The 60,948-nt window shown below is 46.8% G+C and overlaps 2 protein-coding genes and 1 non-coding gene across 4 annotated transcripts; 2 read left to right on the top strand and 1 right to left on the bottom strand.

The window, feature by feature from the left end:
* Nucleotides 1-1,718: 1,718 nt before the first annotated feature.
* LOC120913116 (serine/threonine-protein kinase Nek1-like) lies at nucleotides 1,719-22,516 on the bottom strand. Of its 2 annotated transcripts, none has more exons than XM_040322832.1 (4): nucleotides 22,375-22,516; nucleotides 8,568-9,710; nucleotides 6,086-6,286; nucleotides 1,719-2,130 (listed from the first exon to the last, which is right to left on the bottom strand). In XM_040322832.1, the coding sequence occupies exons 2-4, from the start codon at nucleotides 9,688-9,690 to the stop codon at nucleotides 1,961-1,963; spliced, it is 1,494 nt and encodes a 497-aa protein (XP_040178766.1). In that variant the 5' UTR covers nucleotides 9,691-9,710; nucleotides 22,375-22,516; the 3' UTR covers nucleotides 1,719-1,960. The 2 variants fall into 2 exon arrangements, with proteins under 2 accessions (XP_040178766.1, XP_040178765.1); XM_040322831.1 differs by having other exon boundaries at nucleotides 22,397-22,516.
* On the top strand, nucleotides 12,573-45,153 carry LOC120914512 (nascent polypeptide-associated complex subunit alpha, muscle-specific form-like). The gene is made up of 8 exons (XM_040325188.1): nucleotides 12,573-12,873; nucleotides 30,299-30,349; nucleotides 35,461-38,435; nucleotides 40,031-40,122; nucleotides 41,162-41,363; nucleotides 43,192-43,386; nucleotides 43,476-43,604; nucleotides 44,998-45,153. The coding sequence occupies exons 1-8, from the start codon at nucleotides 12,573-12,575 to the stop codon at nucleotides 45,151-45,153; spliced, it is 4,101 nt and encodes a 1,366-aa protein (XP_040181122.1).
* A 1,225-nt stretch (nucleotides 45,154-46,378) lies between these two features.
* TRNAF-AAA lies at nucleotides 46,379-46,451 on the top strand. The gene has a single exon. It is a non-coding gene; the product is annotated as a tRNA-Phe (tRNA).
* The last annotated feature ends 14,497 nt before the right edge of the window (nucleotides 46,452-60,948 follow it).

Here is a 60,948-nt window from a genome sequence, read left to right as displayed (position 1 = left end):
GATTAATGGATGTTTACATGACTCTCCGCAGCACTTCTTTCAGGAGTGAAGACTGGTGATCAACTGCTGCACACCACCAGCCAGTCTAGTTGTTGGACTTTTCAGGACGATATGAGGACACCAACAATGGACAACTAATGGCAAGTGTCCACATCTCCAGACAGCAATATTGGCACCCAGAAAAAGACTTAACCCATTAAGTTGCTGAAGAAATAATGGGAATTGGAGTGCCATTTGACCACAAACATAGGTAATTAAAAGGGGTACTTAGACTCTTCAGGACAATGGATTACCAATGGGAAGTGTCCACATCGCCAGACAACAATATTGGCACGCAAAAAAAGATCCTCCCCCTCTCTATTGCTGAAGAAAGAAAACACAGGTCTTGGTGTGCCATGTGACCACATATTTAGGTAATTATAAAGGATATTAAGACTCTTTAGGACAATATGAAGACACCACCAATGAACAACCAATGGGAAGTGTCCACATCTCCAGACTGCAATACTGGCACCCAAAGAAAGACCCTCCCTCACTCAATTGCGGAAGGGAAAAAAACACGAGACTTGGAGTGCCTTTTGACCAAAAATTTTGGTAATTAAAAGGGATTATAAGGCTCTTTTGTAAAATATGAAGACACCACCAATAGACAACCAATGGGAAGTGTCCACATCTCCAGACAGCAATAGTGGCACCCAAAGAAAGACCATCCCCTTCTCAATTGCAGAAGAAAAAAAAAAACACGGGACATGGAGTGCCATGTAACCAAAAATTTAGGTAATTAGAAGGGGTATTAAGACTCTTAAGGACAATATGAAGACACCACCAACGGACAACCAATGGGAAGTGTCCACATCTGCAGACAGCAATATTGGCACCCAAAGAAAGACTCGCCCCTTTATGTTGCTGAATGAAAAAATAGCGGGCCTTGGAATGTCATGTGACCACAAACATAGGTAATATAAAGTGGTATTTAGACTCTTCAGGACAATTTGAAGACACCCTCAATAGATTACCAATGGGAAGTGTCCACATCTCCTGACAACAATTTTGTCACGCAAAAAAAAAAGACCTTTCCCCTCTCTGTTGCCGAAGAAATAAAACATAGGACTTGGCATTCCACGTGATCACAAATTTCAGTAATTAGAAGGGGCGTTTAGACTTTAAGACAATAGGAAGATACCACCAATGGACAACTAATGGGAAGTGTCCACATCTCCAGACAGCAATATCCGAACCTAAAAAAAAAAACCTTCCCTTTCTCCATTGCTGAGGAAAAAAAAATACAAGACTTGGAGTGCCATGTGACCACTAACTTAGGTAATTAAAGGGATATTAAGACTCTTTAGGACAATGTGAAGACCCCACCAATGGACAACCAATGGCCTTGGAGTGCTATGTGACCACAAATGTAAGAAATTAGAAGGGATTATAAGACTCTGTATGGAAAATATGAAGACATCAACAATGGACGACCAATGATAAGCGTTCACATCTCCAGACATCACCCAAAGAAAGACCCACCATAGCTCCTTTGATAAAGAAGGAAAACATGGAACTTGGTGTGTCATGTGACCTTTAGTTATTTTTTTATGGAATTGAGGAATTAGCTAGAGGGGGTTGGTAGGGTAAACTTTATTTGGGCGCTTTAAGCTTGTTTACCTGAATGAAGAAGCATAGCTTCAATGCATTCCCACAATAAACACAAGTAGAAATGAGAAGATCTAAAAACTGAACTTTTTAGTATTTAACTTTGTGCTCTGTACCAACTGGTTAGAAACAGCACATTATGTAACAGTAGAGTTCATTGATGCGGTACAAATACATATTCACAAATACATTCAAGAGAAAAGTTCCTTCACGTTTTACAAACAGAACCAATAACCTAAAGTATGATAATAATCGGCACTTGGTGTGGCGCTTTTCAACATTTCGACTATGGAAAATGTCCAATGGGCAATCACTCCAATGTGGGACTGGAAGCATCCGGATCCATGTTGAAGACAAGGTAGCATGTCTCAAGTCTGTCTGGACCCATCTTGTGTTCAAACTGGGGCTGAAGATCTTCTGGTGTCAGTCCTTTTAGGAAATGACTGGAGAGCTCATTGTACAAGGTTGGACCAACGTTATCTAGGGAAAGCACAGATAATCATGTTATAACAATGAATTTGCAGGGTTTTATATGTGGCTTAATAGGATTCTGTGGGAGGCTATTAGATCTCAAAACATCAACAGATCCTTCAAGAGACACTGTCACTTTACCCATTTAGGACTATGATAGTGCTTACTGGCAGCTTTTCTCAGCAAAGTATGCTCACCCCATCCATGCTCTTTTGCTACCTTCCAGCTCTGTCACCCAGGATCCCAATTTGTGGCCCTAGGAGCTCCAGAAGATAGTAGTCTGTGTCTTGGTGATTACTCACTTTTATGTTTTTTTTTATCATAGTAAAAAAAATGGACGGCTGTTGGAAGCACAAATGTACAATTATTGAATTGTAAAGGGGCTGTCACAGCCATCATTTCTAGCAATTTAATGTAATGTGTCCCTAGTATATTACTGTCTCCCGAAGCATGTCCCCAGTCTCCAACAAACTTCTATAACATGTCTTTCTTCTCCAACAAACACCAATAGCATGACCCTATCCCCCTCCCCCCCACCAAACTCCCATAGCATGTCCCCAGTCTCCGCCAACTCCTATAACATGTCCCCAATCTCCAACATTTCCTATAACATGTCCTCAGTCTCCATCAACTCCTATAACATGTCCCCAGTCTCTACCAACTCCTAGAACATGGCCACAGTCTCCAACAACTTCTTTAACATGTCCCCAGTCTCCAACAATTCCTCTAGCATGTCCCCAGTCTCCATCAACTCCTATAACATGTCCCCAGTCTCCAACAACTCCTATAGCATGTTCCCAGTCTCCATCAACTCCTATAACATGCGCCCAGTCTCCATCAACTTCTATAACATGTCCCCAGTCTCTACCAACTCCTAGAACATGTCAACAGTCTCCAACAACTCCTATAGCATGTCCCCAGTCTCCAACAACTCCTATAGCATGTCCCCAGTCTCCAACAACTCCTATAGCATGTCCCCAGTCTCCATCAACTCCTATAGCATGTTCCCAGTCTCCATCAACTCCTATAACATGTGCCCAGTCTCTACCAACTCCTAGAACATGTCAATAGTCTCCAACACCTTCTATAGCATGTCCCCAATCTCCAACATTTCCTATAACATGTCCTCAGTCTCCATCAACTCCTATAACATGTCCCCAGTCTCTACCAACTCCTATAACATGGCCACAGTCTCCAACAACTTCTTTAACATGTCCCCAGTCTCCAACAATTCCTCTAGCATGTCCCCAGTCTCCATCAACTCCTATAACATGTCCACAGTCTCCAACAACTCCTATAGCATGTCCCCAGTCTCCAACAACTCCTATCATGTCCCCAGTCTCCATCAACTCCTATAACATGCCCCCAGTCTCTACCAACTCCTAGAACATGTCAACAGTCTCCAACAACTCCTATAGCATGTCCCCAGTCTCCAACAACTCCTATAGCATGTCCCCAGTCTCCAACAACTCCTATAGCATGTTCCCAGTCTCTATCAACTCTTATAGAATGTCCCCAGTCTCCATCAACTCCTATAGCATGTTCCCAGTCTCCATCAACTCCTATAACATGCGCCCAGTCTCCATCAACTCCTATAACATGTCCCCAGTCTCTACCAACTCCTAGAACATGTCAACAGTCTCCAACAACTCCTATAGCATGTCCCCAGTCTCCAACAACTCCTATAGCATGTCCCCAGTCTCCAACAACTCCTATAGCATGTCCCCAGTCTCCATCAACTCCTATAGCATGTCCCCAGTCTCCATCAACTCCTATAGCATGTTCCCAGTCTCCATCAACTCCTATAACATGTGCCCAGTCTCTACCAACTCCTAGAACATGTCAATAGTCTCCAACACCTTCTATAGCATGTCCCCAGTCTCCAACAACTCCTATAGCATGTCCCCAGTCTCCAACAACTCCTAGAGCATGTCCCCAGTCTCCAACAACTCCTATAACACGTATTTCTTCTTCACCAAATGCCAATAGCGTGTCCCTATTGTCCCTCAAACTACCATAACATGTCCTTAGTCCCCAACAACTCCTATAACATGTCCCCAGTCTCTACCAACTCCTATAGCATGTCTCCAGTCTCCAACAACTCCTGAAGCATGTTCCCAGTATCCATCAGCTTCAATAACATGTCCCCAGTCTCCAACAACTCCTATAGCATATCCCCAGTCTCCAACAACTCCTGTAGAATGTCCCTAGTCTCCAACAACTTCTATAGCATGTCCCCAGTCTCCAACAACTTCTATAGCATGTCCCCAGTCTCCAACAATTTCTATAGCATGTCCCCAGTCTCCAACAACTCCTATAGTACGTCCCCAAGTCTACAACAACTCCAATATCATGTCCCCTGTCTACAGCAACTCCCATAGCATGTACACAATCCCCTGTTGTAGTGATCTACTGTTGCATGTCTGCAGTCTCTGACAACTTTCTGTAGCAATACATACTCTAAATATTATGTGCGACCCTTCAATATCAGGAACTGCACTTGAGACCCCATATATCAAGTAAATAGATCGCCCTTTCTCTAACGGACCACGAGAACTCTATGTGACAGTTTGCTAGCCTGAGTGACCAATCACCAAGCGTGGGAACTGTAATAAGGGGAGGAGCAATGGCATCAATCACCCTTGTAGTCTCATTGGCTCAGACCAGGTAATCCAGGGAGAAGTAGGCAGAATCGTGGTGAAGTTCCAAGAGAAGAAGCCAGCTCAGGAAAAGCTGTTTCGGAAAAAGGAGGTTTGGACAGACTTATCTTTGATAGGCTGTACTGAATGTGTCAGGGAAGACAATGTGTATTTTATTTCAGCCTATAAAAGGAAGTTTAAATGTTATGGTTCAAAGGTAGGTTGGGTTTGTTGGCACGCTGTTTGGACAGTGGCGGTGCGTCCATAGTGGGCGCCGGAGCGCCGCCCCCTCTCGCACCGCCACTGATTACAATACATAGATTCATGCATTGCGGCCGACTATTCAGATGGCGGGCCGGATGGTGAGCGCCGGCCATCTGAATAACGGCAGCTGGTTGGCTGTGTGGAAGTGCCTATCAGAGCCAGCGGCTCTGATAGGCTTTCCGAGTACAGCCCTCAGGCTGTATTCGGCTTCCAGATACTTATCTAAAGGACGTATGGGGGGTGCGTTCCTTGGATAAGACTGACAGGCATCTCAGCCAATCAGGTTCACTAGTTCTGGTTACCGGTAACCTGATTGGCTGAAGCGTCATCGAGGGCGGGAGAAGACATCGAGGGACGTGGAAGGAGGATGGCTGACCCCCAGAAAGGTAAGTGCCGGGCGGGGGGGGGGAGGCATTTTACAGGGCACAGCGGCGACAATTGGCACAGTGACAGTGGCGACAATGGGCACAGCGGCGACAATGGGCACAGTGGCATCAATTGGCACAGTGTCGAAATTTGGCACAGTGACAGTGGCATCAATTGGCACAGTGGCGACAATTAAAGGGCACAGTGGCGACAATTGGCACAGTGGCGACAATTGATGGGCACAGTGGCTGCGTTTGATGGCATGGCACAGTGGCTGCGTTTGATGGCATGGCACAGTGGCTGCATTTGATGGCATGGCACAGTGGCGACAATTGATGGGCACAGTGGCTGCATTTGATGGCATGGCACAGTGGCTATGTTTGATGGCATGGCACAGTGGTGACAATTGATGGCACAGTGGCTGCGTTTGATGGCATAGCACAGTGACTGCGTTTGATGGCATGGCACAGTGGTGACAATTGATGGCCCAGTGGCTGCATTTGATGGGCCCAGTGGCTGCATTTTATGGGCCCAGTGGCTGCATTTGATGGGCACAGTGAGGCTGCAATTGTTTTTTTTTGTTTGTTTTTTCGTTTGCGCCCCTCCAAAATTTTTGACCACCAGCCGCCACTGTGGTTGGATATAGCTTTCGAGACACATACTGTACCTATATCTAGTAATAACTAGTCACATACCTATACACTGCTGGCAAAGTGTCTTTAGTGTTTCTGACAAAGTATGGACGCCCTCATCTTCTTGATCATCATGGAAGCTGTCATTATCAGCAGACACATCCATTACTGAGCGAGCATGGTTCACCATCATTTCCAGAGTGTTTCCTTCAGCCTCTTCAAAATCATCAGGGTATTCATCAGGCCCTTCATCACCAGCAATACCTTAAAATAAAAAAAATCTATGTAACTGATGAACAAAGAAAAAAAGAGTTAAAGTGTATCTCTAGGCAAAAACACTTTAGTTTTGGATGGAGTAGTGAAGGGTAGACTTTCTGTTGAGTTTTAATGCTGTCTTTGTCCCCATCTACCCCGCTATCTGTACTGTGACCATTATCCATGAGAATGTGTCAATTGTCAACGAGGGGAATTACAGAACTAGAGGTAACAGGAAAATGTCCAATGGAAACACATGTTTTGGGATAACTGTCTAAAGCCCTGAACACACGATCGGTTTGACCGATGGACTGTTTTCAGGCCCCATCGGTTTGTTTTCCATCGGTGAAAAAAAATAGAACATGTTTTAAATTTTTCCTATGGGTAAAAAAACGATAGAAAAAAACGATCGTCTGTGTGAAAGTCCATCGGTCAAAAATCCACGCATGCTCAGAATCAAGTCGACGCATGCTCGGAAGCATTAAACTTAATTTTTTTCAGCACGTCGTAGTGTTTGACGTCACCGAGTTTTGGCACGGTCGGATTTTTGACCGATGGTGTGTAGGCACGACTGACGAAAGTCAGCTTCATCGGATATCCGACGAAAAAATCCATCGGATTAGATTCCCTCAGATATCCGATCGTGTGTACAGGGCTTAAGAGGGAAATTCCTCTTGCTTTGGGAAATTTCCTCCACATGGTTCAGGCAGGGTCTTCTGTTTTCTTCTCTGTAGATTGGGAGGGTTGTCTTTGGGTGTCCATGTCATTGCCTGCATGACGTGTGTGGGACACACTAATGCCTCGTACACATGAGCGGAATTTACAGAAGCAAAAGTCTGATGTGAGCTTTTCATCGGAAATTCCGACCGTGTGTAGGCTCCATCAGACTTTTGCTGTCGGAATTTCCACCAGCAAAAGTTTGAGAGCAGGTTCCCACTTTTTCCGACGGTAAAAATTCCTAATCGGAAAATCCATTAGTCTGTATGCAATTATGATGGGGAAAAAAAACAATGCTCGGAAACAATTCGATGCATGCTCGGAAGCATTTGAACTTAATTTTCTCGCCTCGTTGTAGTGTTGTACGTCACTGCGTTCGTAACGCTCGAAAGTTCAGAGAACTTTTGTGTGACTGTGTGTATCTTAAAGAACCCAACATACAGGGATAAGGGAAACAATTATAGAAACTGACACACGTACTGTCAGGAAAGGGTTCACCCATTGGTGGCGCTGTCGGTTCTATGGATCGTAATATCGGTGTCCACCAGCAGGTGTCTTCTAACAGCCAGGACCTGCAGTAAAGGGTTTCACCTGCTGGTGGCACTGTTGGATCCATGGGCCGTAGTACCGGTGTCCACCAGCGGGTGTTTTCTGGCAGTGTTGAGCCAACATTATCTCCTGCGGTCAGGCATCACCTGAGCCTGATTGCAGAAGATATGTATAAATACCCAGCAACTCACACTCTCTAGTTGCCTTGGTATCTTTTCCTTGCGCCTTGACCTGAATCTGTTATCTCGTATCCTGACCTTGTCTCTGTACCTGATACCTGAACCCTGTGCCCTGTACCCGAACCTGTTTTTTCCCCACAAATAGAGCTTTCTTTTGGTGGTATTTGATCATCTCGGCGGTTTTTATTTTTTGCGCTATAAACAAAAAAAGCCCGAAAATTTTGAAAAATAAAAAGTTTTTCTTTGATTCTGTTACAAAACGTAGTAAATAAATAATTTTTCTCCCTAACTGATGGGCACTGATGATGAGGTGATTTGCTGATGATATGCAGCACTGATGGGCACTGATTTTTTTTTTTTTTAAAAACACAATATTTTTTTTACTTTTTGTTATAATAATATCCCAATAAAAAAAAAAAAAAAACATATTTTTTTCTCAGTTAAGGCCGATATTCGTATTCTTCTACATATTTTTGGTAAAAAAAAAACGCGGGCACCTGGCGGACATCACGGCCGCCAGGCACCCGCATCGGCACCACGTGACACGCCGGGCACAGTTTTTCCCCACTGCGTGCCCTCGGCGGCGCGCTCGGGGAATGTAAATAGCAGGACGTCCAGGGACGTCCACCCGGCAATTGAGAGCCACGCTGTGGACGTCTTTTGTCTACAGCGCGGGTCTCAAGTGGTTAAATAAACTTAATTATTCACTTACATGCGTTTTGGTTCTCTCTGTACAGTCCACAAAGTCTAGTCATACTTGGTAAACCTACACAGGTTGAACTAGATGGACTATTGTCTTTATTCAACCTTACCTACTATGTAACTATGTAACCTTGGAAGCTTACCAAGCTCCTCTGGAATCTCCTCATTCTGACAAGTTTCCACATCCAGGTCTTCCTCAACAGAGGCCAAACTGTCTTTGTCAAAGTCCTCAGAGTAGTCAGATCCATCGGCGGTACCCGATAATTCCTCAGAATCCCACAATTCACAAGAACCAACCAATAGTCTGTGAGAGCTTGGTGGAGCAGATTTCGATCGATAGTCTTCTTTAGAAACATCATGGTAGGCCATGGATGTCTTGCTCCGAATTTCCGATGAACCAAAGTCTTCTTTGTCTTTCTTCTCCAAAGTTTGCTTATATAAATAAAACTCATGTTTCTGTATGAATTGTTTTAAATGTTCCTGAACAAAGGGAAAACATAGAATGCTATTTGCACTAGGTCTAGTTTCAGGGCATTTGTCCAGAATGGTTTTAACCAACAGATGTAATTCGGTGGAGTAGAAGTCTGCCAGGGGGGCATAATTCTCTCTCACAATTTTGAAAAACAGACTTAATAAGTTCGTTGCATCAAAAGCTGGTTTCAAGTTACACATTTCATAAAGTAAACATCCAAGAGCCCAAATATCTGACTTGGAACTATACGGCACGTCTTGGCACATCTCTGGACTGAGATAATAGGGCGTTCCCACGCACGTGCTTGCCATATCCATAGTGTTAGACATAATCTTGGAGATACCGAAATCCCCAAGCCGAATTGTGCCCTTTTTGGTGAGGAAGACGTTTGAAGCTTTGATATCTCTGTGAAGAATTTTCAAGGAATGGATATATTGAATGGCCATCGTCAACTGAATAAACAAGTCCATGATGGTGTCTTCTGGAATGAGGACACCGTTCCTTTGCTTGATGTGGTCATCTAGCGTCCCTCCGTCACAATAATCTTCGACGATAAATACAAATTCATCCTCCGGGTCACAGAAGTATTCATGACACACAACAACATTTGGGTGGATAAGTTTGCCCATGATAACTGCTTCGCGAAGGATAGACTCTTTAGTTCTGGTACGCTTAGATGCGTCTACTTTAATTTTTTTCACAGCATATGTTTTTTTGGTCTCTGTATTCCTCATAAGAAAAACCTCAGCTGTTGCGCCTCGGCCGATTTTTAATATCTTCTCATACTTCTCCATGTTGTGTTATGTATCTACATCTATAACAAAAATGTGTCATGGTTAGCATATTGTAAATACTTAGCTAAACTACCCTACATAGCCAGACATTTGTGTATACCTGTCCATCACACCTACCTACAGTATATGGACAAAAGCATGAGGAAACCCCTCCACATGATTGAGTTCAAGTGTAGCCAGTGAAGGGTACTGGTAATTCTGCAGCATACAAAGACATTAACGACTTCAGCCCTAGACCATTTGGCTGGCCAAAGACCAGAGCACTTTTTGCGATTCGGCACTGCGTCGCTTTAACTGACAATTGCGCAGTCGTGCGATGTGGCTCCCGAACAAAATTGACGTCCTTTTTCCCCCAGAAATAGACCTTTCTTTTGGTGGTATTTGATCACCTCTGTGGTTTTTATTTTTTTTCGCTATATTAAAAAAAAATAGCGACAATTTCGAAAAAAAAAGCGCAATATTTTTTTACTTTTTGCTATAATAAATATCCCCCAAAAATACATAAAAAAAATATATTTTTTTCCTCAGTTTAGGCCGATACTTATTCTTCTACATATTTTTGGTAAAAAAAAAAAACGCAATAAGCGTTTATTGATTGGTTTGCACAAAAGTTAGAGCGTCTATAGGTAAAGTTGACATGGGGAACATCCCTCATGGGGGATCAGGAAGGAATTTTTTCTGCTGTAGCAAATTGGATCATGCTTTGCTGGGGTTTTTTGCCTTCCTCTGGATCAACTGTGGGTATAGAATTGGGTGTATGGGATTGTATGATATTATTATTATTTTATTTATTATAGATGGACTTGATGGAGTCTTTTTTACTAGTAATGGTGGCGATCTGCGTGACTGCGACATTATGGTGGACACATCGGACACTTTTGGCGCTATTTTGGAACCATTCACATTTACACAGCGATCAGTGCTATAAAAGTGACGACGTAAAAAAATGCGCCGGCTGCACATACGTTTTGAGAATCGGCGTATCTAGCTCATTACCATATTCGACGCGTAAATCGACGGAAACGACACCTAGCGGCCAGCATAAATATGCAACTTAGATACGACGGCGTAAGAGACTTACGCCGGTCGGATCTAAGACAAATCTATGCGTAACTGATTCTAAGAATCAGGCGCATAGTTACGACGCCTCAAACTCCGAGTTACGACGGCGTATCTGGAGATACGCCGGCGTAACTCCTACGAGAATCTGGCCCACAGTTTACAAGTTTAAAAAAGGTTTTTTTTTGCTAGAAAATTACTTAGAACCGCCAAACATTATATATATATATATATATATATATATATATATATATATATATAAATATATATATATATATATATATATATATATATCTATATATATATATATATTTTTTTATAACACCCTAGAGAATAAAATGGTGGTCAATGCAATACTTTCTGTCACACCGTATTTGCGCAGCGGTCTTACAAGCACACTTATTTTGAAAAAAATTCACTTTTTTTAATTAAAAAATAAGACAACAGTAAAGTTAGCCCAATTTTTTTTTAAATTGTGAAAGATAATGTTACGCCGAGTTAAATGATACCCAACATGTCACGCTTCAACATTGCACCCGCTCGTGGAATGGCAACAAACTTTTACCCTTAAAAATCTCCATAAGCGACGTTTAAAAAATTCTACAGGTTGCATGTTTTGAGTTAGAGGGGGTCTAGGGCTAGAATTATTGCTCTCGCTCTAACGATTGCGGCGATACCTCACTTGTGTGGTTTGACTACCGTTTTCTTATGCGGGCTCTACTCACGTATGCGTTCGCTTCTGCGCGCGAGCTCGTCGAGACGGGGCGCTTTAAAAAAAAAAAAATGTTTTCTTTTCTTATTTATTTTACTTGATTTTATTTATTTATACACACATTTGTTTAAAAAAAATGGGTCACTTTTATTCCTATTACAAGGAATGTAAACATCCCTTGTAATAGAAAAGCATGACAGGTCCTCTTAAAGCGGGAGTTCACCCATTTATTTATTTATTGATCTTTTCCCCTTAGATTAATGCTCGTTTTGTCTAGGGGAATCGGCTAGTTGTTTTAAAATATGAGCCGTACTTACCGTTTTCGAGATGCATCTTCTCCGTCGCTTCCGGGTATGGGTCTTCGGGAGCCGGCGTTCCTTCTTGATTGACAGTCTTCCAAGAGGCTTCCGACGGTCGCATCTATCGCGTCACTCGTAGCCGAAAGAAGCCGAACGTCGGTGCGGCTCTATACTGCGCCTGCACACCGACGTTCGGCTTCTTTTGGAAAATCGTGACGCGATGGATGCGACCGTCGGAAGCCTCTCGGAAGACTGTCAATCAAAATAGGAACGCCCAGTCCCGCAGCCCATACCCGGAAGCGACGAAGAAGATGCATCTCGTAAACGGTAAGTACGGCCCATATTCTAAAACATCTAGCCGATTCCCCTAGACAAAACGAGCATCCATCTAAGGGGAAAAAGTCGTATATACGGGTGAATCTCCGCTTTAAATATGAGATCTGGGGGTCAAAAAGACCTCACATCTCATATTTACACTAAAATGCAATAATAAAAAAAAAATTGTCATTTGAAAAAATTACAACAAAAAAAATGTGCCTTTAAGATGCATGGGCGGAAGTGACGTTTTGAAGTTGCTTCCGCCCTGCTATGCTATAGAGACGGGTGGGGTCCATCTTGCCCTCACTCGTATCCACACCAAGCAGCGTGAAGGACCCGATCGCCTCCACCGCTGTCGACGGCTCCAGTAAGCAATGGAGGGAGCGGGAGTGCGGCGGGAGGGGTGCCCCTCTCCCACTGCCGATAACAGTGATCTTGCGGCGAATCTGCCACAGAGACCACCGTTATCGTTTAAAGGACCGGCCACGGAAAAGATGGATATCGCGGATGTGGCAGCAGTTGCTGCAGTTACTGAGATATTCATCTTTAAAATGATGACGTATATATACGTGAGCCGGACCTTACTCCACCTTGGTCAGGTGGAAAGCCAAGGTCATACACCAGAGAGATCCTGCTCTTCTGTCTGTGACCTTGGCTCTCCATCTGACCACGCTTGCTCTTGTCCACACCCGGTACCTGACCCCGGCTTTGAACTGGCTTTTCTGCTCTGCCTGAGTCCTGCTTCTTTCCATGGTTTCCAACTGTCTGCAGACACTATCCTGGTGTCTCATCTGAGTACCTGGAAATCCCGTCTTTTATGTCTGTTACAGCGTGATGAATGTGCTTACTCCATTACGAACGCTAGTTTTACCAGAATGAGCACTCCCGTCTCATAACTTGCTTCTGAGCATGCGCGGGTTTTTAACGTCGTTTTAGCCCACACACGACCATTTTTTACAACCCGAAAAACGACATCGTTTAAAAAATGCATCATGTTCTAAAAAAAAAATTGGGCGTTTTTCAGAACTCGGAAAAATGATGTGAAGCCCACACACGATCATTTTTAATGACATTTTTTTAAAACAACGTTTTTTTCATGCCGAAAAATGATTGTGTGTACGCGGTATAATACTCAGCTCCTCTGTGCGGTTGCTTTTGCACAGAGCAGCCCTGATCTTCTCGGGTCCCTCTTCATTGCTCCTGGCCCCTTTCTCCTGTGTCCATTCAGACACGGAGCCACAACCCGGCCCCACCGAAATGAAATATGCCATGCCGCCATCACTGGAATACATGTAGACAGGAAGTGGCTGCAAAGAGGCTGCAGGAGATCTGCAGCGCTGAGATGCAACAAAGGATGAAAAGTAGATGAAACAAAGTATATTGTGCGTATGATACACGGTGCTTTAGCACACTAAATACCATTCAGTTAGGGATTACACCTACTTTGAGACTAATCTCTTAACGATCACCCAACAATCTCCCACAGTAGCACAAAAGAGCGATTTTGACATTTTTGTTTTCAGCCTCCGAAGTGGAAAATCATCTGCGTTGCCCGAAGCTTATTGTTCAGTAAACCAAGAGACGCTGGTAAAAATGTCTCTTACCCCTGGACATAAAGGAGTTAAGCCTTGTATAGCCCCAGGAGGGAGGTTAGACCTGCGTCATATGAAAACAATAAGTGTCCCCAGGAGAGCAAAGCTGCTGTGTATGTAAAGAACATGGAGGACACGGGTGACACCATCCGGAGGACATGGGTGACACCATCCGGAGGACATGGGTGACACCATCCGGAGGACATAAGTGACACCATCTGGAGGACACAAGTGACACCATCTGGAGGACACAAGTGACACCATCTGGAGGACATAGGTGACACCATCTGAAGGACACAGGTGACACCATCTGAAGGACGTGGGTGACACCATCCGGAGGACACGGGTGACACCATCCGAAGGACACGGTTGACACCATCCGGAGGACATAGGTGACACCATCTGGAGGACATGGGTGACACCATCCGGAGGACACGGGTGACACAATCTGGAGGACACGGGTGACACCATCCAGAGGACATAGGTGACACCATCTGGAGGACATGGGTGACACCATCCAGAGGACACGGGTGACACCATCTGGAGGACATGGGTGACACCGTCTATATAAGGAGGATTGGTAGTGGGGCGCATTCATGTGGCGTGGGATTATTTTATGGAATGTTATGTCGGAAGCTTGTTAAATTCACAGCCACAAGTGAGAGGAACCAACCACAAGCTTTCCCAGGAGAAACGTACAATAAAATGCAATGTGACGTCACCACGCGGATGATTCAAGATGCGTCTTGCAGTTTTAATTACCACCTATGGGGGGTGGTGAAGTAATAAATGTCACGATGACGCAATTGGGAATGTTGTATCAGAAGCTCCCTTCTCATTGCATTCACAGACACAAGTGAGAGGAACCACCCAGTGAGCTTTTTCAGGAGGAACATACATTAAAATGCAATGTGACGTCACCACGCAGATGATTAAAGATGCGTCTTTCAGTTTTAAATAGCACCTATTGTGGCTGGTGACGTGATAAATGTCATAGTGACGTATTGTTCAGTAAACCAAGAGATGCTGGTGAAAATGTGGTCCGTTCTCCAAGGTTTCTCTTACCCCCGGACATGAAGGAGTTAAGCCTTGTATAGCCCCAGGAGGGAGGTTAGACCTGCGTCATATAGAATAATAGGTGTCCCCAGGAGAGCAAAGCTGCTGTGTATGTACAGTACATGGAGGACATGGGTGACACCATCAGGAGGACACGGGGTGACACCATCTGGAGGACACGGGTGACACCATCTGGAGGACACGGGTGACACCATCCGGAGGACACGGGTGACACCATCAGGAGGACACGGGTGACACCATCTAGAGGACACGGGTGACACCATCAGGAGGACACGGGTGACACCATCTAGAGGACACGGGTGACACCATCTAGAGGACACGGGTGACACTATCTAGAGGACACGGGTGACACTATCTAGAGGACACGGGTGACACTATCTGGAGGACACGGGTGACACCATCCGGAGGACACGGGTGACACCATCAGGAGGACACGGGTGACACCATCAGGAGGACACGGGGTGACACCATCTGGAGGACACGGGTGACACCATCCGGAGGACACGGGTGACACCATCCGGAGGACACGGGTGACACCATCAGGAGGACACGGGTGACACTATCTAGAGGACATGGGTGACACTATCTGGAGGACATGGGTGACACTATCTGGAGGACATGGGTGACACCATCTGGAGGACATGGGTGACACCACTGGAGGACATGGGTGGCACCATCTGGAGGACATGGGTGACACCACTCGAGGACATGGGTGACACCATCTGGAGAAAATGGGTGACACCGTCTTTATAAAAAGGATTGGTGGTGGGACGGGTCCTCTAATGCTGCATTCATGCGGTGTGGGATTATTAAATGGAATGTTATGTCGGAAGCTTGTTAAATTCACAGCCACAAGTGGGAAGAACCAACCATGGAGCTTTCCCAGGAGGAACGCACATTAAATTACAAAGTGACGTCACCACGCGGATGATTCAAGATGCGTCTTGCCGTTTTAATGATCACCTATGGAGCCGGTGACGTGACAAAGTTTGCAATGACGTGGTTGGGAATGTTATGTCTGAAGCTTTTGCCTCGATGAATTCACAGCCACAAGTGGGAAGAACCAACCATGGAGCTTTCCAAGGAGGAACGCACATTAAAATGCAATGTGACGTCACCACGCGGATTGTTCAAGATGCATCTTGCAGTTATAATTACCACCTATTGGGGCCCCTGACATGATAAATGTCACAATGAAATGATTGAGAATTGTCGGAAGCTCAGTAAATTTACAGTCACAAGTGGGAAGAACCAACCACAAGCTTTTGCAGGAGGAACGTACATTAAAATGCAATGTGACGTCACCACGCAGATGACTCAAGATGCGTCTCGCAGTTTTTACCAGTGACTTTATAAATACAAGTTGTAAGGCTTCATTGGTACCATTATTTTAATGGGCTATACGCACACAAAAAAAATACTCAAGATAAGTCACTGACACTTTTGAGAAATCACGCCGAAATGCGTCGTGCTGCAACACCTTGCGTTTTGGCGCGCATGACAGTGCATGTGTTACCAGATGCATGGGAGGTTCCATTAAAAATTACACTTCTGCAAAAGAGCAGGGCATTTCTGTGCGTTGCGGGAAAGCAAAACGCAAATGCAAATCTGGCCTTAGACTCCATGCACACCATCGGAGCGCACGTGAGGTTTCATGCGTTTCCTTGCGTTGCATGTAGGGCAGCCTATTCATTTCAATGGGCAGCTCTATGGGCAAGAAGCTTGCATCCAGACATGATGGTTCTGGCCATAGCCGATAGTCCAGTTGCCTTAAAGGATTTGTAAAGGAAAACAATGTTTTGCCTAAAATTATAGGGCCAGATCCACGAAAGAATTACGCCGGTGTATCTATTGATACGCCGCGTAATTTCAAATTTTGCGCGTCGTATCTTTGTTTTGTATCTACAAAACAAGATACGACGGCATCTCGGATGGATCCGACAGGCGTACGTCTTCGTACGCCGTCGGATCTTAGGTGCAATTTTTCGGCGGCCGCTAGCTGGCGTTTCCGTCGAATTCCGTGTCGAGTATGCAAATTAGCTAGTTACGGCGATCCACATACGTCCGGCCGGCGCATTTTGTTACGTCGTTTGCGCTCGGTTTTTTTCCGGCGTATAGTTAAACCTGCTATTATGAGGCGTACTCAATGTTAAGTATGGCCGTCGTTCCCGCCTCGCATTTTGAATTTTTTACGTCGTTTGCGTAAGTCGTTCGCGAATAGGGATTTGCGTAGAATGACGTCACCGTCTTAAACATTGGCTTGTTCCGGTTTCATTTCGAGCATGCGCACTGGGATAACCCCACGGACGGCGAATGCGCAGTTAAAAAAAACGTTGTTTACATCGGGTCTCGACGTATTTATATAAAACACGCCCCCGTCACAGAGATTTGATTGCCGCGCCATTACGCCGCCAAAGATACACTACGCCGCCGTAACTTACGGCGCAAATTCTTTGAGGATTTGAAAAAAAAAAAGATAAGTTACGGCGGCGTAGTGTATCTTAGATACGCTACGCCCGGCGGATTAATGCGCCGATGTACGTGGATCTGCCCCAATGTCTGCAAGGTAGACAGACAGAATAGTGTAATGATACTGTTAAAAAAAGAGTAAACACCTATTAAATTTCTTCATCTATATCACCTCCGGCGTTCTAGTTTCTGTTCTCTCATTCACTTCCTGGTTTGCATCGCTCGTTCATGTAAGAACTACATTTCCCAGTATGAATTTGCTGCACGCCCAGTAATTCACACCTCCTTGAAGTCTCTAACACGTAGAGAGCGTCCTGCCGCACAGATGTAGTTCCCAGGAGAGGGCGAGCATGTTACTGACCACCGCAGTAAAGCCTCCCTTCACAGTGGTCAGTAACAATCAGACAAGCAGGAAGTGAACAGAACAGAGAAGAAATAGAGCAACTTCTGAGCAAAAACGAACAATGAGGAAGTGAAAAGAGGAATGTCTGCAGGTAAAGGATGCTTATTATGAAAACTTTTTTTTCCTTTACAAACCCTTTAACATAGAGTGCTGCTGCATCCAGAAGGGTCAGCTTGCGCCCGGACATGGCGGTTCTGGCTGTAGCAGTTGACATGTGACCATGGCACAGAGTGCTGCTGCGTTCAGGAGAGCAGCCATTGTACCAATCAATGACCAGCATAGCCGCTGTTTATGGGTAGCCCCTTATTCGAGTGGGTGAATACAATTAGGGACTCAGACCAGCCCTGGCACAGCTTGCACCCAGGGACGGCGGTCCTGCCCACAGCTAACCGTCTAGTTCACATGTGACCATAGCGCAGAGTGCGGCTGCGTTCAGAAGAGCAGCTATTGTACCAATCCATGGCCGGCGCAGCTGCTGTTTATTAGGGACTAGGGACTCTAACTAGCTCTGGCTTTTGTCCGCAGCTAACTGTCCAGCTCACATGTGACCATAGCGCAGATTGCTGCGTTCACAGGTGTCAGCAATTGTATAAATCAATGGCTGGCGCAGCCGCTTTTTATGGGTAGCCCCTCATTTGAGCGGTTGCATACAATTAGGGACTCTGACTAGCCTGGTGCAGCTTGCATCCGGGGACAGCGGTTCTACCTGCAGCTAATTCACATGTGACGATGGTGCAGAGTGCTGCTGCTTCCAGAGGCACCGGCCATTGTATAAATCAATGGCCGGCGCAGCCGCTGTTTATGGGTAGCCCCCTCATTTAAGCGGCTATATACAGTTTGGAACTCGGACTGGCCCTGGCGCAGCTTGCATCCAGGGATATCGGTTCTGCCCGCAGCTAACTGTCCAGTTGACATGTGACCATAGCGCAGAGTGCGGCAGCGTCTAGAGGCTCCAGTCATTGTACAAATCAATGACTGGTGTAGCCGCCAGTTATGGGTGACCCCTCATTTGAGTGGTTATATACAGGGACGGCGGTTCTGCCCGCAGCTAATTGTCCAGTTCACATGTGACCATAGCGCAGAGTGCTGATGCGTCCAGAAGTGCTACCCATTGTACAAATCAATGGCGGGTGCAGCCGCTATTTATGGGTAGCCCCTCATTTGAGTGGTTATATACCATTACGGACTTGGACCAGCCCTGTCGCAGCTTGCATCCAGAGACGGCGGTTCTACCCGCAGCTAATTGTCCCCGTTTACATGTGACCATAGACCAAAGTGCTGCTGCGTTCAGAGGAGCAGCCATTGTACAAATTAATAACTGGCGCAGCCGCTGCTTATGGGTAGCCCCTTATTTGAGCGTTTATATACCATTAGTGACTCTGTCCGACCCTGGTGCAGCTTGCACCCAGGGACGGCGGTTCTGTCTCTAACTGTCTAGTTCACATGTGACCAAAGCGCAGAGTACCGCGGCGTCCAGAGGCGTCAGCCATTGTACAAATCAATAACCGGCGCAGCCGCTGTTTATGGGTAGCCCCTTATTTGAGCGGTTATATACAATTAGGGACTCTGACCGGCCCTGGAATAGCTTGCACCCAGGGACAGGGGTTCTACCCGCAGCAAATTCACATGTAACCATAGTGCAGAGTGCTGCTGCGTCCACGGGGGATGCTGTGGAGTGCAGCCGCTGTTTATGGGTAACCCCCTCATTTGAGGGGGTTACATACAATTAGGGACTCTGACTGGCTCTGGCGCAGCTTGCACCCAGGGACAGAGGTTCTGCCCGCAGCTAACTGTCTAGCTCACATGTGTGACCATAGACTAAAGTGCTGATGCGTCCACAGGCGTCAGCCATTGTACAAATAAATAACTGGCACAGGCACGATTTATGGGTAACCCCTAAGGCTCCATTCACACCTAGGCGTTTTGTCGCCTGAAGCCCGACGCTACAATACGCCGGAGGGTCGAAATTGCATTGTTCTCTATGGAGACTGTTCACATCTCCTAACGCAGAGCGCCGTACGTCGATAGAACGCCGAACGCCGAATTTCAAACAAGTCCCGGACCCTTTTTGGACGAGCGTATCGGGCGGCTTCGGCGTTCTGCATAGCCGACAATACACTGTAAAAAAAACGCGGTTAAAAACAGCGCGTTTTGTCGCAGCAAATCGCGGAACAAAACGCCAATTTTTTGTTGCCGCAAATGGCGGTACTTACGTCGCAAATCGCCTACGCTAAGGTGTGAATGCAGCCTAATTTGAGCCGTTACATACAATTAGGGACTCGGACCAGCCCTGGCGCAGCTTGCATCTGGGGACGGCGGCTCTACCTGCAGCTAATTCATGTGACCATAGTGCAGAGTGCTGCTGCGTCCACAGGTGCCGCTGTGGAGTGCAGCTGCTGTTTATGGGTAGCCCGTCATTTGACCTGTTACATACAATTAGGGGGCCAGATCCACAAAGAAGTTACGTCGTCGTATCTATTGATTCGCCGCGTAACTTCTAGGATGCGCCGGCGTATCTTTTTTCTGTATCCAGAAAGCAAGATACGCCGGATTTTTGCTTAGATACGACTGACGTAAGTCTCTTACGCCGTCGTATCTTAGTTGCATATTTACGCCGGCCGCTAGGTGGCGCTTCCGTAGATTTAAGCGCTGAATATGCAAATTAGGTAGATACGCCGATTCACGAACGTACGTGCGCCCGGCGTATCTATATGCGTCGTTTGCGTAAGGCGTCGGACCGGCCTAAAGTTACCCCTGCTATAGTGAGGCGTACGCAATGTTAAGTATGGACGTCGGGACAGCGTCACATTTTCCGTTGTTTGCGTAAAACGTTCGCGAATAGGACTTTGCGTAAGTTACGTTCACGTCGTCTAGGCATTGAGCGGGCGTAATTTAATTTGAAAATTCAACGTGATACTGAGCATGCGCGCCGCATGCGTCGTTCGAAAAAAGCGTCATTTACGTGGGGGTCATGCTTAGTTTACATAAAACACGCCCCCTGTTCCTCATTTGATTCAGGCGCACATTTACGCTACGCCAGCCGTAACTTTAGACGCAAGTGCTTTGTGAATACAGCACTTGCCTCTCTAAGTTGCGGCGGTGTAGCGTAACTACGTTACGCTACGCCCGCTTATATTTACGCCTATCTACGTGAATCTGGGCCAGGGACTCTAACTCGATCTGCCGCAGCATTCACCCAGTGACAGCGGTTCTGTCCCTGCAGCTGACTGTCTAGTTCACATGTGACCATAGCGCAGAGTACTGCTGCGTCCAGAGGCGTCAGCCATTGTACAAGTCAATAACCGGCGCAGCCCCTATTCCTGGGTAGCCCCTCATTTGAGCAGTTATATACAATTAGGGACTATTAGCCAGATTCAGAAAGACTGGCTTAACTTTGTGCAGGCGTCGCGTATCGCATATACGCTACGCCGCCGTAAGTCAGAGAGGCAAGTGCTGTATTCACAAAGCACTTGCGTCCTAAGTTACGGCGGCGTAGCGTAAATGGGGCCGGCGTAAGCGCGCCTAATTCAAATTGTGAAGAGGTGGCGTGTTTTATGTACCGTATTTATCGGCGTATACTGTGCACTTTTCAGGGCAAAATCATGGGTGCGCGATATACGCCGATACCCGCTTTCCTGCGCCAAGTTTAAATACTGCACCGGCATATACCGAGCGCAGTACACTCGTGTATAGTCGTGCAGTCTCGGCTCCTCTTGCGCTGACGTCCTGGACGTACAGGACGTGAGCGCGAGTGTAGCCGAGACTGCCCGACTATACACGAGTGTACTGCGCTCGGTATATGCCGGCGCAGTATTCAAACTCGGCGCGGGAAACGAGCAGGGAGGAGGAAGCCGGACCCGACGAAGAGAACACCCGAAGCCGCAGACGGACGCCGGACCCGACGAGGCCGCCGATGGACGCCGCGCAAGACACCAAACTGTAAGTACAAAAATCTTTTTTTCCACAGGAATTTCGGGGCAACTTCAGGGGTGCGCGGTATATACGCGGGAGCGTGCTATACCCCAATAAATACGGTAAATAAACCATGACCCCACGTAAATGACGTTTTGTACATATCCCAGTGTGCATTGCTCCAAAGTACGCCGCAAGGACTTATTGGTTTCGACGTGAACGTAAATTACGTCCAGCCCCATTCACGGACGACTTACGCAAAATTTTCAAAATTCGACGCGGGACCGACGTCCCTACTTAACATTGGCTGGGCCAGCTTTTTGGTGGGATAACTTTACGCCTGAAAACGCCTTACGTAAACGGTGTATCTTTTACTGCGACGGGCAAGCGTACGTTCGTGAATAGGCGTATCTCGCTGATTTACGCATTCTAGGCATAAATCGGCGTACACACCCCTAGCGGCCGGCGTAAATAGACAGCTAAGATACGACGGCGCCGGCGGTCGTATCTTAGCTAGATTTAAGTGTATCTCAATTTGAGAATACACTTAAATTTACGACGGCGCAGATTCAGAGTTACGACGTAACTACCTGAATCTGGCTATCTGACTGGCCCTTGCGCAGCTTGCACCCAGGGACAGCGGTTCTGCCCGCGGCTAACTGTCCAGTTGACATGTGACCATAGCGCAGGGTGCTCTGGGGGAAATTCCCTTGCAAAGTGCAACTTCCCTCGCTAGTAAACAGTCTATTTATCCTTTAATAAATCCCCTCCCCCCTCCTCTGTGTCTCTGTAGTTATATAAGTACGCAGGCAGAGGGGCGCCGCCCACATCGCCCCACATTACCCTCCACCAGGCTCCGGGGTACCTGCGACAGTCGCCCGTCCGTCTCTCCGTCCTCCTCCGACTCCCGAGAGCTGATCTCCGGCTGGTGTTGGCCTCCGGGCTGTTTTTTTCCCGTCTCCCTGGAAACGGCCAGACTGACAGGAAGATCAGGGAAGGCCCCGCCCACATCACAAGGAAGGAGGGGGGGGGCAGCCTCTCTCAACATTGAATAGACTCCATTCACAAAGTCAGCACAGCCAGGATAGACCGATGTTTCTCAACAGGTCATGTTTTCAGGATTTCCCTCAGATGAAACGGCCGCGGTCATGACTAATGCCGCGTACACACGATCGGAAATTCCGACAAGAAAACCGTGGGCCGGATTCTCAGAGGAGATACGACGGCGTATCTCCAGATACGCCGTCGTATCTCTGAGTTGTGCCGTTGTATCTATGCACCTGATTCTTAAAATCAGTTACGCATAGATCTCCCTAAGATCCGACAGGCGTAAGTCTCTTACGCCATCGGATCGTAACTGCATATTTACCGCTAGGGGCGCGTACGCTGATTTACGCGTCGAAATATGTAAATCAGCTAGATACGCGAATTCACGAACGTACGCCCGGCCGACGCAGTAAAGTTACGCCGTTTACGTTAGGCTTTTCCCGGTGTAAAGTTACCCCTGCGGCGTATCTCCAGATACGCCGTCGTATCTCTGAGTTGCGCCGTCGTGTCTATGCGCCTGATTCTTAGAATCAGTTACGCATAGATTTCCCTTAGATCCGACAGGCGTAAGTCTCTTACGCCATCGGATCGTAACTGCATATTTACCGCTAGGGGCGCGTGCGCTGATTTACGCGTCAAAATATGTAAATCAGCTAGATACGCGAATTCACGAACGTACGCCCGGCCGACGCAGTAAAGTTACACCGTTTACGTTAGGCTTTTCCCGGCGTAAAGTTACCCCTGCTATATGGTGGCGTAAGTGCGGCGTACCAATGTTAAGTATGGCCGTCGTTCCCGCGTCGAATTTTGATTTTTTTTTTACGTCGTTTGCGGAATTAGGCCGTGAATGGGGCTGGACGTCATTTACGTTCACGTCGAAACCAATGACGTCCTTGCGGCGTACTTTGGAGCAATGCACACTGGGAGATTCCACGGACGGCGCATGCGCCGTTCGGGAAAAACGTCAATCCCGTCGGGACAAGCCTGATTTACATAACACACGCCCACCTCGTCACAATTTGAATTAGGCGGGGTTACGCCGGCCTATTTACGCTACGCCGCCGCAACTTTCTTTTAAGAATACGGCACTTGCCTGTAAAAGTTGCGGAGGCGTAACGTAAATAGGATACGTTACACCCGCACAAAGAAACGCCGATCTACGTGAATCTACCCCCCAGTTTTTTTTTTTTCAGACGGAATTTTGGCTCAAACTTGTGTTGCATACACACGGTCACACCAAATTCCGCCCGTTGAGAACGCGGTGACGTACAAGACGTACGACGAGCCGAGAAAAATGAAGTTCAAAAGGCAGTTCGGCTCTTCTGCTTGATTCCGAGCATGCGTGTTTTTTTTTTTTGCACTTCGGAATTGCATACAGTCGGAAAAATAGAGAACCAGCTCTGAATCTTTTGTTGGCGGAAATTCCGACAGCAAAAGTCCGATGGAGCGTACACACGGGCGGAATTTCCGACCAAAAGCTCAGATCCGGCTTTTGCTGGCGGAATTTCCGATCGTGTGCGTAAGGCAGTGAAGCTGATCAAACCACCTGTGCAGTATAATGGGAAGCATGAAAACATGACCTGTCGGGGGCGCTTTGAGGACTGGAGTTGGGAAACACAGATTACGCCGCGCTTCACACCTGAGCGTTTTTTTTTTATTGCTTTTTTTTGGCAGAAACGCACTACAGTCCATCTTACATTCCTATTGGACACGATCACATCTATGCTTTTTTTTTTTTTTCAGCCGCTGCGTTTTTGTAAAGGGGTCAGGGACATTTTTTTTTTTTAATGCAAAACGCTGCAGGGTAGATCCACAAAGCGAGTACGCCGGCGTATCTGGCGTACTTTCAAATTTCCCGCGTCGTATCTTTGTTTTGAATCCGCAAACCAAGATACGACGGCATCTGGGTTAGATCCGACAGGCGTACGTCTTCGTACGCCTTCGGATCTAAGATGCAATACTTTGGCGTCCGCTGGGTGGCGTTCACGTCGTTTTCCGTGTCGGGTATGCAAATTAGCTATTTCCGACGATCCACGAACGTACGCATTCTCTTACGTCGTCTCTAGTCGGCTTTTTCCGGCGTATAGTTAAAGCTGGTATTTTGCAGCGTATAGATAGACTTGCCATGTTAAGTATGGCCGTCGTTCCCGCGTCGAAATTTGAATTTTTTTTCTTTTTTGCGTAAGTCGTCCGTGAATCGGAATGTACGTAACTCACGTCTATGTTAAAAAAATGACGTCCTAGCGACGTCATTTAGCGCAATGCACGGGAAATTTCAAAGAACTTATGTTAAGTATCTATTGATACGCCGCGTAACTTCTACGATGCGCCGTCGTATCTTTGTTTTGTATCCAAAACAAGATACGCCTGAATGGAGTCTAGATCCGACTGACGTACGTCTTAGTACGCCGTTGGATCTTAGGTGCATATTTACGCTGGCCGCTAGGAGTAAGCAAATTAGCTAGATACGCCGATCCTCAAACGTACGTCCGCCCGGCGTATTTTTTTACGTCGTTTACGTAAGGCTTTTTTTCGGCGTAACGTTACCCCTGGGTCTATGAGGCGTACGCAATGTTAAGTATGGACGTCGGGACAGCCTCGAATTTTCCGTCATTTGCGTAAAACGTTCGCGAATAGGGCTTTGCGTAAATTACGTTCACGTCGAAAGCATTGACTATTTGCGATGTGATTTGGAGCATGCGCACTGGGATACCCCCACGCCGTTAAAAAAAAAAACGTAATTTACGTGGGGTCAAGATGAATTAACATAAAACACGCCCACATCTTAGTCATTTGAATTGCGCTGCCTTACGCCGACACATTTACACTACGCCGCCGTAACTTACGGCGCAAAATTCTTTCTGGATACGGAAACTACGCTCTAAGTTATGGCAGCGTAGTGTATCTGAGATACGCTACGCCTGCCTAAAGATACGCAGTTCTTTGTGGATATATTAGCAGAAGCGATCACCGTTTACATATGCACGTGGAAGTAACGTATTGCATGTAAACACGGGGGGGGGGGGGGGGGGGTGCTTTAAAAAAAATTATCATCATTTATTTATATATAATATTTTTTTTCATACACTTTTTTGTACTAACTTTATTGCTATCATAACAAAAAGGAATTCTGCTCTCATAAAGGGTTACCACTCTAATTCCACATAATGTTTGTGGAATTAGAGTGGTAAACCTTTATGAGCGCAGAATTCCTTTTTGTTGTAACTGTATTTTGGTGGTGCTTCTAGGTACCTGGATTTCTGCAGCACGGATCGTTTACAGCCCATACGAGGGTCTTAAATATTATATTGGACTATATGACGGTGGGGGATGGTGTTCTCCATGTATGACGGTGGGGGATGGTGTTCTCCATGTAGGATGGTGGGGGATGGTGTTCTCCATGTATGACGGTGGGGGATGGTGTCCTCCATGTAGGACGGTGGGGATGGCGTTCTCCATGTATGACGGTGGGGGATGGTGTTCTCCATGTATGACGGTGGGGGATGGTGTTCTCCATGTATGACGGTGGGGGATGGTGTTCTCCATGTAGGACGGTGGTGGATGGTGTTCTCCATGTATGACGGTGGGGGATGGTGTTCTCCATGTATGACGGTGGGGGATGGTGTTCTCCATGTATGACGGTGGGGGATGGTGTTCTCCATGTATGACGGTGGGGGACGGTGTTCTCCATGTATGACGGTGGGGGATGGTGTTCTCCATGTATGACGGTGGGGGATGGTGTTCTCCATGTATGACGGTGGGGGATGGTGTTCTCCATGTAGGACGGTGGGGGATGGTGTTCTCCATGTATGATGGTGGGGGATGGTGTTCTCCATGTATGACGGTGGGGGATGGTGTTCTCCATGTATGACGGTGGGGGATGGTGTTCTCCATGTATGACGGTGGGGGATGGTGTTCTCCATGTATGACGGTGGGGGATGGTGTTCTCCATGTAGGACGGTGGGGGATGGTGTTCTCCATGTAGGACGGTGGTGGATGGTGTTCTCCATGTATGACGGTGGGGGATGGTGTTCTCCATGTATGACGGTGGGGGATGGTGTTCTCCATGTATGACGGTGGGGGATGGTGTTCTCCATGTATGACGGTGAGGGACGGTGTTCTCCATGTATGACGGTGGGGGATGGTGTTCTCCATGTATGACGGTGGGGGATGGTGTTCTCCATGTAGGACGGTGGGGGATGGTGTTCTCCATGTATGATGGTGGGGGATGGTGTTCTCCATGTATGACGGTGGGGGATGGTGTTCTCCATGTATGAAGGTGGGGGATGGTGTTCTCCATGTAGGACGGTGGGGGATGGTGTTCTCCATGTAGGACGGTGGGGGATGGTGTTCTCCATGTAGGACGGTGGGGGATGGTGTTCTCCATGTAGGACGGTGGGGGAATGGTGTTCTCCATGTATGACGGTGGGGGATGGTGTTCTCCATGTAGGACGGTGGGGGATGGTGTTCTCCATGTATGACGGTGGGGGATGGTGTTCTCCATGTAGGATGGTGGGGGATGGTGTTCTCCATGTATGACGGTGGGGGATGGTGTTCTCCATGTAGGACTGTGGGGGATGGTGTCCTCCATGTATGACGGTGGGGGATGGTGTCCTCCATGTAGGACGGTGGGGATGGCGTTCTCCATGTATGACGGTGGGGGACGGTGTTCTCCATGTATGACGGTGGGGGATGGTGTTCTCCATGTATGACGGTGGGGGATGGTGTTCTCCATGTAGGACGGTGGTGGATGGTGTTCTCCATGTATGACGGTGGGGGATGGTGTTCTCCATGTATGACGGTGGGGGATGGTGTTCTCCATGTATGACGGTGGGGGATGGTGTTCTCCATGTATGACGGTGAGGGACGGTGTTCTCCATGTATGACGGTGGGGGATGGTGTTCTCCATGTATGACGGTGGGGGATGGTGTTCTCCATGTATGACGGTGGGGGATGGTGTTCTCCATGTATGACGGTGGGGGATGGTGTTCTCCATGTATGACGGTGGGGGATGGTGTCCTCCATGTATGACGGTGGGGGATGGTGTTCTCCATGTATGACGGTGGGGGATGGTGTTCTCCATGTATGACGGTGGGGGATGGTGTTCTCCATGTAGGACGGTGGGGGATGGTGTTCTCCATGTATGATGGTGGGGGATGGTGTTCTCCATGTATGACGGTGGGGGATGGTGTTCTCCATGTATGACGGTGGGGGATGGTGTTCTCCATGTATGACGGTGGGGGATGGTGTTCTCCATGTATGACGGTGGGGGATGGTGTTCTCCATGTATGACGGTGGGGGATGGTGTTCTCCATGTATGACGGTGGGGGATGGTGTTCTCCATGTATGACGGTGGGGGATGGTGTTCTCCATGTATGACGGTGGGGGATGGTGTTCTCCATGTATGACGGTGGGGGATGGTGTTCTCCATGTATGACGGTGGGGGATGGTGTTCTCCATGTATGAAGGTGGGGGATGGTGTTCTCCATGTAGGACGGTGGGGGATGGTGTTCTCCATGTAGGACGGTGGGGGATGGTGTTCTCCATGTAGGACGGTGGGGGATGGTGTTCTCCATGTAGGACGGTGGGGGAATGGTGTTCTCCATGTATGACGGTGGGGGATGGTGTTCTCCATGTATGATGGTGGGGGATGGTGTTCTCCATGTATGACGGTGAGGGACGGTGTTCTCCATGTATGACGGTGGGGGATGGTGTTCTCCATGTATGACGGTGGGGGATGGTGTTCTCCATGTATGACGGTGGGGGATGGTGTTCTCCATGTAGGACGGTGGGGGATGGTGTTCTCCATGTAGGACGGTGGGGGATGGTGTTCTCCATGTATGATGGTGGGGGATGGTGTTCTCCATGTATGACGGTGGGGGATGGTGTTCTCCATGTATGACGGTGGGGGATGGTGTCCTCCATGTATGACGGTGGGGGATGGTGTTCTCCATGTATGACGGTGGGGGATGGTGTTCTCCATGTATGACGGTGAGGGACGGTGTTCTCCATGTATGACGGTGGGGGATGGTGTTCTCCATGTATGACGGTGGGGGATGGTGTTCTCCATGTATGACGGTGGGGGATGGTGTTCTCCATGTATGACGGTGGGGGATGGTGTTCTCCATGTAGGACGGTGGGGGATGGTGTTCTCCATGTATGATGGTGGGGGATGGTGTTCTCCATGTATGATGGTGGGGGATGGTGTCCTCCATGTATGACGGTGGGGGATGGTGTTCTCCATGTATGACGGTGGGGGATGGTGTCCTCCATGTATGACGGTGGGGATGGTGTTCTCCATGTATGACAGTGGGGGATGGTGTTCTCCATGTATGATGGTGGGGGATGGTGTTCTTCGTGTATGACGGAGGGGGATGGTGTTCTCCATGTATGACGGTGGGGGATGGTGTTCTCCATGTATGACGGAGGGGGATGGTGTTCTCCATGTATGACGGTGGGGGATGGTGTTCTCCATGTATGACGGAGGGGGATGGTGTTCTCCATGTAGGACGGTGGGGGAATGGTGTTCTCCATGTATGACGGTGAGGGATGGTGTTCTCCATGTATGACGGTGGGGATGGTGTTCTCCATGTATGACAGTGGGGGATGGTGTCCTCCATGTATGACGGTGGGGGATGGTGTTCTCCATGTATGACGGTGGGGGGGATGGTGTTCTCCATGTATGACGGTGAGGGATGGTGTTCTCCATGTATGACGGTGGGGGATGGTGTCCTCCATGTATGACGGTGGGGGATGGTGTCCTCCATGTATGACGGTGGGGGATGGTGTTCTTCATGTATGACGGTGGGGGATGGTGTTCTCCATGTATGACGGTGGGGGATGGTGTTCTCCATGTAGGACGGTGGGGGATGGTGTTCTCCATGTATGACGGTGGGGGATGGTGTCCTCCATGTATGACGGTGGGGATGGTGTTCTCCATGTATGACAGTGGGGGATGGTGTTCTCCATGTATGATGGTGGGGGATGGTGTTCTTCGTGTATGACGGAGGGGGATGGTGTTCTCCATGTATGACGGTGGGGGATGGTGTTCTCCATGTATGACGGTGGGGGATGGTGTTCTCCATGTATGACGGAGGGGGATGGTGTTCTCCATGTATGACGGTGAGGGATGGTGTTCTCCATGTATGACGGTGGGGGATGGTGTCCTCCATGTATGACGGTGGGGGATGGTGTTCTCCATGTTTTACCTGCCATGTATAGCAGCTACCTTGGCCAGTTCTTGAGGATCAATTGATTTCACTCTAGAGCCTCGTACACACGATCGGATTTTCATCGGACAAATCCGTAAATTTTTGTCCGAAGGGCGTTGGCCGCGAACGTGTTCTGCATACAGACGGCAGAACTTTTTCAGCCAACATTCACGAAACAACGTGGTTTTTCTGCTCTTTAGCGCCATCCTTTGGGCAACTTCTGCTAATGGTTAGCATTGGTTCTGAGCATGCGTGTTTGTACTTTGGTTTTTAGTCCGATGGGCTAGTGTACACACAATCGCATAATCCGACGGAACTCGTTTGTTGTCACACAAATTAAGAGCATGACCAGCCAACATTTGTTGTCGGAAATTCTGACAAAAATTGTCCGATGGAGCGTACGGTCGGATTATCCGACAAAACACGTCCTTCACACAGTTGTCGGAAAATCTGATCCTGTGTACGGGCCTTTAGTCTGTGATTGCTGCACTTTTCTCTTTTGTCACTAGGTGGCCAGGCACTTCATGGCATTAGAAAAGACAAGGGCAATGCGATGGCAGGTTAGGAGTATATGGGGTATCCCAGCCAATGGGCAGGGGTTTTCTTAAACCCCTTGGCCTGTTGGGAGAACCTATATATTTGGGTGGAGTCAGGTGATCGGAGTTCTGTGCCACCTGGACGGCTGTCTGGGTGGACGTGTGTTGTACTGCCCGGCAGGGGCGTCGTTAGGCCCGGGCTTGGGGTCCTGGAGCCCCGAATGGGACCCCGAAAAGCTTTGAGTCTATTGAACGATGCTTTGTATTGTTGGCCCTGAGCGCCGGGACCGATCTGATTTTGCATTTAATAAACAGCTGCACAAATCTCATGCAACATATAATATGGCAACAACCTCTATTTCATTCTCCAGGGTCGCTGCTTTCAGAAAATATATCATGTTTGGCTATTATAAGCCATTTTTCTAGCTAAAAAAAAACGTTTATTTTAACAAGTGTGTGAGAAATGTCAAAATCTTCCTGGGCAGTGAAGGGTTAACTTGTTTACCAATTTCAATTTTTTTTGTCAGTTGGAAAAAACAGCACAGAACAAAAAAAAATAAAAATGTCATTGTAACATATTTTATTTTTTGTCATTAGAAAAATTTAATAAAAAATATTAAATCTTGACTTTTTGGGTATCTATTTCTATTTACTCATCTCAACCTCATGATTTATATTTTATTTAAAAAAAAAGTATTATACGGTGTTTGTCTGAACTAAAAAGCATTTAAGTAAATTTTTCCCCTGAAAATTTGCATTTAATAAACAGCTGCACAAATCTCATGCAACATATAATATGGCAACAACCACTATTTCATTCTCCAGGGTTCCTGCTTTCAGAAAATATATCATGTTTGCCTATTATAAACCATTTTTTCTAGCTAAAAAAACATTTATTTTAACAAGTCTGAGAAATTTCAAAATCTTCCTGGGCAGTGAAAGGTTAACTTGTTTACCAATTTGAATTTTTTGTCAGTTATAAAAAAATAAATAAAAAAAAGCTCATGTGACATGACCATATGCATTTGTAATTTTTTCAGTTAGAAAAAATAAAATAAAGAATTATTAAATCTTGACTTTTTGGGTATCTATTTACTAATCTCAACCTTCATGTTTTATATTTTATAAAAAAAAAAAAAAAAAAAAAAAATCGGTATTATACGGTGTCTGTGTGCACTAAAAACCATTTAAGTGTATTTTTTTCCTGAAAAATTAGCATTTAATAAACAGCTACGCGAATATCGTGCGACATAAAATATGGAAACAACCACCATTGAATTCTTCAGGGTCGCTGCTTTCAGAAAATATATCATGTTTGCCTATTAAAAATAATTTTCTAGCTAAAAAAACATGTTTATTAGAACAAGTGTGTGAGAAATGTCAAAATCTTTCTGGGCAGTGAAGGGTTAACTTGTTTACCAGTTTGAATTTTTTTGTCAGTTAGAAAAAAAAAATTAAAAAAAAAAAAGCTCATGTGACATGACCATATATGTAAAAAAAATTCAGTTAGAAAAAAAAAAAAAAAATATATATATATATATATATATATATATATATATATATATATATTAAAATGTAACTTTTTTGGTATCTATTTACTCATCTCTTAAATTTTATAAAAAAATATAATAATAACTTTTTTTTAGCTAAAAAACATATTTGTTTGAACAAGTGTGTGAGAAATGTCAAATTGTCCCTGGGCAGCGAAGGGTTAACTTGTTTATCAGTTTGAATTTTTTTGTCAGTTAGAAAAAAAAAAAAAAAGCTCTTGATGCTATGATGTCACAATTGGGGGAGGAGCCTATCCTTATATAAGCAGCCCCGGCAGAGCTAGCAGGATCTTTGCTCACTCACAGAATTTCTCTTGTAGGGAAAGGACGCGAGTTGTGCTGCTCTGAGACACGTTGCTTATTATTTTATAATAGCGCGTTTTCATAGCGATTGAAGTGCGACAAAGTCAGCGGATCTTCTGTTTATCATCAAAGGAGACCCCAACAATGACCTCAAGAATGGTTTCACCCATAACATCGGAGAACCAGCCCCCCGCACAGCCCAAAGCCCCTCGTAGGAGGGTGTGTAAGGGTATCAGGCGGGGGATCAGGGCAGTTCTTAACACCATCTGCCCCTGTATTCACCTAAAACCCCGACGGAGACACGCAGGAGGTATGTAAGGATTTCATCCAATGATAATGGAGGAATCTGGAGAGAACTCTATACTGGGGAACTGTTTTTATTAATTCAAATGTAATATCAGCTCACTCCTTCAGATGGCAGTTGGCCAGCAGGAGACATGAATCAGGTGTGTGGGAGGAATGCCCACATCTCATTGGCTGCCCGATGTAACTGACAAACACTTGTGTCCAATCACTAGTTTTATAACTGTAAAAGCAAAGTGTATATATATATATATACACACACACACAGTATATGCTTCTAGAGTGTATAGCTATCTATTTATATATCTTTAGAGATGTATACAGGGCCGCCATCAGGGGGTACAGGCAGTACACCTGTAAGGGGCCCGGTGGTCCCCAGGGGCCCCCGATGGCATCCTCCTTTTTTAAAAATGTTTTTTATTTATGTTTATTTTTTTGTTCGTCAGCACCCAAAGCCCCCCGACCTCTAAGGGGCCTGGTGGTCCCCAGGGGCCCGGGTGACATCCCCCTTTAAAAAAAAAAAAAAAATTCAATTTTTTTTAATTTATTTATTTTTTCATCAAAGCCCTCCCGACATCTAAGGGGCCCAGTGGTCCCCAGGGGCAGGATGGCATCCCCCTTTTTTTTTGTCAGCACCCAAAGCCCCCCGACATCTAAGGGGCACAGTGGTCCCCAGGGGCCCGGATGGCATCCCCCTTTTTTTTCGTCAGCACCCAAAGCCACCCCCGACATCTAAGGGGCCTGGATGGCATCCCCCCCTTTTTTTTATTATTATTATTTTTTTCAACAGCACCCAAAGCCCCCCCCCCCGACCTCTAAGGGGCCCAGTGGTCCCCAGGGGCCCGGATGGCATCCCCTTTTTTATTTTATTTTTCGTCAGCACCCAAAGCCCCTCCCCCCCCAACATCTAAGGGGCCCGGTGGTCCCCAGGGGCCCGGATGGCATCCCTCCTTTTTTTTTATTATTATTATTTTTTTCATCAGCACCCAAAGCCCCCGACCTCTAAGTGGCCCATTGGTCCCCAGGGGCCCGGATGGCATCCCCCTTTTTTTTTGTCAGCACCCAAAGCCACCCCCGACATATAAGGGGCCTGGTGGTCCCCAGGGGCCCGGATGGCATCCCCCCTTTTTTTTAATTATTATTATTTTTTTCATCAGCACCCAAAGCCCACTCCGACCTATAAGGGGCCCAGTGGTCCCCAGGGGCCCGGATGGCATCCCCCTTTTTTTTCGTCAGCACCCATAGCCCCCCCCCAACATATAAGGGGCCTGGTGGTCCCCAGGGGCCCGGATGGCTTCCCCACCCCTTTTTTTTTTTGAATTTTTTTCATCAGCACCCAAAGCCCCCCCCCCCCGACCTCTAAGGGGCCCAGTGGTCCCCAGGGGCCCGGATGGCATTCCCCTTTTTTTCGTCAGCACCCAAAGCCCCCCCGACATCTAAGGGGCCCGGTGGTCCCCAGGGCGCTGGGTGGCATCTCCCTTTTTTTTGTTCGTCAGCACCACCCAAAGCTCTACCAACCTTAATTCACAGCGGAAGCCCCCCCCCCAAGCTTCTCAATTCATGGCGCCCCCCGCTTCAAACTTGCGACATTCCCCCCTGCTTCTCAATTTACCCCCCCCCCCCCCGTTCTCTACTCCAGGGGGCCCATGCCTGAAGCTGTGTTAAAAAAATTCCTGATGGCAGCCCTGGATATATATATATATATATGACTAGAGCATGAGAAAAGTTCAGATAGCACCCTTGCTGCATAACTAATGTAATAATATACAGAATTATGTATTTATTTATCTCTAACTGATTTATTGTCTAACTGACAAAAAAGTCAAATATGTATACGGTCATGTCACATATATGCAGGCTGTGCATTTTTTGGAAAGCAAAAAATAAATAAAAAATGCGTTCAGGACGGATGTTCAGAGGCAGTAAAAGTAAAGTAATTTTGCTGCATAACTAATGTGATAATATAGAGAATAAATACAGAATACTGGGATCATTAATATTTAGGATTAAGCAGAATGATGAAATTGAATTGAGAGGAAGGATCATTAGAGAACAAGCAGCACAGCCTGCATACATAATGAACCAATATGCCCCCCCCCCCTCCCCTCGTAGCAGATCAGTGTTCTTTGGCCACAAGATCTCAGCGTAGGATATCACATTAGGATTGTTATCTCTTGGTAGAAATCTGGATATTTGGGGGGTGAATAGCTGTTAGGGACGTCATGGGGGCTTTTTAAAGTGTGACGGTAGTAGAATGATATCCCCGTCAAACATTCCCTTCTTCCCATAACGAAAATCACCCAATATTCCACGTGGAGGAATATTCCTGGAATCGCCCAATAAGCCACACATGAGCCAAGCTTACTGCTGGAACAAGACACTCTTTAATGGCAGCATGCTGATAGGTATATATGCACTTTACAAGCTAATCCTCAATCAAAGAACAATGAAATCTCCACCCCCTTTTCACACACAGTGGGGGCTTCCATACAGATCATAGGCAGACACTTCGGCGCCGACTCTGAAGACACATTTCTTTAGATAATGACATCAGTGAAGTTAATTACTAGTTGTAACAGAATAAGTTATCTAGACAGCTTGGCCCCTCATATAGAAGAGGTAATTACCACAATGAAGCAATCAGAATAATTAACATGAGCCACTTCTAATCATTTAGACACAGAGGAATGAGTCACACCTGAAATCACCTTGTACCTCTAACACACACATCATTACTAGCAGGGAGAATTAAACTGAAGCATATCCTTCACATAAAGCACCGGTACACTTGTTCTGGCACAGAAAGCCAAGTGCCGAGAATTAACTTCCAGGGGGGGGGGATAGTTTGGACAATGACAATATTATCCATGTATATATAGAAGCTATAAATGCACAATAAGATAAAAAAAATGTAAATGTCCACAGGTTTGTATAACATAAAACAGAAAGAACTAAATATTTATTTTTCCCTCTTTCTAGGAGAAAATGATCCACCATCTCCCAGTGTCACCATCTCCACCCTGGAGGGGGAGAACAACCGACTGGTGCAATCCACCAGTGAGAGAGAGCCAATAACACCGGCTATGAATGTGGAGGACCAACAAAGTGCAGTCACCCCATCCACCAATGAGGGTGAGCAAACTGCACTGGTTCCATCTACCATTGACAGAGAACCAACAACACCGGCTATGACTGTGGAGGACCAACAAAGTGCAGTCACCCCATCCACCAATGAGGGTGAGAATACTGCACTGGTTCCATCCACCAGTGACAGAGAACCAACAACACCGGCTATGACTGTGGAGGACCAACAAAGTGCAGTCACCCCATCTACCAATGAGGGTGAGCAAACTGCACTGGTTCCATCTACCATTGACAGAGAACCAACAACACCGGCTATGACTGTGGAGGACCAACAAAGTGCAGTCACCCCATCTACCAATGAGGGTGAGAATACTGCACTGGTTCCATCCACCAGTGAGAGAGAGCCAATAACACCGGCTATAACTGTGGAGGATCAACAAAGTGCAGTCACCCCATCCACCAATGAGGGTGAGCAAACTGCACTGGTTCCATCCACCAGTGAGAGAGAGCCAATAACACCGGCTATAAATGTGGAGGATCAACAAAGTGCAGTCACCCCATCCACCAATGAGGGTGAGAATACTGCACTGGTTCCATCCACCAGTGACAGAGAACCAACAACACCGGCTATGACTGTGGAGGATCAACAAAGTGCAGTCACCCCATCCACCAATGAGGGTGAGAATACTGCACTGGTTCCATCCACCAGTGACAGAGAACCAACAACACCGGCTATGACTGTGGAGGACCAACAAAGTGCAGTCACCCCATCTACCAATGAGGGTGAGAATACTGCACTGGTTCCATCCACCAGTGAGAGAGAGACAATAACACCGGCTATAACTGTGGAGGATCAACAAAGTGCAGTCACCCCATCTACCAATGAGGGTGAGAATACTGCACTGGTTCCATCCACCAGTGAGAGAGAGCCAATAACACCGGCTATGACTGTGGAGGACCAACAAAGTGCAGTCACCTCATCCACCAATGAGGGTGAGCAAACTGCACTGGTTCCATCTACCATTGACAGAGAACCAACAACACCGGCTATGACTGTGGAGGACCAACAAAGTGCAGTCACCCCATCCACCAATGAGGGTGAGCAAACTGCACTGGTTCCATCCACCAGTGACAGAGAGCCAATAACACCGGCTATGACTGTGGAGGATCAACAAAGTGCAGTCACCCCATCCACCAATGAGGGTGAGCAAACTGCACTGGTTCCATCTACCATTGACAGAGAACCAACAACACCGGCTATGACTGTGGAGGACCAACAAAGTGCAGTCACCCCATCTACCACGGAGGGTGAGCAAACTGCACTGGTTCCATCCACCAGTCACAGAGAACCAACAACACCGGCTATGAATGTGGAGGATCAACAAAGTGCAGTCACCCCATCTACCAGGGAGGGTGAGAATACTGCACTGGTTCCATCTACCATTGACAGAGAACCAACAACACCGGCTATGACTGTGGAGGATCAACAAAGTGCAGTCAGCCCATCCACCAATGAGGGTGAGCAAACTGCACTGGTTCCATCCACCAATGACAGAGAACCAACAACACCGGCTATGACTGTGGAGGACCAACAAAGTGCAGTCACCCCATCCACCAATGAGGGTGAGAATACTGCACTGGTTCCATCTACCAATGAGGGTGAGAATACTGCACTGGTTCCACCCACCATTGACAGAGAACCAACAGCACCGGCTATGACTGTGGAGGACCAACAAAGTGCAGTCACCCCATCCACCAATGAGGGTGCGCAAACTGCACTGGTTCCATCCACCATTGACAGAGAACCAACATCACCGGCTATGACTGTGGAGGACCAACAAAGTGCAGTCACCCCATCTACCAATGAGGGTGAGAATACTGCACTGGTTTCACCCACCATTGACAGAGAACCAACAACACCGGCTATGACTGTGGAGGACCAACAAAGTGCAGTCACCCCATCCACCAATGAGGGTGCGCAAACTGCACTGGTTCCATCCACCAGTCACAGAGAACCAACAACACCGGCTATGACTGTGGAGGATCAACAAAGTGCAGTCACCCCATCCACCAATGAGGGTGGGAATACTGCACTGGTTCCATCCACCAGTCACAGAGAACCAACAACACTGGCTATGACTGTGGAGGATCAACAAAGTGCAGTCACCCCATCCACCAATGAGGGTGCGCAAACTGCACTGGTTCCATCCACCATTGACAGAGAACCAACAACACCGGCTATGACTGTGGAGGATCAACAAAGTGCAGTCACCCCATCTACCAATGAGGGTGAGAATACTGCACTGGTTCCATCTACCATTGATAGAGAACCAACAAGACCGGCTATGACTGTGGAGGACCAACAAAGTGCAGTCACCCCATCCACCAGGGAGGGTGCGCAAACTGCACTGGTTCCACCCACCAGTAAGGATGAGGATGAGGCAACCATTGCTTCTCTGACTGTGAAAGACCGTCAATGTCCAGTCATCCCATCCATGAAGGACATTGAGAAGACTCCATTGGCTACTGCCACCAATAAGAGTCAAACAATTAAACTGGACACAGCAATGGAGGACCAGCAAAGTATCATCACTTCAGACACCGTGGACAGCAGTGATATCCCACCCAGCAGTGTCAAGAAACTATATATGGAAAGCTTCAACTTCCACAAGCTTATTGGATCGGGGAGCTTCGGGAAAGTGATGTTGGCCACCCATCTCGCCACTAACCAAAAGCTGGCGGTGAAGTTCGTCGTAAAGAAAGAACTACTGAGATCTGGACCCTGCGTTGCCCTCACTGAAAGATGCATTCTAGAAGAAGGCAGAGAGTGCCCATACATCACCCATATATATGGGTCATTCCAGACAAAGGTAAGTCTTCATCTCCCAATTTCTTCTTCTCTTCCCGGTACTGCGCTCCACTATTGATCCAGACCCCCTACAATAGTTATGCAAATGGTGACTTTTTTGGGGAGTCAAAACTTGCACAAGGCTAAGCCTCCCCCTGCCCCATGAGATGACAGTGTTCAGACCTGTCATCTAGTCCTTCAGGCACTAAGTGCCAAATTGGAGGAGGCAGAAGAGAGCTTCACTTGTGTCCCACATCAGGATCTTCTGAGGGCTCTGGCTGTAAATCAGCGGAACGCAGTAAAGGTGAGAGAAGAACTGTAGAGTGCTTCCTACAAGGCTGGAGCTTGGTGACATAAACTGTACAGAGTAGAGGCTTTCCTTCAAGAAACCACATACTGAGAGGCAGTGTCGTCACTAGGGTTGGTGTCACCCGGTGCGGTAAAACATGGTGTCACCCCCCCTCTGTCTAGGCTGCCCAGCACCAAGCAGGCAGCGCACGGGCACGGGGCGCACCCCAAACCAGCCCCTGTAAATGATAGTATAGGGCAGTATAGTGGCAGGTTAGGGTAGTATAGAGTGGTATAGTGGCAGGTTGCTGTAGTGGGGTGGTATAGGACAGGTTAAGGTGGTATAGGGCATGTTGGGGTGATATAGTTTAGTTTGGGGTGGTATAGGGCAAGTTAGGGTTGCAAAGGGCAGGTTGGGGTGGTATAGGGCAAGTTAGGGTGGTACAGGGCAGGTTGGGGTGGTATAGTGCAAGTTGGGGTGGCATAGGGCAAGTTGGGATGGCATGGGAAAGGTTGGGGTGGTACAGGGCAAGTTAGGGTGGCATCGGGCAGGTTGGGGTGGTATAGGGCAAGTTATGGTGGCATAGGGCAGATCGGGGTGGTACAGGGCAAGTTAGGGTGGCACAGGGCAAGTTGGGGTGGCATGGGAAAGTTTGGGGTGGTACAGGGCAGGCTGGGGTGGTACAGGGCAGGCTGTGGTGGCACAGGGTAGGCTGGGTGGTACAGGGCAGGCTGGGGTGGTACAGGGCTGTTTGGGGGGGTACAGGGCAGGCTGGGGTGGTATAGGGCTGTTTGGGGTGGTATAGGACTGTTTGGGGTGGTACAGGGCAGGCTGGGGTGGTACAGGGCAGGCTGGGGTGGTACAGGGCAGGCTGGGCATGTCAGCAAAAAAAAAAGGGATGGTGTCACCCCTCTAGCGGGTGTCACCCGGTGCGGACCGCACCCCCCGCACCCCTCTAGCAACGCCTCTGCTGAGAGGCCGCCATTACTGACTTTAGACATTGCTAGCTGCCTGGCTGTCTCTGGCCTCAAATCTCAAAGCAAGACAGGAGAAGTCAGAACTCCTGATCTACATGTATCTTCCAGGATGGCGAACCAAAATATGGAAGTCAATGGGCCACCCTAACAACCAGACAAAACTAGTATGGTGATAAAGATATTCCAGTGATGGAGGCCTATGCTTCTCCTCTGCCCAGTTTATCAGAATTGCCCCAGAAAGCACTTAGTAAAGATGTCCCACCGCAGTGTCTGTCGGCGTGCATGTCTTCAGATATTCCTCCACAATGTGAAATCGTCAATGTAACGTAACCTGTTTTTCTTATTTCACAGAATCATCTGGCCTTTGTTATGGAGTATGTGAGCGGAGGAGACCTCAATGACCTGATAAAAACTTCAGCTCCAGTTCCTCTGAAGACCTTAAGGTAAGTTTGATTTCGGGGTCACTTTGGAGTCGGGGGAGGCTGACCACCGAGGACAGGAAGTGATCTAGCCAGGCCCCTCCAACTGATCCCGTCCATCCATATTCCTATGTACTCTGGCCCAGATTCTCGTAGATGGGCGTAAAAATGGGGGGGGGCGTAACATATCTCATTTACGTTACGCCGCCGCAAGTTTTTCAGGCAAGTGCTTTATTCACAAAGCACTTGCCTCTAAAGTTGCGGCGGCGTAGCGTAAAACACCCGGCGGAATTCAAATTCGGCGGTAGGGGGCGTGTTTCATTTAAATGAAGCGCGTCCCCGCGCCGAACGAACTGCGCATGCGCCATCCCTAAAATATCCCGGCGCGCATTGCTCTAAATGACGTCGCAAGGACGTCCTTGCGACGTCATTTAGAGCAATGCACGCCGGGATATTTTAGGGATGGCACATGCGCAGTTCGTTCGGCGCGTGGACGCGCTTCATTTAAATGAAACACGCCCCCTACCCACCCATTTGTTTTGACGTGGACGTAAATTACGTCCAGCACCATTCACGGACGACTTACGCAAACAGCGTAAATTTTTAAATTTTCGACGCGGGAACGACGGCCATACTTAACATTGACTGCGCCTCATAGACCCAGGGGCAACTTTACGCCGGGAAAAGCCTAACGTAAACGTCATAACTTTACTGCGTCGGCCGCGCGTACGTTCGGGAATTCGCGTATCTAGCTAATTTGCATACTTGACGGGGAAATCGACGGAAGCGCCACCTAGCGGGCAAAACAAAAATTGGAGTTACGATCCGACGGTGTAAGAGACTTACGCCTGTCGGATCGAATGGATATCTATGCGTAACTGATTCTAAGAATCAGTCGCATAGATACGAAGGCCCAGATTAGGACTTACAACGGCGCACATGGCGCTGCGCCGTCGTAAGCCCTTTGAGAATCTGGGCCTATATGAAGAAGTCACTTCATCTTTACCAGTAACTGGTCTGTTATGATTTTTGATGCCAATCAATTCATTTCTTTCTCCACCAGAAACTTAACAGCGGAAATTATTTGCGGCCTGCAATTCCTGCACGCCAAAGAGATTGTTCACAGAGATATGAAGCCGGGAAACATCCTCTTAGACAACGCCGGCCACGCAAGAATCGCGGATTTTGGATTGTCAGCGAAGGGAGTCACCGAGTCGAAGAGAATTACAGGACGTGTGGGGACAACAATCTACATGGCTCCAGAGGTAAGTATGAGCCTGATATCAGACTTTATTATAATATTTATCAAAATATTATTATGATTGGATATAGAGAAGACATAAAGGGGTGTTCCACTTTCACTAAATGGAGAATGTCTCCACTGGTCCCCCGGTTGCTTTCAGTGGGTTTCCAGGCCAGAACCTCCAACAAAAGGTGGGACATTCTGAGACCTGGCGCAGTGTTGGGGCTTCTTTGTAGGGGACATTGAGGCTGAGTGAAGATGGATTCATCTGTCCGGCCCGTTTCACACATACAAATGGGGTAAAATCCCCAGTAACTGCTCACCTGCTTTTCCCCTTCTTCTCTTTAACCACTTCCAGACCTTAGGTGTTTTTCAGATTTGGTGTTTGCAAGACAAAAACATTTTTTTCTGCTAGAAAATTACTTAAAACCCCCAAACATTATATATATTTTTTTCTAACACCCTAGAGAATAAAATAGCGGTCATTGCAATACTTTTTGTCACACCGTATTTGCGCAGCAGTCTTACAAGCGCACTTTTTTTGGAAAAAAAATCACTTTTTTGAATTAAAAAATAAGACAACAATAAATTTGGCCCAATTTTTTTATATATTGTGAAAGATAATGTTACGCCGAGTAAAATGATACCCAACATGTCACGCTTAAAAATTGCGCCCGTTTGTGGCATGGCGTCAAACTTTTACCCTTAAAAATCTCGATAGGCGACGTTTAAAAAATTCTATAGGTTGCATTTTTTGAGCTACAGAGGAGGTCTAGGGCTAGAATTATTGCTCTCGCTCTAACGATCGCGGCGATACCTCACTTGTGTGATTTGAACACCGTTTTCATATGCGGGCGCTACTCGCGTATGCGTTCGCTTCTGCGCGCGAGCTCGTCGGGACGGGGCGCTTTAAAAATTTTTTTTTTTGTTTTCTTATTTATTTTATTACTTTTTACACTGAAAAAAAATAAATTTGATCACTTTTATTCCTATTACAAGGAATGTAAACATCCCTTGTAATAGAAAAAAGCATGACAGGTCCTGTTAAATATGAGATCTGGGGGTCAAAAAGACCTCACATCTCATATTTAGACTAAAATGCAAGAAAAAAAAAAAAAATTGAAACTGTAATTTTTTCAAATGACAAAAAAAAAAAATGTTTCTTTAAGAGGCTGGGCGGGACTGACGTTTTGACGTCACTTCCGCCCAGCAGAGCTATGGGGACGGGTGAAGGAGATTTTTCCTTCACTCGCAACCCCAGTGAACAGCCGAACGGTCCCGATCTCCTCCGCCGCTACCGACGGCTCCGGTAAGTGGCGGGGGGCGCGGGAGAGGGGCGGGAGCCCTCTCCCGCCACCGATAACGGCGATATCGCGGCGAATCTGCCGCGAAGACTGCCGTTATCGTGTACAGGACCGCTCACACTAAAGATGGATACCTCGGTTGTGGCAGCAGCTGCTGCCGTTACCGAGATATCCAGCTTTAAAAAAAGGACGTACATCGTCGTGCGCAGGTCTGGAAGTGGTTAACATGGGGAGCGTTTGTGAACATTGAGCTATTGGGGTCTGTATACCTTCATTCACCTACTAAGGGGCAATTAAGGGGCACTTCTAGGCAAAGCCCTGGAGTGTTTAACCTCTTTCTATTGCATGCAAAATGTAAACAAAAAGGGTTTTGTCTATACATCCCCTTTAAGCCCCACCTCCAATATTCACAAGCTCCGCCTCTGTTTTATACCTTTTAGTCCTCCACGCGCTTCATACATCACATATGTCACTATGTTGTCCTATCTATGTCTTCTGCCTGATCTAACAATATGCTAATTACCTCTTTCTCTTCTGTTTCTACAGATCCTGCAAAAAATGGATTATTTCACCATGGTTGACTATTTCTCCCTTGGAATAATAATTTACAAGATGGCGTTTGGAAGACATCCATTCATGACAGTAAAAGACAAACAGGAAAAAGTTCTGAAGAGAATTATTGGAATGAATCCCCATTATCCGAAGGACATGGACCCCAACCTCCGTAACCTCCTAACTAGGGTAAGTTTACATAAAGCCTCGGCTTCTCTATTGCTCAGATATTGTTATTGCTTTTTCAGTGTCTCATTCTATTTCTTTATTCTTTACAGCTTCTGTGGAAAGACCAAGATGGACGAAAACAACAAGTCAGTGACATCAGGAGCCACGCGTTCTTCAAGACCGTGGACTGGGCGGAGCTAGAGGGAAGAAAGTCTTTCACGCCCTCTGAATCTGAACCAGTAAGTATACATTTATTGAAGCCCAACCACAGGGAAGGAGAGATTTTCAGTGGCAGGCTCTTCACCAATCTAAGAAGACATCTTTTTTACCAGATTTCCAGACCGGTCAATGAATTTTGTGATCACTACACAATCATACGACCTGGTCTGAATTATTTCTGTTTATTATTGGAGATGATTATTGTGTATGTCTTCTGACCACTAGAGGGAGCTAGGGTGGAAGGAGCCTGCTTGGTGAAATCTGCTGCACCTCTGGGGTGGGGTTCACCATACTTTGGCCCGGATTCAAGAAGCAATTGCGCCTGTGTAACCATAGTTACACAGCGCAATTGCTTACTTGCCCCGGCGTAACGAATGCTCCTGATTCAGGAACCTCGTTACGCCGACTGCAGCCTAAGATATGCGCGGCATAAGGCTCTTTTGCCCGCATATCTTAAGCTGCATTCTTGCGATGGCCGCTAGGTGGCGTTCCCTTTGTGGTCAGCGTATAGTATGCAAATTGCATACTAACGCCGATTCACAACATTACGCGAGCCCTGCGTATGCAGATTCAGGTACGGCGGCGCATCTTTCCGGCGGCGTAGCGTATTTACGCTATGCCGCCGTAAGTCAGAGAGGCAAGTGCTGTATTAACAAAGTACTTGCCTCCTAACTTACGGCGGCGTATCGTAAATGCGGCCGGCGTAAGCGCGCCTAATTCAAATGAGGATGGGGGGGCGTGTTTTATGTTAATTACTCGTGACCCGACGTGATTGACGGTTTTTACGAACGGCGCATGCGATGACCGTGTACATATCCCAGTGTGCATTGCTCCAAAGTACGCCGCAAGGACGTATTGGTTTCGACGTGAACGTAAATTACGTCCAGCCCCATTCACCGACGACTTACGTAGTTTCTGTACGGCGTTTTTCGCGTAAGGCTGCCCCTGCTATTAGCAGGGGCAGCCAATGTTACGTATACCCGTCGTTCCCGCGTCGCGAAATTTCAAATTTACGTAGTTTGCGTAAGTGATTCGTGAATGGCGCTGGACGCCATTCACCTTCGCTTTGAAGCAAATGACGTCCTTGCGACGTCATTTGCCGCAATGCACGTCGGGAAAGTTTCCCGACGGAGCATGCGCTCCGGAAACGCGCCTAATTTAAATGATTCCCGCCCCCTACGGGATCATTTAAATTGCGCGAGCTTACGCCGGGCATTTTGCCGGCGCGCCCACGCAATTTACGGAGCTACTGCTCCGTGAATCAAGGGCAGCGCAGTAAATTTGCGGGGGCGCGGGGCAAAAACGTTGCCCTGCGCCTCTGTAAAAAAAACGCAAATCTACCTGAATCCAGCCCTTTGTTACCATTTGCTGTATCATTTAGAAACCGTGATTAATACTTTTTTCTCTTTCTAGATTTGTCTGCCACCATCAAATGACAGCATGTATTTGAATAAATTCATCAACTGCATGGACAAGACGGCAATATCCCCAGAGCAACAGGGGTATTTCACTGGATTTTCATACATGAGTGACAGTTTGATGATGTCACCAAAGAACCGGAAGTGTTGAGTCCGATGCCAACGCCCTACTAAGAGGCTCACACAAAAAACAATAGAGTTGGAGAAGAAACTGAATTGGATTAACAAGAGTAAGAGGCCAAAGCTGCCATCATTGGACTCCCCTTCATGGCCATTACTGGGCTAACCATTGACAACTACCGACACAGATGTACAATTAGGAGGCTCAGAAAAAACTGGAAGAGCAAGAGAAGAAGCTTAATTTCATTGACTGTAGTGTCGAGAGTGAGAGTCAGAAGGTGGAACCAATAGACTGGTTTCCACCATTACCACCGAACAACCATGGACCAGTACCGACTGCAATGGAGGACCACTATTAGGAGGCTCTTCAACAATCGGCAGAGCAAATGGTCGGATGCTGCAGCTACATGACTTTTTCCCATCGGCGGACAACCAGGAGAATGTCTTTCACACCATAGCCAATGTACCATGAAGAGGCTCATAGCAATATCATAGAGCCAGAGGCGCAGCAATACTTGCGCAACATATTTCTACCATCAGAGACTCAGGACCCTGGCCCATGTATTATGATGAGGCTCATAACAACGTCATAGAGCCAAATGTTCCATTTTTTCCAAAATGGGCCAGTTTTTTTCAGTGTGCTTTTCTTATATTTGTGTGTTTTTACTATATTCGTGTGTTTTTACTATATTCGTGTGCTTTTATTATATTCGTGTGCTTTTCTTAAATTCGTGTGCTTTTACTATATTCGTGTGCTTTAATTATATTCGTGTGCTTTTCTTATATTCATGTGCTTTTACTATATTCGTGTGCTTTTCTTATATTCGTGTGCTTTTCTTATATTCGTGTGCTTTTACTATATTCGTGTGCTTTTACTATATTCGTGTGCTTTTACTATATTCGTGTGCTTTTCTTATATTCGCGTGCTTTTCTTATATTCGTGTGCTTTTACTATATTCGTGTGCTTTTCTTATATTCGTGTGCTTTTCTTATATTCGTGTGCTTTTACTATATTTGTGTGCTTTTACTATATTCGTGTGCTTTTCTTATATTCGTGTGCTTTTACTATATTCGTGTGCTTTTATTATACGGGCAGCACAGTGCAAAAAGGGTCGCTGGTTCAAATTCTGACCACGACACCATCTGCTTGGAGTTTGCATGTTCTCCCTGTGCCTGCGTGGGTTTCCTCCGGGTACTCCGGTTTCCTCCCACACTCTAAAGATATGCTTCCCTCCCCCATCCCCCCACCCCCAAAAGCTGAAATAGCTCAGTTGGGAGAGCGTTAGACTAAAGGTCTAAAGGTCCCTGGTTCAATCCCAGGTTTCAGCGACTGTACATGCCCCTTTGTAGTATTATATCGGATACACCATAGTTGTGTTATTTTGTAACATAAGATTAAATGAAGATGTCAATAAAATGCTATTTGGTCTCTTTGATTTATTGAAGCCATGGAGGGGTGAAGTGAGAAATCCCATGAAGAGAGGGAATGCTGGTAAGGAGAGTATATGGCGGTCGGGGGAGAGGTTTGTCAAGGAAAATTTAACAGAATCCACTATTGTTGGGCCGAAAGGTGCCCAAAGCTCAGGTTTCATCTGACTTAGAAGAAATTGGACAAAATGTGTTCTGCATGGCCGGCTTTAGACCACCAAAGTAGGCAGAAAGACAAGGGGCACATACAGTATAAACTATATACGCCCATCTACGTGAATCTGGCCCATAATGTCCCAAAGATGTTCTTTTGGATTTAGATCAGGTGAGCGTGGGGGCCATTCAATGGTACCAATTCCTTCACCCCCCAGGAACTGGCTGCATGCTCTCGCCACATGAGGCCGGGCATTGTTGTGCACCAGGAGGAACCCAGGACCCACTGCACCAGCGTAGGGTCTGACAATGGGTCCAAGGATTTCATCCCAATACCTAATGGCAGTCAGGGTGACATTGTGTAGCCTGTAGAGGTCTGTGTGTCCCTCCATGGATATGCCTCCCAGACCATCACTGACCCACCACCAAACCGGTCATGCTGAACGATGTTACAGGCAGCATAAAGTTCTCTGAGGCTTCTCCAGACCCTTTCACGTCTGTCACATGTGCTCAGGGTGAACCTGCTCTCACCTGTGAAAAGCATGGGGCACCAGTGGCAGACCTGCCAATTCTGGTGTTCAATGGAAAATGCCAATGGATCTCCACAGTGTCTGACAGTGAGCGCAGAGGACACTAGAGGATGTCGGGTTCTCAGGTCACCCCCATGAAGTCTGTTTCTGATTGTTTGGTCAGAGACATTCACACCAGTGGCCTGCTGGAGGTGATTTTGTAGGGCTCTGGCAGTGCTCATCCTTTTCCTCCTTGCACAAATGAGCAGATACCGGTCCTGCTGATGGGTTAAGGACCTTCTACGGCTCTGTCCAGCTCTCCTAGAGGAACTGCCTGTCTCCTGGAATCTCCTCCATGCTCCTGAGACTGTGCTGGGAGACACGGCAAACCTTCTGGCAATGACACGTATTGATGTGCCATCCTGGAGGAGTTGGACTGCCTGTGCAACCTTTATAGGGTCCAAGTATCGCCTCGTGCTACCAGTAGTGACACTGACCCCAGCCAAATGCAAAACTAGTGAAAAACAGTCAGAAAAGGGGAGTAGGGGAAAAAAATGCCAGACACCTCCACCTGAAAAAACATTCCTGTTTTGGAGGTTGTCTCATTGTTGCCCATCTAGTGCATCTGTTGTTAATTTTAATTAACAGCAACGCAGCTGAAACTGATTAACAACCCCCCTCTGTATACACCCCTCCCCCACTGTATACACCCTCCCCCTCTGTATACCCCCCTCCCCCTTTTTATACATCCCTCCCCCTCTGTATACACCCCTCCCCCTCTGTATACACCCCTCCCCCACTGTATACACCCCTCACCCTCTGCTTCTAAACTGACCAGATCAATATCCCAGGAGTTCTGATTCAAAAGTGTTACTTACATTTTTTTGAGCTGTGTATATATATATATATATACACACACACATACACACAAAGCTTAGAAAAAGTATTCATACCCCTTGAAATTGTCAATATTTTGTCATGTTACAACCAAAAACGTAAATGTATTTTATTGGGATTTTATGTGATAGGCCAACACAAAGTGACACATAATTGTGAAGTGGAAGGAAAATTATAAATGGTTTTCATTTTTTTTTTACAAATAAATATAAAAGAGTCAATACTTTGTAGAACCGCCTTTTTCTCCAATTACAGCTGCGTGTCTTTTTGGGGATGTCTCTACCAGCTTTGCACATCTAGAGAGGGACATTTCTGCCCATTCTTCTTTGTAAAATATCTCCAGTTCTGTCAGATTGGATGGAGAGCGTCTTGAACAGCAATTTTCAAGTCTTGCCACAGATTCTCAGTGTGATTTAGGTCTGGACTGTGACTGGGCCATTCTAACACATGAATAGGCTTTGATCTAAACCAGGGGTGCCCAACCTTTGGAAGAGCAAGGGCCACCTGTCAGTTTTCGAGGCAGACCTGATCGGAGCCTCCATTCACTACTATGGAGCAGGGAATGTGAGCAGTGACATGTCCGCTGACACCCGCTGCTATCCGATCCGATCCTGTTCCTGAAATCCAGACGGATGATGACCCTATTTTTCATCCGTCTGGAGGATCGGATTGGATGAAAACAGACAAGTGATCTGTTTTCATCCCATCTCCCCATAGAGGAGAGCGGGACTCTGTCCATCTCCACTCTGCACAGTTAGCGGAGATGAACCTGTCATCCGCCTGCTCACCGGAGATCAGCAGATTCCCCTGAGTAAAGCGGACCACCCATGTGAAAGGACCCTTATAGTTGTCCTGTGGACAGATTCTCCCACCTGAGCTGTGGATCTCTGCAGCTCCTCCAGAGTTACCATGGACCTCTTGGCTGCTTCTCTGATGAATGCTCTCCTTGCCCGGTCCGGTCATTTTCGGTGGACGGCCATGTCTTGGTAGGTTTGCAGTTGTGCCATACTCTTTCCATTTTCGGATGATGGATTGAACAGAGCTCTGTGAGATGTGCAAAGCTTGGGATATTTTTTTATAACCTAACCCTGTTTTAATCAGTTAACAGCCGCGCCATAGGCTAATGACGGCTACAGCGCGGTCTGATAACTCTGGGAGGGTGTACTATGACGCCCCCCCAGAATCGTGATCCCACATGCCCCCTTGGGTGCGCACACAAGGCTGTCTGTGCCGGACATGTCCACGGATCGTGGTAAAGGGTCAATGACAGCGGCCCTTTACCACATATTCACTCTGTCCAATGATGGAGCAATCAACGTAAACAAACTGGCATCATGTCCGATTCTCTTAGCTGCTCACACCGATCATGTGAGCAAAGAAGAGAGAAGCTGAAGCGTATGTTTCATATAGTGCCAGATCAGTGCCCCAGTCCGTGCCATATCAGTGCCACAATCTGTGCCATATTCAGTGCCCAGCAGTGCCATATTAGTGCCCAGCAGTGCCATATCAGTGCTCAGCAGTTCCATATCAGTGCCCAATCCATGCCATATCAGTGCCCAGGGGTGCAATATTAGTAGGGTGACCAGACATCCCCAGTTTCAGGGGACAGTCCCCTGATTGAGGACACTGTCCCCGGACCAAGTCTGTCCCTGGTTTTGTCCCCAGATTGGATTTAATAGGGGGCAGGGGCAATTTCAAAGACAATCAGTGCAAAATAAAATAAAACATTTGAATTTCACACCCCCTGCTCCGCTGTGCCTACTAGCATAGGGGGGTTGTATTTTTCCCATTATCTGTGCCCCTTTCTTATGATCATGTGCTGGTCGGAGCGGAGGGAATATTTCTTCAGTTTTCGGGCGCATGCCCATTCAGCTCCGCTCGCATGTTCTTCTGCCTTGGCTCAAATCCTGGCTAGCCACCTGCCTATCTCCTTGCCTTCCCTGGCAGAGTGATCTTCCTCCGCTCCCCATCCAGTAGTAGCCGGGGCCCGGAGAGTAAGACTGAGATGGGTGGCGATGGGCAGAGAGTCGCTGATTGTTGCCATTACTAGTAAAGAAAAAATATGTCCCTGGATTTCATTTTAAAAATCTGGTCACCTTAATATTAGTGCCTAGCAGGGCCCCAATCCATGCCATATCTGTGCCCAGCAGTGCCATATAAGTGGCCAGTGGTGACACACCAGTACCCAGCAATGCCCAAATCCGTGCCATTTCAGTGCCCAGCAGTGCCCCAACCCGTGTCATATCAGTCCCCAGCAGTGCCATATGAGTGCCCCATCAGTGCTCTACCGTGCCACGTCATGTGTAAATGATGTCCCTAGATTGCCTGATGCTCCCTTCATGTTGGGCCTCTGTATGTGGCCAGGCTGTGAAAAAGTCCCACACCTGTGGTATCGCCATACTCGGGAGGAGTAGTAGAATGTATTTTGGGGTGTAACTTGTGGTATGCATATGCCATGTGAGAGAAATAACCCGTTAATATGACACTTTTGTAAAAAAAAAAAAAAAAAAAAAAGTGTTTTTTTTTTATTTTGCAAAGAATTGTGGGGAAAAAAAAATCAAAACATGAAAAAAAATCACCATGCCTCTTATTAAATACATTGGAATGTCTACTTTCCAAAAAGGGGTCATTTGTGAAAAAAAAAGGACAAATGTTTCATATGGGTACAGTGCTGCATGACTGAGTAATTATCATTCAAAATGTGAGAGCACTGAAAGCTGGAAATTGGTCTGTTTAAGTGCCCAGTGGGTAAGTGGTAATCTATCCATTACTCATATAGAGGGTGGCGTGGATAGAGAGCGTGGAGCCCGTGCGCTCTTAATGGATGGGCCCCCCTGGATTGAACAGAGCTCCATGAGATGTTCAAAGCTTGGGATATTTTTTTATAACCTAACCCTGCTTTATACTTCTCCACAACTTTATCCCCGACCTGTCTGGTGTGTTCCTTGGCCTTCATGATGCTGTTTGTTCACTAAGGTTCTCTAACAAACCTCTGAGGGCTTCACAGAACAGCTGTATTTATACTGAGATTAAATGACACACAGGTGGACTCTATTTACTAATTAGGTGACTTCTGAAGGTAATTGGTTCCACTAGATTTTAGTTAGAGGTATCAGAGTAAAGGGGGCTGAATACAAATGCACCCCACACTTTTCACATATTTATTTGTAAAAAAAAATTAAAACCATTTATCATTTTCCTTCCACTTCACAATTATGTGTCACTTTGTGTTGGTCTATCACATAAAATTCCAATAACATACATTTACACGTTTTTGGTTGAAAAATTTCAAGGGGTATGAATTATTTTTCAAAGCACTGTGTGTGTATATATATATATTTTGTGCATTATGTCACTTTTAGTGTTACATTCCCTGGTCGCTGAAGCCAAGGAAGAAGCTAACGGTGCATGATCCACTCTCCATTAGCTTCAATGGAGGGCAGGAGAGATATCAGGGATCTTTAAGACCCCTGATTTGTGATTAAAGAGAACCTGTCACCACAAAACAATATATTGGGGATTTTTGTCCCATAGTTATATGTTAGATTTATATATATACATACACATATTTTAATAAAATATTTTGGGGCAACAGAGGTTTGTTCTAACACAATGAAGCCCAATTCCAGGCTGCTTTAGCGCTTAAATTTCTTCTCCCCCTCCACCGTTGTAGAGCTGGCTCAGCACAGACAGTAATTAGACAATCTCAGAAAGGGGAGAGGGCTGTGACATGCATGGATGGGGAACAGTCATTGTCTAGCAAAAGCAAAGACACTTTGCAAGTGAAATACAATAAAATAAATTGTGATTAAAATATAAAAGATATGGTTGCGTCAATTCAATAGATATCAAACATGACAAGCCTTAAAACTGCACGCCCCTGGAATCGCAAAATGACCCAAAATTCTCAATCGGCGATGCTTTAACCACTTAAGGACCCCTTTGCGGACAGTATAGTGGTCAGTGTAGTGGATAGTATAGTTTAGTGGTCAGTGTAGTGTAGTGGACAGTGTAGAGGTCAGTGTAGTTCTCAGTGTAGTGGACAGTATCGTATAGTGTAGTGCTCAGTGTAGTGTACAGTATAGTGGTCAATGTAGTTCTCAGTGTAGTGGACAGTATCGTATAGTGTAGTGCTCAGTGTAGTGTACAGTATAGTGGTCAATGTAGTTCTCAGTGTAGTGGACAGTGTAGTGGTCAGTGTAGTGTAGTGGTCAGTGTAGTGTAGTGGTCAGTGTAGTGTAGTGGTCAGTGTAGTGTAGTGGTCAGTGTAGTGTGTAATGGTCAGTAAAGAAATCAGGTTGGTCAGTGCTGAAACCAAGTAGGTTAGTGTAGTGGTCAGTATAGGAATCAGGTAGGTCAGTACTATTGTATTTGAAGGAACTTGGGGAATGCTAAAAGTTTGCAGGTTAGGGGGGCGCAAGTTACTTGCCTTGCCCTGGGTGCTGACGACCCACGCTACGCCACTGCAAAACGCCCCCAGTGTGAAAGGGGTCTAAAGGGACAAATGTCCTGCTGATGGGAGGACAGTGCTAGGACCTCTTTCACACTGAGGGCGTTTTGCAGGCACTATAGCGATAAAAATAGCGCCTGCAATCCGCCCTAAAACAGCTGCTCTATTCACTCCAGTGTGAAAGCCCGAGGGCTTTCACACTGGAGCGGTGCGCTGGCAGGGCGTCAGGAAAAGTCCTGCCAGCAGCTTCTTTGGAGTGCATTAGGAGTGGCGAACTCACCGCTCCTAATGCGCTCCTCCCCATTGAAATCAATGGGCAGCGACGCCGTACCGCCGGCAATACACCAATGTAGCAGCGCATTGAGGGCGGTATTAACCCTTTCTCGGCCACTAGCGGGGATTAAAAGCGTCTCGCTAGCGCCCGAAATGCGTGGCAGCACCAGTGTGAAAGGGGTCTTAGTCAGTAAAAGGAGGACACAACATTGGCACGGACACTACTGCTGAACCAAGAATGGGATATTTCCAGGGACAATCCACCATGGATTCATGAACATGGAGAGTGATACTTCCAGAGACCATGGGGCAGATCCACATAGATCTGCACCCGCACAGCGCATCTGAGATACGATACGCCGCCGTAACTTACCCGGATTTGGTTTGAATCCAGAAAGAATTTGCGCCGTAAGTTACGGCGGCGTAGTGTATCTCTCACGGCGTAATGGCGCGGAATTCAAATGCGGCGAGTAGGGGGCGTGTTTCATTTAAATGAAGCGCGTCCTCGCGCCGAACAAACTGCGCATGCGCCGTCCCTAAATTTTCCGCCGTGCATTGCGCTAAATGACGTCGCAAGGACGTCATTGGTTTTGACGTGGACGTAAATTACGTCCAGCCCCATTCACGGACGACTTACGCAAACGAAATAAAAAAAATCTAATTCGACGCGGGAACGACGGCCATACTTAACATTGCGTATGCCACCAAATAGCAGCTTTAACTATACGCGGAAAAAAAACGAACGGAAACAGCGTAAAAGAATGCGACGGCCGCTCGTACGTTCGTGGATCGTCGGAAATAGACGCGGAATACGAAGGGAACGCCACCCAGCGGACGCCGAAGAATTGCATCTAAGATCCGAAGACGTACACCTGTCGGATCTAACCCAGATGCCGTCGTATCTTGTTTTGAGGATTTGAAATTACGCCGGCGTATCAGTAGCCGGCGTACTTTCTTTGTGGATCTGCCCCCATCTGTTGCTGAGCTGGGGATGGAGGGAACGGTGGTATGTCTCGGAATGACATTTCCTGGGACACGACATTGTGTCAAGACCTTTTGTGGGCGTTCCGAGCTGTTGTATTTTCCAAGGGGGGAAAGATCGGCGGAGGAGTGGGGTAGCAGAAGGAACTGGGTGCGGTCAGAAGGGCGCTTTGTTTTTCTTTTGCAGAACGGAAAAGCTTACCAAATTTTTGGTTTTGTGGTTGCTTTCAAAAATTGTATGCAGTTCTGCAGTTAAACACAAGATGGCAGAACAGTTCAACTATTGCCACAAAAGGTAACAATGTTTATGTCGAGGTCAAAAAGCAAAAAAAACATTGAAACTTGTCTGACATTCAAAATATCATATGATCACTTTTCGTATTGTACTTGTGACCTGCTGCTCTCATTAAAAAAATATCCGGTGACCTTGCCATGAAGGTCCTTGTTTAGACACCTCCTGCTATGTGCTGATCTCCTTCAGCCTCTTTCCAGGCACTTAGGCCCGGATTCACAGAGATCGGCGCATATTTATGCCGCTGTAGCGTATCTCCTGTACACTACGACGACGCAGCGCAGAGAGGCAAGTATGGAATTCACAAAGGACTTGCTCCCAAAACTGCGCTGGGTTTCCTAGGCGTAAGCCGGCGTAGGTGGAAGTAGGCGTGAGCCATGCAAATGAGGCGTGACCCCATGCAAATGATGGGCCGAACGTCAGACAGATACGTATATGCTCGTATATGCTCAGAATCACGCGGACCCAATCGCCGCTGGAGTCCCGTGATTGGTCCCCGGAGCTGAAGAACGGGAAAAGCCGTTCTTCACTGTGGCGGCGTCATCGATCGTGTGATCCCTTTTATAGGGATACACAATCGATGACGTCACACCTACAGCCACACCCCCCTACAGTTAGAAACACATATTAGGTCATACATAGCCCCTTCAGCGCCCCCTTGTGGTTAACTCCCAAACTGCAATTGTAATTTTCACAGTAAACAGTGGCCCGGATTCAAAGAGATTTGCCCCTTATTTGCGGAGGCGCAGGGCAGCGTTTTTGCCCTGCGCCCCCGCAAATTTACTGTAACTGTAGCAGTAGCTCCGTAAATTGCGGGTGCGCTGTGTAAACTTGCCCTGCGTAAGGGCGCCTAATGTAAATGATCCCGTAGGGGGCGGGAATCATTTAAATTAGGCGCGCTCCCGCGCCGAGCGTAGAGCGCATGCTCCGTCTGGAAACTTTCCCGACGTGCATTGCGGCAAATGACGTCGCAAGGACGTCATTTGCTTCAGAGTGAACGTGAATGGCGTCCAGCGCCATTCACGAATCACTTACGCAAACGACGTAACATTGAAATTTGGCGACACGGGAACGACAGGTATTCTTTAGCATTGGCTGCCCCTACTATTAGAAGGGGCAGCCTTACGCTAAACACGCCGTACGGAAACGACGTAACTTGCGTACGCAGGGCTCGCGCAACATTGTGAATCGGTGTTAGTATGCAATTTGCATACTATACACTGAGCACAATGGGAGCGGTCATCGCAAGAATGCAGCCTAAAATATGTCAAAATTGTCAAAAAATTTGTCAAAATTGTCCGAAGTATCCGCCATAATGTCGCAGTCACGAAAAAAAATCGCTGATCGCCGCCATTAGTAGTAAAAAAAAAAAAAAATTAATAAAAATGCAATAAAACTATCCCCTATTTTGTAAACGCTATAAATTTTGCGCAAACCAACCGATAAACGCTTATTGCGATTTTTTTTTTTACCAAAAATAGGTAGAAGGATACGTATTGGCCTAAACTGAGGAAATTTTTTTTTTTATATATTTTTGGGGGATATTTATAACAAAAAGTAAAAAAATATTGCATTTTTTTCAAAATTGTCGCTCTATTTTTGTTTATAGCGCAAAAAATAAAAACCGCAGAGGTGATCAAATACCACCAAAATAAAGCTTTATTTCTGGGGAAAAAAAGGACGCCAATTTTGTTTGGGAGCCACGTCGCACGACCGCGCAATTGTCAGTTAAAGAGACGCAGTGCCGAATCGCAAAACCTGGCTGGGTCCTTTAGCTGCCTAAAGGTCCGGGTCTTAAGTGGTTAACATTAAGTTCACCTATCCCCAAAACCTGAAAAAGCTCAGTGAGTTGAGGGTTAACTGACACCTTACCTGTCCACCCATTATTTATCTATTTCAGGTGTGTTGTGTACCATACACGTTGTTACTTTCATTTGTTGCTATTGCTTTATATGCAAATGCTAACGTGTCGCTCCCATGTTCACGCAATTATTTTTAGTAGTAAAGCTAAATGTGTACTAATTAGTGTTTGTCCTAATAATTGAGTACATTTTGTTCTTGTTTTTATTTTATTATTATACTTTACAGGGAAACATTTCCATCCTTTATGTAGACGGCAGTGCTCATACCACATGTGACGGAACCATTCCATACCCAGCGGTGGGCAAAGTCACCAGTGGGCCCTTGTGCAAGATTGATTTTTGGTTCCCACCATGACACTGCTGACCAAGCAAGAACCATATCTAGATTTACATGGCAGCCGGAGAGGGTCTCAATACCCATCTGACTCACATCTAGCAAAAAAGGCCCCTAAGTTAGGGTGACCAGACATCCCCGGTTTCTGGGGACAGTCCCCGGATTGAGGACACTGTCCCCGGACCAAGTCTGTCCCTGGATTGGAACAGGGGCTGGGGCAATTTCAAAGACAGTCAGTGCAGAATAAAAAAAAAAAATCAGAATTACACCCCCCCCGCTCCTACTAACTTAGGGGGGTGTATTTTTTCCCATTATCTGTGCCCCTTTCTGATGATCATGTGCTGGTCGGAGCGGAGGGAATATTTCTTCAGTTTCGGGTGCATGCCCATTCAGCTCCGCTGGCATGTTATTTTGCCTTGGCTCAAGTCCCGGCCAGCAACCTGTCTGCTTTGCTCCTGGCCTTTCCTGGCGGATCTTCCTCCACACCCCACCCAGTTCTAGCCGGGCCCCTGAGAGAAAGACTTGACAGGCTGTGAGGCGGCTGCGACGACGGGCAGAAAGTCGTTGATTGCCGCCATTACTAGTAAAAAAAAAAAAAAAATGTCCCTGGAACTCTTTAACCTCTTGACCACTGGGCACTTAAACCCCCTTCCTCACCAGACCAATTTTCAGCTTTCGGTGCTCTCACAATTTGAATGACAATTACTCAGTCATACAACATTGTGCCCATCTGAAATTTTTGTCCTTTTTTTCCCACAAATAGAGCTTTCTTTTGGTGGTATTTGATCACCTCTGCGATTTTTATTTTTTGCGCTATAAAAGAAAAAACACTGAAAATTCTGTAAAAAAAAAAAAAAAAAAAATAATCTTGTTTCTGTCATATTAGCAGGTATTGCGGAGTATTGGGGGTATTGCAGAGTATTGGGTGGTATTGCAGAGTATTGGGGGTATTGCAGAGTATTGGGTGGTATTGCAGAGTATGGGGGGGGGGGGTTATTGCAGAGTATGTTTTTTTTTTTTGCAGAGTATGGGGGGGTTATTGCAGAGTATGGGGGTTAATTGCAGAGTATGGGGGGTTAATTGCAGAGTATGGGGGGTTAAATGCAGAGTATGGGGGTTAATTGCAGAGTATGGGGGTTAATTGCAGAGTATGGGGGGGTTATTGCAGAGTATGGGTGGTTAATTGCAGAGTATGGGGGTATGGGGGTATTGCAGAGTATGAGGGGTTAATTGCAGAGTATTGCACAGGGAGGGAGGGATGGATCTGTGACTGCATTTGTCACAGATCCAGCCACAGCAGCTGCTGCTGCTTCCGCTCTCCCCCCTCTCCTCTCACCCTGTACCGATCGGTACAGAGAGGAGAGGGAGGAACCGGCGTCATGACATGACGCCGGTTTGTTTACAAGTGATCGCTCCGTCATTTGACGGAGCGATCACGTGGTAAACCGCCGCTGTCAGTGGCGATTTACCGCGATCTGTGATGCGCCGGGTCTTCTAGACCCGGCGCTCACAGATGATTCTGGGAGCGCGCCCGAGGGGGCGCGCGAGTGAAGGATTCTGGGAGGACGTCCCAGGGACGTCGTCCCGGAATAACTACACCGCGCTGTAGCAGTATTTTCGCTATGGCGCGGTGGGGTAGTGGTTAAGCTTCTTCTAACCCCTGCACTTCCCCAGGGAATATACTTTTTTTAGTTCCAGCCACCTTGTGGTCAGAGAGACCACTACTGGTGGTACTGGAGTGATTGGGCATGCAAGCTGTCACCAGGTGTCGAGCCCTTCACTCCTATCCCAGGGCGTGCAGGCCACCGGGATGGAGCAGCAGAAAACACAGCTTCCTTTCAAGTTCAAGTCGCTCAGAGCATGTTTCACATCTCCAGAGGGCTAAGCTGCCAGTAGAATGGTCCTGCACCCACAGCTAGCCACCTACTGTATGTTCCCATTCAGAGACTCCCCCCTGCCACTTCCCTGTGGACAGTGGCGGCTGGTGCTCAATATTTTTGGGGGGGCGCAAACGGAAAAAAAAAGAAAATAAAAAAATTGCAGCCTCACTGTGCCCATCAAATGCAGCCACTGTGCCATAAATTGTCACCACTGTGCCATGCCATCAAACGCAGCCACTGTGCCATGCCATCAAACGCAGCCACTGTGCCATCAATTATCACCACTGTGCTATGCCATCAAATGCAGTCACTATGCCATCAATTCGCACCACTGTGCCATGCCATCAAACGCAGTCACTGTGCCATGCCATCAAATGCAGTCACTGTGCCATGCCATCAAACGCAGCAACTGTGCCATGCCATCAAACGCAGCCACTGTGCCATGCCATCAAACATAGCCACTGTGCCCCTCAATTGTCGCCACTGTGCCAATTGTCACCACTGTGCCCTTTAATTGTCGCCACTGTGCCCTTTCATTGTTGCCACTGTGCCCATTGTCACCACTGTGCCCTTTGTCACCACTGTGCCCTTTGTCGCCACTGTGCCCTTTGTCGCCACTGTGCCCATCGATGCCACTGTGCCCATTGATGACTAACTGCCCTTTGTCGCCTCTGTGCCCTGTAAAATGCACTTACCTTACTCCTTCCACGTCCCTCGATGTCTTCTCCCGCCTTGGTGACGCTTCAGCCAATCAGGTTACCGATAACCAGAATAACCAGAATGGCTCTGATATTCACTTCCACATAGCCAACCAGCTGCCGTTATTCAGGTGGCCGGCGCTCAATTTCCGGCCATCTGAATAGACCAGCGGCAGCGGCGACAATAACATACGTTCATGCAATGCATGAATCTATGTTATTAAACTCAGTGGTGGGCGAGAGCCAGAGGGGGCGGCGCCCCAGCGCCCTCTATGGACGAACCGCCACTGCCTGTGGAGCAGGTCAAGGGATTCAACCAGCAGACCACCTGGACTATCAGCTGCTGTCAGACTTCCTTTGTAAAAGGTGCTGCCCCCAGGAAGTGACATCATCACCACCGACAGGAAATGGTCAGAAACTGCAGTGTCATTCTTTTTTTTCTGCTTTATCTATTTATTTATTTTTGAGTTGTTAGGGGCTTGCACCTACAGCCAGCCACCTACAGTATGTTACCATTCAGAGACTCCCCCCTGCCACTTCCCTGTGGAGAAGGTCAGGGGATTCCACCACCAGACCACCTGGATCACCAGCTGCTGTCAGACTTCCTTTGTAAAAGGTGCTGCCCCCAGGAAGTGACATCATCACCACCGACAGGAAATGGTCAGAAACTGCAGTGTCATTCTTTTTTTTCTGCTTTATCTATTTATTTATTTTTGAGTTGTTAGGGGCTTGCACCTACAGCCAGCCACCTACAGTATGTTACCATTCAGAGACTCCCCCCTGCCACTTCCCTGTGGAGAAGGTCAGGGGATTCCACCACCAGACCACCTGGATCACCAGCTGCTGTCAGACTTCCTGTGTATAAGGTGCTGTCCCCAGGAAGTGACATCATCACCACCTACAGGACATGGGCAGAAACTGCAGTGTCATTTTTTTCTGCTTTATTTATTTATTTTTGTGTTGTTAGGGGCCTGCAGGATAGGCCATACAAGTTCTGTTTTACAGATTTTATTTTTAGTTTGAACACCAACATTTTAATGAAACGATTTGACGGGCTGTCCACAGAGGTTACCAGAGACCAGATCGTCTCTGATCGCCTCTATGGTCTTGGAGGACCGGAGCGACGTCATCCGGTCTAGGGTGGAAGTAAACAATTAGCTTTTTTTAAAGGCAGAGAAATTTGGGGTCTTATTGACCCCAGATTTCTCCATAAAGAGGACCTGTCATCCCTTATTTTAATTACAAGCGATGTTTACATTCTCTGTTATAGGAATAAAAGTAATAAAACAAAAAAAATTAAAGGGACAGTGTAAAAAAAAAAAAAAAAAATTAGAAAAAAATAATAATAATACAAATAAAAATAAAAGCTCCCCCATCCCTCCATGCTTGTGTGCAGAAGCGAACGCATACGTATATGTAAACGATGTTCGCACCACACATGTGAGGTATCGCCGTGAACGACACAGCAAGAGCAATAATTCTAGCCCTAGACCTCCTCTGTTACTCTAACCCGGTAACCAGTAAAAATGTTTAAAGCCTCATCTATGAAGATTTTTAAGTATCGTAGTTTGTCGCCATTCCATGACCGTGCGCACTTTTAAAGTTCAACGTGTTGGCTATCTATTTACTCAACGTAATATCATCTTTTATATTTTACAAAAAAATTAAGTTAAATATTGAGTTTTTTTAGCATTAAAATTAATTAAAGTGTATTTTTTCCCCAAAAATTGCATTTGCTGGGCAAATACTGTGTGACATAAAATATTGCAACGATCGCCATTTTATTTTCTAGGATCTCTGCTAAAAGAAAAATATACATAATGTTTGGGGGTTCTAAGGGCCAAATCCACAGCCCCGCAGCGCAACGTAACTTAAGTGATTTAAGTTACACTGCCGCAAATTTCCTAAGTTAGGTATCGATCCACAACACACTTACCTGGAAATTTGCGGCGGTGTAACTCAAATCCGCAAGGCGTGCCGAATCTAATGGGGCTAGTCCCATTTAAATTAGGCGCGCTCCCGCTCCAGACGTACTGCGCATGCTCCGTCGGGTAACTTACCCGACGTGC

The sequence above is a fragment of the Rana temporaria genome, chromosome 9 (assembly GCF_905171775.1).
Source record: "Rana temporaria chromosome 9, aRanTem1.1, whole genome shotgun sequence".
Classification (NCBI taxonomy): domain Eukaryota; kingdom Metazoa; phylum Chordata; class Amphibia; order Anura; family Ranidae; genus Rana; species Rana temporaria.
The sequence above is the reverse complement of the archived record's forward strand: the minus strand, read 5'-3'. Positions and strand labels throughout refer to the sequence as shown.

Bases quoted from the DNA above. Each gene is read 5' to 3' on its own strand.
- LOC120913116 (XM_040322832.1), bottom strand. From the start codon at position 9,690: ATGGAGAAGTATGAGAAGATATTAAAAATCGGCCGAGGCGCAACAGCT. The intron at 6,287-8,567 runs GTAAGCTTCCAA...TTTTATTTTAAG, and splicing joins GGAGATTCCAGAGGAGCTTG to GTATTGCTGGTGATGAAGGG. The intron at 2,131-6,085 runs GTATGTGACTAG...TGCTTTCCCTAG, and splicing joins ACTTTGCCAGCAGTGTATAG to ATAACGTTGGTCCAACCTTG.
- LOC120914512 (XM_040325188.1), top strand. From the start codon at position 12,573: ATGGATATCGCGGATGTGGCAGCAGTTGCTGCAGTTACTGAGATATTC. The intron at 12,874-30,298 runs GTACCTGGAAAT...TTTTGTCACTAG, and splicing joins TATCCTGGTGTCTCATCTGA to GTGGCCAGGCACTTCATGGC. The intron at 30,350-35,460 runs GTTAGGAGTATA...CCCTCTTTCTAG, and splicing joins CAAGGGCAATGCGATGGCAG to GAGAAAATGATCCACCATCT.